This window comes from Triticum urartu, chromosome 5A (assembly GCF_056163025.1).
Source record: "Triticum urartu cultivar PI428250 chromosome 5A, HENAU_Tu73, whole genome shotgun sequence".
NCBI classification, from domain to species: Eukaryota; Viridiplantae; Streptophyta; class Magnoliopsida; order Poales; family Poaceae; genus Triticum; species Triticum urartu.
In genome coordinates this window covers 320,215,000-320,287,088 of record NC_141877.1, presented here as the reverse complement: position 1 = coordinate 320,287,088, position 72,089 = coordinate 320,215,000, and the positions used below count along the sequence as shown (strand labels likewise).

Below are 72,089 nucleotides of genomic sequence, written 5' to 3'. Positions count from 1 at the left end.
GGAGACGAGTTCGCTAACGAGGAGCCCGTTGAGTTTGCTTTCGAGGATCCAGTCAACTCTGACAACTTTGCAGGCAAGATGATCATACCCTCGAAATCATTACTATCTTTGCTTTGCTAGATGCTCGCTCTTTTGCTATGCCTATGCTACGATGCCTACCACTTGCTTTCAAGCCTCCCAAATTGCCATGTCAAACCTCTAACCCACCATGTCCTGGCAAACCGTTGATTGGCTATGTTACCGCTTTGCTCAGCCCCTCTTATAGCGTTGCTAGTTGCAGGTGAAGATTGGAGGCCGTTCCTTGTTGGAACATCATTTATTTACTTGTTGGGGATATCATTATATTGCCATGTTATCTTAATGCATCTATATACTTGGTAAAGGGTGGAAGGCTCGGCCTCTCGCCTAGTGTTTTGTTCCACTCTTACCGCCCTAGTTTCCGTCATATCGGTGTTATGTTCCCGGATTTTGCGTTCCTCACGCGGTTGGGTTATAATGGGAACCCCTTGACAGTTCGCTTTGAATAAAACTCCTCCAGCAAGGCCCAACCTTGGTTTTACCATTCGCCACCTATCCTTTTTCCCTTGGGAGTCGCGCATTCCGAGGGTCATCTTTATTTTAACCCCCCCGGGCCAGTGCTTGTCTAAGTGTTGGTCCGAAATGGGCAGCCTGCGGGGCCACCTCGGGGAAACTTGAGGGCTGGTTTTACTCGTAGCTTGACCTATCCGGTGTTGCCCTGAGAACGAGATATGTGCAGCTCCCATCAGGATGTCGGCGCATCGGGCGGCTTTACTGGACTTGTTTTACCATTGTCGAGGATGTCTTGAAGAACCGGGATACCGAGTCTGATTGGAATGTCTCGGGAGGAGGTCTATTCCTTCGTTGACCGTGAGAGCTTGTCATGGGCTAAGTTGGGACACCCCTGCAGGGATTTGAACTTTCGAAAGCCGTGCCCGTGGTTATGGGCAGATGGGAATTTGTTAATGTCCGGTTGTAGAAAACCTGAAGTTGACCTTAATTAAAATACATCAACCACGTGTGTAACCGTGATGGTCTCTTTCCGGCGGAGTCCGGGAAGTGAACACGGTGTTGGAGTTATGCTTGACGTAGGTTGCTATAGGATCACTTCTTGATCATACTTTTATCGACCGTGCTTTTCCTTCTCTTCTCGCTCTCATTTGCGTATGTTAGCCACCATATATGATAGTTGCTTGCTGCAGCTCCATCTCATACCTTTTACCTTACCCATAAGCTTAAATAGTCTTGATCGCGAGGGTGCGAGATTGCTGAGTCCCCGTGACTCACAGATACTTCCAAAACCAGCTTGCAGGTGCCATTGAACCGTGCAGATGACGCAACCAAGCTCAAGGAGGAGCTCGATGAAGATCGTGTTCGTTATGTTGTTTCCATTTCCAGTTGATCAGTAGTGGAGCCCAGTTGGGGTTGATCGGGGACATTTGTCGCATTTGGGGTTCTTCTTTTATTTTGGTTCCGTAGTCGGACCTTGTTTGTATCTGGATGATGTAATGCTTTATTCATGTAATTGTGTGAAGTGGCGATTGTAAGACAACTATGTATCTTTTCCCCTATTGTATTACATGGGTTGTTTGCGAAGATTACCTCACTTGCGACATTGCTTTGAATACGGTTATGCCTCTAAGTCATGCTTCGACACGTGGGAGATATAGCCGCATCGAGGGCGTTACAAGTGGACACGGTGTTGGAGTAATGTTTGCCGCAGGATTTGCCCTCTAGTTATGCGTTCGCGCTTTGCCTCCTCTTCTCGCTCTCTTTTGCGAACAGGATAGCCACCATATTTGCTAGTCGCTTGCTGCAGCTCCACATATTTACCTTGCCTTACCTATAAGCTTAAATAGTCTTGATCGCGAGGGTGCGAGATTGCTGAGTCCCTGTGGCTCACAGATTACTATTACACCAGATGCAGGGCCTGATGATTCCGCTCCAGGTGACGCGCTGGAGCTCAAGTGGGAGTTCGACGAAGACTCTCAACGATACTATGTTTCCTTTCCTGATGATCAGTAGTGGTGCCCAGTTGGGGGTGATCGAGACCGTGTCGCATGTTGGGTTATCTTTTATTTTGGCGCCGTAGTCGGGCCATGAGTGTTTGGATGATGTAATGTTATTTATGTACTTGATTGACGTGGCGAGTGTAAGCCAACTATGTTATCTCCCCTTTTATTATCTATATTACATGGGATGTTGTGAAGATTGCCTAACTTGCGACATATGCCTTCAATGCGATTATGCCTCTAAGTCGTGCCTCGACACGTGGGAGATATAGTCGCATCGAGGGTGTTACAAGTTGGTAATCAGAGCCTTCCCCGACCTTAGGAGCCCCATTGCTTGATCGTTTTAGCAGCCGAGTTGTGTCTAGAAAAATGTTTTGAGTCATTTAGGAATTATATATCGGAGAGTTTAGGAACTCTTTTTACTTCCCAGTCTCCTCATCGCTCTGGTAAGGCATCCTGACGTAGAGTTTTGACTCTTCTCTTCTCAAATTTCACTAAAAAATTTTTTTGGATCACGCGGGTATCCTGGAATCGTTCCGATGGTTTTATGACAAGAACATTGTCTTGGTGCCTCCTGTCAGGGGTTTTGTGGAAGTGTCCCGGGGAGTTGAGCTCTGAGGTGTTGTCGTCATAATTTTATCGCTGCAGTTCTGGAATACCTGGGTTTAGTACGCCGACATCGAAAATCTCTTTTATGCAGTTTGTTGGTGAGATAACCTCGACGCCACCCAGTACTGGGGCGGGAGTTCGGGAGTATCGCCATAACTTGTATAACGGATGCTTTTCGAAGGTTGAGGTAGATGGTTTCCGAAGTTTTTCTTGGTTATGTGTTGAAGGATGGATACAGCTGGATGTAGGATTTGCTATATTTGGGTGAGATATTATGCTTCCCCTGTATCCCCAACACCTGATTGCATAACCGGAAAGGTTTGGGAGTTTCATAGCTGGGAATTCTCGTAGCTCTAGTTCTTCTTCCACAAATATTGGTTTGAGATTGGGATTTCTTACTGATTATTCGTTCTTGATCCGTACCTTGTTGATTTATTTCTCTACCTTAATTCTAAGTGGCTTCTCAATTTATGGATGTGTGACCATTTCAAGAGGAATGCATTCGTTCATTTTGTTCGGATGTGAAGACTATATGTTGCAATTTTCATTCCATTGGATTCAGCTTCAATATTTGCCTATCAATGTGCTAATGGATGTCAACCTCTTCAGGATGGCTCCTCCAACACGCACGACTCTGAATCCTGATCCGCCACCACCTCCACCTCCTCCGGAGGCATGGCAAGCTGTGATGGCCGCAACCAATGCAAACACACAGTTGATCATGCAAATTCTTCAAGAGCGCAATCAAGGCAACCAAGGGAACCAAGGCAACAATCAGAATCACTTTGCTACACTCAACCAGTTCCTTGCTAATGGGCCAAAGACTTTCAGCAATTGTGTTGAGGCAACTGATGCTGACGATTGGCTTGTGGATCTATGTAAGCATTTCAAGTGCAGTAACGTCAGGCCTGAGAACTTTGTCAAGTTCGCTTCCTTCCAACTCAAAGACCAAGCTGCAGAATGGTTCCAGCAGTACAAGGATTCCAGAGGTGGACGTGTTATCACTTGGGATGAATTCCGTCAAGATTTCAGAGCTCATCATATCCCTCAAAGCGTGGTTGAAAGCAAGCGTGAGGAATTCCACAACCTGAAGCAAGGCTCTTTGTCTGTCTATGACTACAACAAGTTGTTCCAGAAGCTCGCCCGCTTTGCCAAGCAAGACGTACCTGATGAGAAGAGCATGATATACCAGTTTAGGGGTGGTCTCAGAGAAGAAATTCAGCTAGCTCTTGTTCTCTTTGAACCCTTGAGGTACGATGAGTTCTACAACATGGCACTGAAGCAAGAGGCCGCTCAACTGAGGTGTGATGCTTCCAAGAAGCGAGTCAGAGATGCTACTCCTTCTTCCTCTACTCAAGTGGCCAAGCAGCAGAAGTATTGGCTTCCTCCTCCTCCGTTCCGTCAGCCGTATCAGCAGAAGAGCAAAGGTGGCAGTGGATCTTCCCACCCACCCAACCCTGGCTTTCAGAACAAGACTTCGTCTCAAGTTCCAAGATCGAGTGCTCCATACCACCGTCCGCTTTCAGAGGTCACGTGCAACAAGTGCCAACAGAAGGGTCACTATGCCAACAAGTGTTTCAACCAGAGGCGTCTTCCTCCTCCTCCTCCTGTAAGATTGGCAAGTACAGCTGTGGTCAAGCATAACCCCAAGCACGCCAAGGTCAATTTGATGAATGCAGCTCAGGCAGAGGACTCGTCAGATGTCATCATGGGTAACCTTCCAGTTAACGATATTCCTGCAAAAGTTCTTTTTGACACTGATGCATCGCATTCTTTCTTGTCATGCCCTTTTGCATCGAAGCACAATGTTGATACTGAGATCATGCCCAAAGTCATGCAAGTTGTTTCTCCCGGCAAGCTTTTGACTTCTAGCTTGGTTGCTCCCGATATCTCTATCACGTTGGGCGATTACAAGTTTCTCTCTTCTCCGGTGGTTCTTGGTAACTCGGATATTGATCTTATTCTCGGAATGGATTGGCTTTCTAAGCACAAGGCTCAGCTTGATTGTGCAGCCAGGCAGATTCAATTGACTCATTCGTCTGGGGATGTAATTGTCTTTGCCGCTCGTGATGATACCATCCGTCTGTTTTCTCTCAATGGGAGGGGTGAACTGGATGCCATCTCTCAAATTCTAGTCGTTTGCGAATATCAAGACGTCTTTCCAGAAGAGCTCCCAGGAATGCCTTCGCACCGGCCAGTTGAATTCGTCATCGATCTTGAGCCCGGCTCGGAACCTGTGTGCAAGCGTCCTTACAAGCTCGAACCTGAAGAGTTGAAGGAGCTGAAGAAGCAACTCGATATTCAAGAGAGAATGGGTCTCATCCGGCCTAGTTCTTCTCCGTGGGGTTGTGGTGTTCTTTTTGTGAAGAAGAAGGATGGAACGGACCGACTTTGTGTTGATTACCATCCATTGAACAAGAAGACCATCAAGAACAAATACCCACTTCCCAACATCAACGAGCTGTTCGAACAACTCAAAGGTGCCCAAGTATTCTCCAAGCTTGATCTCCGTATGGGTTATCATCAGATTCGAATTTGAGAGCAAGATATTCCCAAGACGGCTTTCAGGACAAGCTATGGTTCATATGAATACACTGTCATGTCTTTTGGCCTCGTCAACGCTCCTCCGACGTTCTCTCGCATGATGAACTTCATCTTCAACGCCTACACCAATGACTTCGTTTTGGTCTATCTCGACGACATTCTGGTTTTCTCGAAGAACAAGGAAGATCATGCCAAACACTTGCGTTTGGTACTCGATAAGCTCAGGGAACATCAGTTCTATGCCAAGTTCTCCAAGTGCAAATTTTGGCTCGATGAGGTTCTTTATCTTGGTCATATCATCTCTGCCAAGGGCATCGCGGTGAATCCTTAGAAGGTGTCTGCAATTGTGAATTGGGAATCTCCTCAGAACGTGAAGCAACTCCGTAGGTTCCTCGGTCTCGCAAGCTATTGCCGAAGATTCATTGAAAACTTCTCCAAGATCGCGAAGCCTCTCTCAAATCTTCTCCAGAAGCACGTCAAGTACGTTTGGTCTCCGGAGTGTGACATTGCTTTCAACACTTTGAAAGAGAAATTGATCACTGCTCTAGTTTTGACTCCGCCTGATGAATCCAAGCCGTACGAGGTCTTTTGTGATGCCTCTCTCCAAGGTCTTGGCGCAGTGTTGACGCAAGAGAAGAAAGTTGTTGCTTATACCTCTCGCCAGTTGAAGCCCAATGAGAAGAACTACCCCACTCATCCTCGAGTTGGCGGCAGTTGTGCATGCTCTTTTGACTTGGAGACATCTCTTATTGGGAAGAAAAGTGAACATTTTCACTGATCACAAGAGTCTCAAGTACATCTTCACTCAGCCTAATCTCAACCTCAGGCAAACTCGATGGGTCGAAATGATTCAAGAGTATAATCCGAGTATCGAGTATACTCCAGGCAAGGCCAATGTGATTGCTGACGCATTGAGCAGAAAGGCTTATTGCAACAGTCTTATTCTCAAGCCTTATAAACCCGAGCTTTGTGAAGCTTTCCGCAAACTTAACCTGCAAGTTGTTCCTCAAGGTTTCCTCGCCAACCTTCAAGTCTCTCCTACCTTGGAAGACCAGATTCGCCAAGCCTAGCTTCTTGATGCTATGGTGAAAAAGGTGAAGATTGGGATTGCCAAGAGTCAACCCAAGTACAAGTGCTACCGCCTTGATGACAAGGATACTCTCTTCTTCGAGGATCGTATTGTTGTGCCCAAAGGTGAACTCCGTAAAGCGATCATGAACGAGGCTCACAATTCTCTCCTCTCCATCCACCCTGGGAGCACGAAGATGTATCAGGACCTCAAGCAGGCTTATTGGTGGACTCGAATGAAGCGCGAGATTGCTCAGTTCGTGAATGAATGTGATGTCTGCAGAAGAGTGAAGGCAGAACATCAAAGGCCAACGGGTCTCCTCCAACCTCTTGACATTCCAGAATGGAAGTTTGACCACATTGAAATGGACTTCGTGACTGGGTTTCCAAAGTCCAAGCGTGGCAATGATGCTATATTCGTTGTCATCGACAAACTCACCAAAGTGGCTCACTTTCTGCCTATCAAAGAGTTAATCACTGCAGCTCAATTGGCGGAACTCTATACCTCTCGAATTGTCTCTCTGCACGGTATTCCACAAGTGATCTCTTCAGACCGTGGCAGCATCTTTACCTCCAAGTTTTGGGATTCTTTTCAGAAGGCCATGGGCACCAACATCCGCTTCAGCACAACTTTCTATCCTCAAACTAGCGGTCAAGTCGAGCGTGTCAACCAGATTCTTGAAGATATGCTCAGGGCTTGTGTGATTTCCTTCGGCATGAAGTGGGAGGATTGTCTTCCATATGCTGAATTCTCCTACAACAACAGTTTTCAAGAAAGTTCGGGCAAGGCCCCATTTAAAATTCTGTATGGTAGGAAGTGCCGTACCCCTCTCAACTGGTCTAAAACCAGTGAGCGTCAGCTTCTCGGTAATGACTTGATCACAGAGGCAGAGGAAATGTGCAAAGTCATTCGAGATAACCTCAAAGCAGCCCAATCCCGTCAGAAGAGCTACTATGACAGTAAGCACCGTGATTTGGCTTTCGAGATCAGAGATCATGTATACCTCCGCGTCTCTCCTATGAAAGGTACTCGTCGCTTCGGTATCAAAGGGAAGCTTGCCCCCAGATACGTGGGACCTTTCAAATTGTTAGCAAGAGAGGCGATCTCACCTATCAACTCGAGCTTCCTTCAAACTTTGCAAATGTTCATGATGTGTTCCATGTCTCTCAGCTTCGAAAGTGCTTCAAGACTCTTGACCGCACCGTCAACTTCGAGGACATTGAGCTCCAAGAAGATCTCTCCTATCGTGAGCACCCCGTTGCTATTCTCGAAGAGACTGAACGCAAGACTCGCAACAAGTCAATCAAATTTCTCAAAGTCAAGTGGTCACACCATTCCGACCGTGAAGCTACCTGGGAACGCGAGGATCACCTCCGTTCTAAGTACCCGGCGTTCTTTCAGTCCTAGATCTCGGGACGAGATCCTTTCGTAGTGGTGGAGTGTTGTAACACCCCGGATGTAACTTACCCAATTTGTACTCCAACTCTTGCCGTTTTCGGCGTTAAGTTATTTTATTTTCTCGGGTTCGGGTTTTTGCCTCCGTGTGTTGTTGCTGTTGTCATGCATCTCATATCATGTCATCATGTGCATTGCATTTGCATACGTGTTCATCTCATGCATTCGATCATTTTCCCCGTTGTCCGTTTTGCATTCCGGCGCTTCGTTCTCCTCCGGTGGTATTTTCTACCTTTCTTTTGTGTGTGGAGATTAAACATTTCCGGGTTGGACCGAGACTTGCCAAGCGGCCTTGGTTTACTACCGGTAGACCACCTGTCAAGTTTCGTATCATTTGGACTTCTTTTGATACTCCAACGGTTAACCGAGGGACCGAAAAGGCCTCGTGTGTGTTGCAGCCCAACACCCCTCCAATTTGGCCCAAAACCCACCTAAACCCTCTCCATCATCTAGAGCGTTCGATCACGATCGCGTGGCCGAAAACCGCACTCATTTGGACTCTCCTAGCTCCCTCTACCTATAAAATAGCATCTCCCCTGTAATTTTCGGGTCATTCCACCCCTAACCCTAGCCCCGCTCCTCTCCGCGCGGTCGGACACGTCCGCCGGCCGGCGGACACATCGCCGCCACCACTCAGGAGCTGCCACATGGCCCCCCTGCGCCGCCTCCATCGCTCCGGCCCGGGAGGCCCAAGTCGGCCCCCCGCGAGCCCATCGTCCGCCGCCGCCCGGGTCTTCCTCCTCCTCCCGCGCGGTCGTGCGCCGCCCGAGCCGCCCTGCTACTCCGCCGCTCCGGCCGCCGTAGACACCGACGCCGGCGACCTCCGTCGCGGCCGCCCCTCGTCGGCGACCGCCGTCCTCCGCCGCTCCTTGCTCGCCGGCCACCGCGGCCTCCATCACCGGCGCCCGCCGCCTCAGCCACCGGCGCCCGCGTCCCTCCGCCGGCCTTCGCAGCTCCGGAAATCGCCGGCTGTCAAGTCCATCTACGGCGGTGCCTCGAAGTCCATGCTCCGGTGAACAGTATACGCGCCAGATCCAGATCCAGATTCGAGACGGTTGACTTTTCATCCCCGAACCCTAAATATTTGCAAACTTTGGCATGTCATAACTCTCTCATCGTAGATCCGATTTATGCGTGTAGAATATCAAAATGTTCGTCTCAGAGAGCACATCATTTCATTCCATTGCATCATTTTCATTTGAGTTCATCTTGATGCCTGAAATGCTGTTAGAAGAGGGCTACTTGAGATATTTGTCAGATCTGCTACTCCATTTAGATATTTGTCATTTTTGCCATGATTATTGTATGCATGATATGCCCATGAGCTCTACATATGTTTTGTTAAGGGTTTTGCCATATTTCCAGAGGTGCAACCCATGTATTTTTGTGATGTGTGTGGTGACTAGCACAAGCTTGCAAAGTGAGGCACTTGGTAATGCTGATTTCAGGGACTTAGCATTTCCACTAAGTCCTTGAGCTGTTTATCTCATATGGCCATATGTTCATGTTGTTTCCTAGTGATCCGTGCCTCTTTTGAGGATGATCAGTAAGGATGTTTTGTTACTCTTGTAGTGCTATATCCATCCATGTCTTTGTTTGCAATTATGGAGCACCCTAGCTTGAGTCAATCGAGCTCTACTTTTGTCATTTCGTGAATCTGGGCAGATTGTCTACTTGTTAGCGATTTTGCCGATGATGTTGTAGTTGATTCGTGCATGCTATGCTATTGTTCTTGCCATGTCTAGCTTGAATTTTGTGTATCCTTGATGGTTGTATGCTTATATTGTCATGACTTGCTCTGTAGTGAGTGCATCGAGCTCGTAAACATGCCTACTTGATATCTGTTTTCAGCATGCTCCAGTTTTCACTAAGTCTGAGAACTGATTATGTTTTTGCCATGTTCACATGCTTGCAAATGTATTTTCTGATCCCTTTTGGCTCAAGGTCACTAAGGGACTTTTGTTAAGCTCTTTGAGTAGCTCCATGCCATGATTTACTTTGCCATATTCAGGTCCTGTAGCATGTAGTTTTGTTGCTCCGAAGAGTGCTATCTGATCTGAGATTCCAGACAAGTGTTAATTTCACTAAGTCTGAGATCTGTTTGTCATATGCATTTTTGCCATGCTTGTTTGAACCTGTTAATGGATGAATTGGTCGTAGCTCAGTGCTAGAATTTTGTTAAGCATCTTGAATACATCCCTGCCATGTATTTTGTTGCCATGTTTGTGTGCTGTAGCATGTTCATCTTGTTGCATTTAGTTGGCTACTTGCTGTAAATCGCAGACCGGTGTCATATTTGAATTGCTTGCCATTTCCAAACCGTAACTCCCATTCCGGCGTTCTTTATATCTTTTTCAAGCAATTTCATCTCATCTTTTCAGTGGCACACTTGGTTTTCCAAGTTGAGGCCAGGTTCATGCATCTCTTGTCAAATCTTGCATATGCATCCCGCATCGCATCCCGCATAGCATACCATCCTTGCATCCTATTGATTGATCTTTGCACGTGGTTGATTGTGTTCCGTTTGCTTGTTTGTCTTGTTTGGGTAGAGCCGGGAGACGAGTTCGCTAACGAGGAGCCCGTTGAGTTTGCTTTCGAGGATCCAGTCAACTCTGACAACTTTGTAGGCAAGATGATCATACCCTCGAAATCATTACTATCTTTGCTTTGCTAGATGCTCGCTCTTTTGCTATGCCTATGCTACGATGCCTACCACTTGCTTTCAAGCCTCCCAAATTGCCATGTCAAACCTCTAACCCACCATGTCCTGGCAAACCGTTGATTGGCTATGTTACCGCTTTGCTCAGCCCCTCTTATAGCGTTGCTAGTTGCAGGTGAAGATTGGAGGCCGTTCCTTGTTGGAACATCATTTATTTACTTGTTGGGGATATCATTATATTGCCATGTTATCTTAATGCATCTATATACTTGGTAAAGGGTGGAAGGCTCGGCCTCTCGCCTAGTGTTTTGTTCCATTCTTGCCGCCCTAGTGAAGATATCCTACCTTACTTCCGAAGACAATAATCGATGCTTGTAAATTGTAGTCCGGATCGTAGCCCTTCTCGACAGAGTTCATCTTCAGGGGATCTTCTTCCGGAGATGATGGAGAGCGAAACGCCTCCCCCGGACTCGCCAGCTCAATAAGCGGGCGTCCTTGAAGTGTCATCGTGAAGGGTATCTCCGGATCCAATATCGCCAGAGGATAACGCTTTGGCTGCCCGACATCCCCAGTATCCGGCTCCTGAGGAGAGCGATAGCAAGGGTCCGTACTGTGTGCGGTCGGACGCGCTGAAGGATCTTCTAGGGAAAGCTGTCGTCTCGGAAGCGCATCGTACACTAATGGGTACGGTAATTGAAAGGATTTCATCCGCTGAAAGCAGTTTGCACGAAGCTTTTATGAGTCTGCTGAAAGGCTTTGAGGTACGTAAAATAATGTATGCCTTTAATAGTATCGCATATGTTAGGTATGCCTATGCAGATAGTAGCCCCTGAGACTCTGGTTGTCGTCGAAAACGGCGGCAAACAGAGGATCATAGTCCCAGGTAATAACCAGACCGCCTTTATGTGCAGGTGGTTGAAGCTCCGGTGGTTAGCCGGACTGATGGGTTTGCCAAACTAAAGCGGCAACTGGATGCGGCATATGCCAACATCGTGCTTGTCAACAAGCGGCTTGATGAGGCACAGGGTGAGTGATTTTTCTGGTGATCTTCACATAATAAGAGCAGCATGATGCCAATATCTTTAATACGTTGTGACTGCAGATGGAGCAGCCACCGTGGAGACCCTTCGGGCGGAGCTTGCTCGAGCCAAGGAGCAAGCAAGGAGTGGCAATGCGGCCGCTTTACAGGCGGCCGAAGAGTTAAGGGCCGAACAGGCCGCACATTGCGAGAGCAAAGAAAAAATTGCCAAGATGGCCGTGGAGTTAAAAGATGCTGCTGACCGTTACCGGCTTCTTGAAGAGGAAAACCGGGCGAAGGCGACGGACCTGGAGAAGGCCCGAGTGGCTGCCAAGGAAGCCCACTCCAAAATTAGAGCGACGAAGGAGGAGCTGAATCAAGCTGTAGATATCGTGTCTAGGAAGCCCTTCTTGTTGGGTTCGGAGATCCGAAGTATGCCCCTCTGGACCGGCTATGGAGTTCTGCGGACGCGTACATGGTTTTGGCTGCAAGTGCTGCTGATGCAGCCGAGTACCTCAAGGATCAGAAAGGTCCCGAAGTGGAAAAGATGTTCTGGTCATAGTTTCACGCTCCAGTCCGTCCGCTGCTGCTGAATGAGCGATTGACCGGTTGGGCCGAGCTCCATAGGTTGTCCGGACTTGCCATGAGGTCCGTTGTGGATCACCTGTGGCCGGGAGGGCCAAGGATGAGTAGCTACTTTAGCTTAGTGCAGCAATTCATTGAAGCTATGCCACGCATCGATGCTGTAAAGAGATCAGCGTGCATAGAAGGTGCGCGGATGGCCCTTGCCCGTGTCAAAACATACTGGGCGGAGATGGAGGCCACCACTGTTGCGGCATAGGGTTCGGCCATAGGCCGAGTGGCTGCCGAGCACTACTTTGAAGAAGTCCTTTGAAGAATATTATTTTCCAGTGACATGTAGTCCCATTGTACAAACAATGTTTTATTGAATTTATCAAGGCTGTATTTATACTTTTGCCCGAAAGTGCTATGATGCCTCCTGTGCGGCCGTTTATGTATATATGTATATAACCTGAAAGATGGCAGTCGTCGGCTTCAGCCCCCACGCATATAATGCGGGGGTGTTCGCAGAACACGCATGTTCACACTTGATCCAAAGTCTTGGTCCATTAAGGAGGTGATAGCGCAGCGAACTAGGCAACCGGACTATAATGCTTTAACACTTTCACTTAGCCAGAGGAGTTTGACAGTGGGGCTACTATATAGCCCCTGGTGGCTCCGCGCTCATCCGGATTCGGGGCACGTACATGCCTGGACGGGAAACGACCCTTCGTTAAGACGGAGGAATCCCGAAGATTCTGCTAGGTCATCGAGTGGTTGACCAGTCTCACGCTATATCATGACAGTCAGTTTTCGGTTTTCTCTACTGAGGTGCTCGTCCGGATGAACCAGGGCACAATCGCAGTAGTTCTCCTGGTGCCGCCTTAGCCGATAGAGCGGAACATAAGGCAGCAAAACACAGGAGCTGGGCAAACCCAACATTTGACCAAAGACATGATTTGGAGCTGATGCATATAAGGCCAAACTCGCGATGCCGAACACTCCCTAAGGTATTCGGTCTTTATGATGTAAACCGGGCCTAAACGGTGCCCTTTGTAATAAGCCCCTGGTGTCCAGGTACGTGCAATATTCTGACGTGGCCACATGCCAATACGTCAGCATCCTTCTCAATTGTACTGAGAATCCGAGGGATGTGTATCAACAAGAGACAGTAAAAAAGGTTTCCGCAGGGTCTTAATCTAAAAAGAATCCTTGGAATGGGTCCCTGCTGTACGTCTGCGCCTGTGTCTCCGTTGTGCCGTGTCCTGGACGGGTGTAGCATGATGGTCATCTGTAAAAGAGAGGAACTTAGTTGAAAAATTGTCGTGCAAAAAGGTAGGTTATACTAAATAAACCATGTACAATTCAAAATGAGTAAAGTTGAGCCTAATTGTCACTTGTTTTGCGCTTTGTCCTGGCAAACCGTTGATTGGCTATGTTACCGCTTTGCTCAGCCCCTCTTATAGCGTTGCTAGTTGCAGGTGAAGATTGGAGACCGTTCCTTGTTGGAATATTATTTACTTGTTGGGATATCATTATATTATCTTGTTATCTTAATGCATCTATACACTTGGTAAAGGGTGGAAGGCTCGGTCTCTCGCCTAGTGTTTTGTTCCACTCTTGCCGCCCTAGTTTCCGTCATATCGGTGTTATGTTCCCGGATTTTGCGTTCCTTATGCGGTTGGGTTATAATGGGAACCCCTTGATAGTTCGCCTTGACTAAAGCTTTTCCAGCAATGCCCAACCTTGGTTTTACCATTTGACACCTAGCCTCTTTTTCCCTTGGGTTTCCGGAGCCCGAGGGTCATCTTATTTTAGCCCCCCCTGGGCCAGTGCTCCTCTGAGTGTTGGTCCGACCGAGTAGACTGCGGGGCCACCTCGGGGTAACTTGAGGGTTGGTTTTACTCGTAGGATGTCTCATCTGAGTGTGCCCCGAGAACGAGATATGTGCAGCTCCTATTGGGATTTGTCGGCACATTCGGGCGGTGTTGCTGGTCTTGTTTTAACCTGTCGAAGTGTCTTGAAGAACCAAGGTACCGAGTCTGATCGGAACGTCTCAGGAGGAGGTTCCTTCGTTGACTGTGAGAGCTTGTCATGGGCTAAGTTGGGACTCCCCTGCAGGGATTTGAACTTTCGAAAGCCGTGCCCGCGGTTATGGGCAGATGGGAATTTGTTAATGTCCGGTTGTAGATAACTTGAACCTTAACTAAATTAAAATGAATCAACTGAGTGTGTTACCGTGATGGCCTCTTCTCGGCGGAGTTCGGGAAGTGGACACGGTGTTGGAGTACTGTTTGCCGCAGGATTTGCCCTCTAGTTATGCGTTCGCGCTTTGCCTCCTCTTCTCGCTCTCTTTTGCGAACAGGATAGCCACCATATTTGCTAGTTGCTTGCTGCAACTCCACATATTTACCTTGCCTTACCTATAAGATTAAATAGTCTTGATCGCGAGGGTGCGAGATTGCTGAGTCCCTGTGGCTCACAGATTACTATTACACCAGATGCAGGGCCTGATGATTCCGCTCCAGGTGACGCGCTTGAGCTCAAGTGGGAGTTCGACGAAGACTCTCAACGATACTATGTTTCCTTTCCTGATGATCAGTAGTGGTGCCCAGTTGGGGGTGATCGGGACCGTGTCGCATGTTGGGTTATCTTTTATTTTGGTGCCGTAGTCGGGCCATGAGTGTTTGGATGATGTAATGTTATTTATGTACTTGATTGACATGGCGAGTAAGCCAACTATGTTATCTCCCCTTTTATTATCTATATTACATGGGATGTTGTGAAGATTGCCTAACTTGCGACATATGCCTTCAATGCGATTATGCCTCTAAGTCGTGCCTCGACACGTGGGAGATATAGTCGCATCGAGGGTGCTACACAACCCCTGTCGGTCTGCCCGTTCCTCCTAGCATATATAATAAAGTTCACGTTACCCAGCGATTCCTATACCATCGCCCCACTCCCCCTGAGTTTTTAGATGAGGCCTGCGGTGTCCCTCCCCGCTAGATCCACATCCCCTGCTCCAGAATGTCTCAGCCTAAGCTCGACCACGTATCCCGGGGAGCCCGACGAGCGTTCGTCCAAGAAGAGGTTTATCATGGCCTCTCTGGCAGACGTTGGCGAGGTGGCCACCGTTCGCCCCGACCTATCGATCCCGGAGCAACACGCCGCCGCGGAAGCCGGCGAAGACATTTACTACGTTGCCATGCCGAAGGCTTCATGTCAGCGGGCTAGCGTATTACTATATCTCAGGAAAGCTGGCTACGACATCAAGCTCGTCCACATCGATGGCTTTTCACGCGGGCCATGTCACAGGTTAAGTGGTCCATCCCCAACCCCTCTGGTTCAACCACCGTCGATCTCTTCGATGGCCCTGCCTCTGATCTCCTCCGCCAAGCGGTCAAGAATTTGCGAGCTTTATACGCCATCGAGCCCATTTTGTCATTTCTGAAGGACACGTTCTACGGCAGTGGCTTGGGATCCTCACTTGCCAAGTCAGATCTCATCGACCGCGACCACGACCACAAGGAGGGCCCACAAAGGTTCTTCCAAGGTGAAACAACCCATCTGTGACATCAGAGAGCACACCATGGGTCTGTGCTCTTCCAAATGGAAGGATCCCGTCCATGAAATGTGAAGCAACATTCTATCAGCAAATCTTACCTTTTCTAGCTTGCCAACCCGTACCCTTTGTTGTAGTAGCATTTGTCGTGTGGTGCCTTAACTGTGCCGTGTTTAATTATTTCAGTTATGCAAAAATGTATTGTTCAATAGGTCTATGTGATGTTTAAGTATGAATTGTCCACTTCAGTTCACGAATGGCTATATTTGGTTGTTTATAGTGAGTAGATGCCTTGTTTATCTGTATTTGGTTGTTAGGTTGGTTGGAGTGAGAATTTTTTCAGTTATCGAGCAGATGCCTTGTTTATCTGTATTTGGTTCTTAGTTTGGTTGCAGTGAGCATTTGTCCAGTTATCAAGCCGATGCCTTGTTTATCCGTATTTGTTTGTTAGGTTGCTTTTTTTAGCATTTGTCCAGTTATCAAGCAGATGCCTTGTTTATCTATATTTGGTTGTTAGGTTGCTTTTTTTAGCATTTGTCCAGTTATCAAGCAGATGCCCTGTTTATCTTTATCTGCTTGTTAGGTTGGTTGAAGTGAGCATTTGTCTAGTTTTCAAGCATATGCCCTGTTTATCTGTATTTGCTTGTTAGGTTGGTTGCAGTGAGACCCTGTCCAGTTTTCAATGGCTATATTTGGTTGTTATACTGGTCATTTATGCCTTGTTTATTTTAGTTATTCACAATGTGTTGTTCATTATGTGCAAGTCGGAACTGTGCCTCTCGACTACATCAATACCAGTTTGAACGGCTATATTTAGTTCCAGTTACTCCTGGTGTAGTTAACACATGCTCTTTATTTCAGTTTTACACATTTATCCAGTGTGATGTTTAAGCATTACCTACATTCTATTCATTTTCAACAATACCAGTTTGAATTGCAATATTTGATGGCTGTTAAGCCTGATATCGGTAACATTGCCTTCCATTTTATATCTGCTTTAACAGCATGATGAAACCAACACATTCAAGCTATCATTTGGAGATGATGTTGTTTACCTTTGCTATATTTGTTTGATTTTAAGATTGTTGTACTTATCATGCCTTTCCACTACTTATGCAGGACAACAATGGGAGTGGCCACCATTTTCCGCCAAGGTTAGCTTCATCCCTCGGCTTGCACTCCCCCTGTCGTTCCATAATATAGTGCATATAGATCCAGGCCTGGACACTAGTTAGCTTCTAATATTAACTTGTTGCTTGTAGGTACATATGCCCTTGGCAATGATCCACACATCGACCCTTTTTGCGTATGGGGCAATGAGATATTAATGAACAAGCATCAAGTGAGGAAACTGATAAGGATTATTAGCAAAAAGATATGAATGGAGGCAAGCAAATTATTTGTTTATGCTCTATCCAACACAACAGTGAGCTATAGGATGGTAACTACAAACTCTACAGCCTTCTCTATTTACTGCCCATAATGAGTTGTTAGACAACAATGTCTGAATCTTCTTCGTTCCCAGTGGTTCCCGAAGCAGTTCAATCAAGATTACCTCGCAAAGTACATGATTGGTGGACACACAATGAAGGTTAAAGTATTTCATCCAGACTACAATGAGCATCGAGAAGTCCTAATGAAGACAGTGAAGGATGGACGGGCAGCCATCACAAGGGGTTGGCCTAGAGTCGTGCGCGCAATACGCCTCGAGGAGGGCACAATATGGGCATTCTGCTTCACCTTCTCCAGCAACCAGAATGTCTTTCGCCTCTCTCTTTACAGTCTTTAGTACAACTATGGTTCATCATTCTTTACTTGGTGCTTCTGTAGTTCTTCAGTATATGCACCTGTGCATCGAATTATGGATTCGTGGTTGAACCTATATTTGTAATAAACATGGTTGGATATGAAATAAGTGATTGCCTACTTTCAAATTCAAAACATGTGATTTTTAAATTAGGGATTACACTGCACACGGTTTGCGAAACAGAAACGTCTGCGATATACATGGAGATTAGAAACGTTTCTAGGATCCACTACGTGTGCGATCAATCTCTACTGCACACACGACTTTCTCTTGAAAACTGTTTGCGTTAGGCCACCTTGCGCAAACATTTACCACATAAGAAGTGTGTGTGATGGACACCCTTTGCCACATAGTTTCTACTACGCACCGTGTGTGATGCATTCAATAACGCAAACAATAAAATTATTAATATCGTGTGCAATGGCAACTCTATCACAAACGATTTAACGAATTTTTTTGTGTGATGTACCTATGAACGGGAATGTTTCCCTTGGAGCGACTGTGTGGGATTTACATACGAACGGAAACGTTTAGCGGGGACTGACTGCGTGGGATGTACTTGCGACCAGAAACAATTTCGCCGTATAATTGTATTTTTAGCTCTACTATACGTATTTCCGTATTTGAGCGCTCGCCGGTAGCACACGACCTCATTTTGCCGAGGTGTGTGCCAGGAGGGCATATCCTCGACGGTTTCTGGGTCGTGTGGGAAGGACCCCCCTATCGCCCACACTCACTTGGCGCCGGTTCCAAATGCCATCGCGGAAAGGGGTTATAAACTGTTTGTTTAGCACCGACGTGCACCAGTGTTTGACACACTTGCAAAATAATTCCTCATGCCTTTGTTATCTCACTTCTTGACCTTAAACTTTGTCCATAATTTTTTTCGTTATTTTTCTGAGCTCCACCAAAATTCTCAAACGTTTCTAGACCTACCAAACATCGACTTCTTTCACCCACTCATTCGAATTAAATTCAAATGAGTTTGGATCTAGGTTGCCCAACACCCTTCCAGCCATTTGTGTTAAATCATTCGTATTTTCCCGATCTCAGGAAAATATCTCACTAGTCCATACTCCTTCTCCAACCTCTTCCTTTTCTCTCTTTTCTTTTTTCTTTTTCTGTAAATGGAAAAGAGAGAAGCCCAATAGAACACCCGCAGCTGGGCCGGCCTCCCAGGCCCACCTAACCCTGTCTTAACCCTAGACCGATCCCCTGCTCTCTCTCTCGATCGAACCCTCTCCCCCTCGTCCTTCCTCTAGCGCCACCACCCCTTTGTTTCGATCCCCATCGCCACACCATCTCTCGCCCGATCCCCTTCACACCCACACGGCCCAGCGCCTCCCCGTCGACCACGTCGCCTCCGCACCACTAGCCGACCACCAGAGCTCCTTGCCCTCGCCTCAACCAGCGCCACCAGCCTCACCGGAGACCCAGCAGACGCGGCGCCTCTGCCCAACCTCTGCTCCCGCCTGCACGCCTCCACCTTGCTACGTCGCCAGACCTTCCCGCTGCCAGCACCAACGCATCCTCCCGCTTGCGCCGCCCTCCGTCCCTTCCTTCGTCGAACGGCCATGGCCCCTCTGCTCCGCCCATCGCCTCTGTTGTCCTCCTCAACGCCCTACTCGACCTCTCCACGGGCCATGGACGTGTGCTGTCGCTTGCCTCTGTTGCGCGCACCCCGTCTTCCTCGTCGCGCCCGCTCCTCTGCCTATCTCGCCCTGCTGCCCGCGGCCGCCTCCATGTTTTGTTCCTTGCGGGCAGCGATCCATGCCCTTCGACCACCGATCCCGTCGTTGGATGCCAAGACCGCCTTGTGTTGTTTCGGTTGGTTCATACCTCGCAAGACTGGAGGCCTGTTGTGATGCTTCGTTTTGGATAACCAAGTATCCCGGCAGCGTGTACATCTACACCGCCAAGACCGGAACGCCAAGTACATGGATATGCCAAGTTCCTCTTCGATATGTGTACGACTACCATCGTTGTAGATCCGACAAGACCTCTGAGATCAACTTCATGGACCGACAAGTACCACGACGACCGTTTTTCGCAAAGTACACCTTCGAATCACTAAGTTGGACTACAATCGTCGTGAACGGCTTCTAGAATGTGTACCACTACTTCCTCTACGACCATCTTGAGAATGTCTACTTCCCCTACACCGCATTGAACATGATCCGCTCCGAAAATGCACGCTTCGAAGGTATAATCGTCGAGACGATGACTCGTGGATAAATGCTTTTGTTGTATGAGATGCTCATGTTTGCACCGTACCCGACTTGTTCGTCGCACATTGTCACTCGTTTCCTTGCCACCGTCATGTGGGACACCCGGTTATCGGGGTCACCCCACCATTCGTGCATGACACGCTCCCATCACACTTCTTTTGCACCGGTCTCTCAATGAGTTACCAGAACCGATATGTTGTCGTGGCATCATTTTTGGATTCGTCGCTCTGACACCCCTTTCGTTCCGCCATGGTGACCAAATGCTTCATAACATGCTCATGTCAACCTTTTCATAAAATTGCATAAAACTTGTATATGTCATCCGCATCATGTTAACAACATTTAAAATGTTTAAAATTGTTGTTTGCTTTAAATTTCTAAATGCACATGGGGATTCTACGGAATTGTTGGTTGTTGTTCCGGCCTCATTTAAACTTGCATGGATAGGTAGTTTTATTATGCTTCACCTCTTGCCATGTTAACCAATATTTAATATTGATGAGTAGCATAAACAAGAGAGAACTAAATAATTCATGTGATGTTTCGTCAATGTGCAACTCATTGCATATTGAGCTCCATTTAATTTGTAGTATTATATGTTGCACTTAGCCATGCCGTGCCTATTTAAACTGGACATGCATCATACTTGATTGTGCATCATGCCATGTTTTTGCTTGTTGGTTAACTATGTTGTTTGCTTCTTTCCGGTTGCGCTTCTCCTTGATAGTTCTGGTTACGTTGCGATTGTGAGGATCCGTTTGACTACGTTGGCTCGTCTTCTTCATGGACTCGTTCTTCTTCCTAGCGGGATTTCAGGCAAGATGACCGTTACTCTAGATACCACTACTATCTTTGCTTTGCTAGTTGTCTCGATGCTATCGCTATGTCGCGCTACCTACCACTTGTTGATCAAGCCTCCCAAATTGCCATGATAGCCTCTAACTTTTTTCACCATCCTAGCAAACCGTTGTTTGGCTATGTCACCGCTTTGCTCAGCCCCTCTTATAGCGTTGCTAGTTGTAGTTTGTTCCATGTTGGGACATGGATATCATGGGTATCTTGGGATATCACATCATTTCTTATTTAATTAATACATCTATATACTTGGTAAAGGGTGGAAGGCTTGGACTTCTGCCTGGTGTTTTGTTCCACTCTTGCCGCCCTAGTTTCCGTCATACCGGTGTTATGTTCCTTGATTTTGCGTCCCTAACCCGGTGAGGGTTTATGGGCCCCTCTTGACAGTTCGCTTTCAATAAAACTCTTCCAGCAAGGCCCAACATTGGTTTTACCATTTGCTCAACATAATAACTAAACATGATAATAAATTTGACGCATAGGGAGTTAGCGCTATCCGAGGTTCGTTATTCAACCTAATACAGGGGGGCAGTGCTGATGGTGTTGGTCTGAAACAGGCAGCCTGCGGGGCCACCTTGGGGAAACTTGAGGGCTGGTTTTACTCGTAGCTTGTCCCATCCGGTTGTGGCCTGAGACGAGATACGTGCGGCTACTATCTTGGTGTCGGCACACCGGGAGGTCTTGCTGGACTTGTTTACCATTGTTGAAATATCTTGTGCACCGGGATTCCGAGTCTGATCGGAGGGTCCCGCGATGGAGGATTGTCTCCGCGGATCGTGAGCTTGTCATGGGCTAAGTTGGGACACCCCTGCAGGGTTTAAATTTTTTAAGAGCCGTGCCTGTAGTTATGTGGCATATGGGAATTTTTAATGTCCGGTTGTATAGAACTTGACACCAGACCCAAAATAAAATACACCAACCGCGTGTGTAACCGTGACGATCTCTTTTCGAGTGAGTCGAGAAGAGAACATGGTGGGGTTATGTTTGAACGTAAGTAGTTCAAAATCACTTCTTGATCATTACTAGTTTGTGACCGTTGAGTAGTTTCTCATCTTATTCTTGTACTCATAAGTTAGCCACCATACAATGCTTAGTCGCTTGCTGCAACCTCACCATTTACCCATTCCATACCCATTAAGCTTTGCTAGCACTACTAGGAAAACGGCTATAGCTAATATGGACATTAATGGCGCACCATGTATGTGGTGCGCCACTGCTATATAGTAGTGGCACACCAGATACAGGTACGCCATTATTGGCCACATTACTAATGGCGCACCTGGTGTGTGGTGCGCCATTACTAGTTTTGAAAAAAATATATAAAAAATTTGTTAGCAGTGGCGCACCAGGGGATAGTGCGCCATTACTAGTTATCATGGCGCACTATCCCCTGGTACGCCACTGCTAACAATTTTTTATATCTTTTTTTCAAAACTAGTAATGGCGCACCACACACCAGGTGCGCCATTAGTAACCCTGGGCACATTCTTAGGTGGTGCGCCATTGGTAACCTGGGAGCAGCTAGATATTTTGGACACCACCTACCACTCACTTTCCCCACTTTATTCTCTCCACCTCTACCAAGCTTGGTCTCGGCTGCCTCCTCCTCACCTCATTTGCACCATAGATTCACCCAAATTAAGTGGTTAAATTTCCTTTTTTGATAGGTAAGTAAGGGGAAAGCTTTCTTTATGTTCTAGATCTACTTTTTTCTCCCTCCAACAATGTACACACTTTTTATGGCCTAGATATACGTACGTTTGTGGTGTTGCATATGTTTGTGTTTGCAGGTATCAGTATTTGAAATGCGATAGTTGCCAATATTTTGCCGGAATGTTGATTCATTTCTGTTTTGGCGAGAATTTGGCACTGTGCATTCTTTTTGGTCCTATTTTTAGGCAAAGTCATGCCAAATTTTTTTGTTCTAAAATATCGTTTTGCCCTACCCCGCATGCGACCATGGTCCGCACAATGACCGAAGGCATCGTGAATAGGTTTCTGAGCTCCGCGGAGGTCGAGATGCTTCAAAAGAATGAGATAGAGATAATATATCTGTGTCGAAGATGCAAGCTGAAGAGCCTTATGGACCCGGATTCAGGACAGGTGCGGGACCACCTGCTCTTGCATGGTTTCATGGATGGCTATCAGTGGCAAGGTGATGAACATGATTATGAAGTCGTCCATGGGGGCCGGGCAAGAAATAAGGAAGGGCAGCAAGACAACCGCGGTGAGGGCAGGCGAGAAGACGAAGAATCTCCAGGACATGATCACGAAGTAGATGCAGGACACAGTCATCATGTAGAAGATGCCGGACATGATGATGAGGAAGATCAAGACGAAGGGCATGATCATGAAGATGAAGATGCTGGAGCAGATGACGATGGACCATCGATGGGCTGGGTGCAGGACCCTCATATTCAAGAGCTGCTTCTCAAGCAGACAGGTATCGCAAGAGCTGCCACCCGAGAGAAAGCCAAGCTGGATCAACTGGAGATAGATGCGGTTACTCCATTGTATGAAGGATGCATGCCCGAGGATACCCGCCCGAAAGTAACGCTCATGGCTCTGGAGATGAAGGTAAAACACAAAATGACCGACGCATGCTTCGACGAGAACATGTCATTCTGGCACGAACGTCTTCCCAAGGGGAACAAGTGCCCAAACAATTTTGAGGAGGCGAAGAAAATTGTGTGTCCTATGAATTTACCGCACGTGAAATACCATGTGTGCATGAACAATTGCATCATTTATCAAGACGAGCACGCGGAATCTACCATATGTCCGGTGTGCGGCGTCACTCGATACAAGAAGAGAAAGAAAGCTCCTCGAAAAGTGGTGTGGTACTTTCCGATCACTCCTCGTCTGCAGCGGTATTTCGCGGACCCTAAGCTAGCAAAGCTCCTGCGTTGGCATGCGGATAGGGAGGAAAAGAAGCGAGAAGATGACAGAAATTATCCGGAGATAAATAAAAAAGACAAGATGTTGAGTCACCCTAAGGATGCGAGCCTGTGGCAACGTTGAACTTCGAACACCCAGAATTTGGGGACGATCCAAGGAACATCGTGCTGGGCGCGAGCACCGATGGAGTCAATCCGTTTGGTAGCCAGAGAAGCACACATAGCACCTGGCCTGTGTTTGTGTGGATGTACAACCTTCCCCCTAGTTGTGCATGAAGAGGAAGTACATTCACATGAGTATGCTAATTGAAGGGCCGAAACAACCAGGGAACGACATCAATCTGTATCTGGGGCTGCTGAAACAGGAGCTAGACACGCTGCGGAAAACGCTAGCTAGTACAAGGGACGCTGCAGAGAAAGAATATTTCCCTATGAGAGCCGCACTGCTCACGACGGTGCACGACTATCTCGGTTACGGATATGTCACGGGGCAGGTGGTCCACGGATTTTCTGCATGCGTCAGGTGCATGGATGACACAACGTCGCCAGCTAGATAGAGATCCCGGGTCTTCAAAAACCGTGTTCATGGGACATCGAAGGTGGCTTCGCGACAATGACTCATGGAGAAAACACAAGGATCTGTTCGATGGTGAAAGCGAACCCCGAAGACGCCCGTGTACGAGGAACAGCGAGGAAATAGACGAGCTATTGAAAAATTGGAAAGAGTGCCCACCGCTGGGAAAGAAGCGAAAGGTGCCAGAGCCGCTGCTGAAGGTGTGGAAAACGAGGTCTGTTTTCTGGGACTTGCCGTACTGGAAGATCCTCCGTGTGCCTCACAGCCTTGATGTCATGCATATCATGAAGAACGTGTGCGAGAGTCTGCTTGGTACCCTGCTCAACATGCCAGAGAGGACCAAAGATGGGCCGAAAGCAAGGGCAGACTTGAAATCAATGGGATTCAGGGAGGAGCTTCACGCTAATGATGATGAGGCGAAGGACACGGAAAGTCGTCGCAAAGGCAAAAAGGCCAAGAATATCGGAAATTACTGCCCTCCCGCGTGCTTCACTCTATGCCAGGAGGAGATAGAGCAGTTTTTCACCTGCCTCGTAGGAGTAAAACTTCCTTACGGTTATGCGGGGAAGATAAGCAGATACCTAGACTCAGCGAAGCAGAAGTTCAGCGGGATGAAGTATCACGACTGTCACGTGCTGATGACGCAGGTACTTCCAGTTGCAATCCGTGGGATCATGGACGCACACGTCCGTGAAATGCTATTTGGCCTATGCAACTTTTTCGACGTCATCTCTCGGAAGTCGGTTGGCGTGAGGCAACTCAGAAGGCTACAGGAAGAGATCGTGGTGATACTATACGAGCTTGAGATGTACTTCCCGCCCGCATTATTCGACATTATGGTGCATCTGCTGGTCCATATCATGGAGGATATCATCCAACTCGGGCCGACGTTCCTACACAGCATGATGCCGTTCGAAAGGATGAATGGTGTCATCAAAGGATACGTTCGCAACATGTCACGTCCAGAGGGAAGCATAGCCAAGGGCTTTCTGACAGAAGAGTGCATCTCCTACTGCACGAATTATCTAGGCATTGAGAACCCCGTTGATCTGCCCTCAACAGGCACCTCGGCAGGCTCGCTGGATGGGGTCACCGGGAGGGTCGCCGCGAAATGCATGTCGACTTGAAGGGTCGACTCGCCAACTTTGAAAGAGCAAACCTAGTCGCGCTACAACACATAGACATGGTCGATCCTTGGGTGGTAGAGCACAAAACCTTTATTGAGAAGACGTACAATGACCGAGGCCAACAGAGGACGGACAGATATATAATCAAAGATCACAACTCATGTTTCACACGTTGATTCAAGGAGAAGCTTCTGTCGTACCCTTTACATGAGGATTCTTCCGCGGAAGAAAAACTCATATTCGCCTTGTCACAGGGCGCCGAGCACAACCTGATGACCTATGAGGCGTACGATATCAACGGCTACACATTCTACACCGAGGAAAAGGACATGAAGATCGATGATTATTAGAACTCCTGGGTAACGATGGAATCCTACACCGGTAACGACAAGGACAGATACTACGGAAGGATCGAGGAGATCTGGGAGCTGAGCTACGCTGGAGAGAAGGTCCCGATGTTCCGTGTCAGATGGGCCAAGAGCGTCCTAAAAGAAGACCGGTATTTCATCACCATGGTTATACCCGAAGCCAAATCCAAGACCATGGGCGCAAACGTCACCACAAAAAATGAGCCATGGGTACTGGCTTCCCAAGTGGACCAATGCTTCTTCATTACCGACCCGTCAAAGCCCAGTCATGTTGTCGTGAGGAGAGGCAAAAGGAAGATCATCGGAATGGATGGAGTCGCCAATGAGCAAGACTTCGACAAGTACGGTGACCCGAAGATGGAACATGACGATGACGATGAAGTACCATACACCACAAGAAGAAGCAGGACCACCCTACCTAAAGGACGTCCGTTCAAGAGAAGAACTCCATTTGCGAAAAAGAAGGGCAAGAAGATTGTGAAAATATAGCTAAGATCGAATCACGATGTGTCGGCCGCGCGCGTGTGTGTGTGTGTGTCAGTGGCAAGCTCAATTATTACATGCAACTAAATTATTACATGTATCACTTGATTTCAACCATGTCATCGATCTAATTCTAAATCTTTGCACAATGGTTTAAATTGTAGTCTTCATTTCTCGATTGTATTTCGACATATGGAAATGGCATTTCTTCTGTTCTAGTCCTCTATCCAGTAACCTCTTTTGTTCAAAACAGTGGGGATTAATGTTTTATTCTGGTATTTTAATTGTTTTTATTTATGTTTATTCTGGTAAAATAAAAAAGGTTAGTAATGGCACACCAGGAGAAGGTGCGCCATTGCTATCAAGGTATTTATGGCGCACCCCTAGGAGGTGCGCCATTGATTTTATTTATGTTTATTCTGGTATTTTATTTTTCAGTGTTCCTTTTCCTGCTTAAATTTGCAAACATTTTTTGAAAATGCAAACATTTTTCTAACTCACAAAAAATATTGAATTTGTTAATATTCTTTGAACTCATGAATATTTTTAAAATTCATGGGCACTTTTTGAATTCATGAATATTTTTCATATTCATAAATGTTTTACCAATTTACAAATGTTTTGCAACGCAAATATTTGAAAATTAGTAATAACTACTTATATCATAACATTTTAAAATTTATGGCCATTTTCTAAAAAATTATTACATGCAACTAAAAATCCAAAAAAAGTTAGTAATGGCGCACCAGGGGAAGGTGCACCATTGCTATCAGGGTGCTTATGGCGCACCCCTAAAAGGTGCGCCATTGGTATACGTATGTTTATGGCGCACCCCTAAAAGGTGCGCCATTGCTAACCCTCCCCCACTCCACTTGCTCCCCTCCCCCTCTCCCTCTGGACTCTCTCCCTCCCTCGCCAGATCCACCTCGCCCCACACCTAACCCGATGAGCCCCGTGGGAGCACGCCGCCGTCCGCCCGCGCCCGCTCCATTGCCGCCGCCCTGCCTCCTCGGGCCCCCCTCCCCACTTGCCCCCTCGCACTTCCCCTCGCCCTCTCCGCCCTCTCCTCTCCCGCAGAGCCCAGAAAGCCTCGCCGCCATCAGCCCATCCCGGAAAACCACCTCTGCACATCGGCCGTCGGCCACGGGGAGACACCAGCGCTGTATGAGCCGGGCAGCCACACGCGGATCCAGCGCGGGTTCGGACTCGGCTCCGCCCCGCCCCCGAACCAGCTCCGACGCCTCAACCTTGGCTCCTAGCCACAACTCGCCGTCTTCCACCCCAAGGTCGACGAGATCTCACTCCTCGCTGTCAGCGCCGCCATAGTCCACAGGCGTCAGCCCGTAAGCTATCCCCCTCCTTCCCCGTCTCTTCTTGATTCTAGCGTCTGGTGTACTAGTGTCTGTACTTTTGCCTCTGATGGAATTAGTGCTTTTGTATGATTTCTTGATCTAGTTGCAGCTAGGGGCAATTGTTGTTGGATTCTTGATCCTGTTCTAGTGGGCAGCACATAAATAATTGTTTTTATGTCTAGATTTCCTTACTGTTTACTTGCTTGCTTAAGTGATACGAATGCTTGCTTGATCTGTTTACTTGCAGATCCAAGGTTCATTGTTTACTTTCTTGATTACTTGCTCACTGTTTGCTCATCATATTGTGGTCATATGTTTGCACTATTCATAGGTTTATTTACTCATACTCCATGTTGAGATTGTGGTTGTATGTTGCAAGATTAATTCTGAGAGTAGTGATAGGTGAGCAAGTAGCAACATTAGGCATTTGCTGTTTGCTCAAATCATTGTTGTTGTTTGCTCAAATCAAACAAAAACTAGCAACATTTGCTATTTAGGTGAAGCGTGATCACTCCTCTACAATTCTTGGCTCTTGTGTCTTTGTAATTCTTGGCTCTTGTCTCTTTGTAATTCTTGGCTCGCCTGGAAATCTTGGTTGAACAATTTTGTTTGTTGGTCCCAAGGAGCTAGAGCTGCATCTGCACGTCAAGGAGCTGGAGCTGCATCTGCACTCCAAGGAGCAGCTGGTTAGTACTGCTTGTTCTTGTACCCAGAGCAGCTGTGATGTTGCAAATAGAAGTAGAGTGCTGCTTGTTGTACTTGTGATCTTGCAAATAGGAGTTGGAGTAATTTAACTTAACTGGAGTAATTTACTGAATTAACTAAAGATATATATATATATATATTTAAGATTAATTTACTGAATTAACTAAAGATATATATTCTAGGAGTAATTTACTGAATTAACTGAAGATATTCTAGGAGTAATTTGTTGCATCTGTTGTAGGTGGTCTAGTGCTGCCCATCTACTGCCCATTTCCTCTGGTACTGGAGTTGGAGTTTAGTGTACTGGACACTTTCATAATTTCTAGGGTACTTCCTCTCCTTTCTCTCCTTTCATAAACTTTCATATAATTTCAGAAACTTTCATATAAAATTCAGAAACTTCCATAAATTGCAGAAACTTGCATATAAATTTAGAAACTTCATATAATAATTGTATTCACTGCTGCTGCTATACTACTTGTGATGATGCTGCTGCTGTACTACTTGTGATGCTTCTGCTACTTGTGATTTTGCCAACTTGTGATGCTGCTGCTACTTGTGATCTTCTGAAATGACCCCTTTCTCCTGCAATGTTGATTAATTTCCTTTTCAGTTGAGAATGGGGCACTCCTAGGTCAAGAAAATTAGCAAAGGTCATGCCCAATTTTCTTGACCTAGAAGGTGCCCGATTCTCAACCAAAACAAAAATTAATCAACATTTATGTTCTGACCTAGAAGATACCCAATTTGTTAACTCTAGTAGTGTACTCCTGTTAATATTGCAAACATAACTGGAAGTTTTGAGACTAATAATGCATTACAGTAGAATCAGCCAATATTTTTGTATTTATTTTAGATCACATACACAAAATAACCTACCAACAATACAAATCTAGTTTTAGAAACATGTGATACATACATCCACTTTGATAAGCTAAAACTAGTAAGAGCAGCAAGGCAAAAAATAAATCTATGTATGATATAGGGGTGCTACTGCTACTGCTTTGAGTTGCTACCGCTATATCCTCCATCCCGTCCCACCGGAGCAAGCAAACCTACAAGATGCTCCTCATGTTTCCCCTCTACTAGTAGACTGGAACTTCCCAATGCTAGCCATCAAAATCTAGTTTGAATCAGAAAAATGTGAGAAAACCCATCGATTGAGGCGGACAACTAGTTGTAGATGAGGAAGGGCATTTGAGGCCCCATCGAGTCTATGAAGATGCGATGGGTCCTGATATATTGACTTGTGGATTTAGTTTTTCCTAGACTGCATTTAAGAAATAACTCTAGTAGCCTTTTTTTCCTATTTAGAGCGAACATGGCCAACAATGATGAGGCCGATGGTTCGGGCAAGGCATTCTGGGAGCTGTCCCAGGAGATGGAGGAAGAACCTCACCGCTATGAGGACGCCACAGAAGACACCGATCCCGACTACACAACCCCTAGTGGCGTCGGGGATGACACCACTGATGGTGCCGCCGAGGATGCCACCACTGATGATGGCAGCGCACGCACAGATGGCAGCCAACCGAAGAGGCAATGGAAGGACCGGCGCCCGAACGTGCTCGGCACCGTCAAGGAGGAATTTACTGAAGTGTCCTCCAGTGGGCATCCAACGGTGCCCAAAGAATTAGTCAGTGGGTACGGGGGACAACTCGGGTGCATTCTCCGGAGCACTGCCTCGATCAACACCGAGAACCTAAGGCATCGTGACCGAGGGAATTTGCGCAACCTCCTCTTCACGAAGCTGCACGAATGATACAAGTTCCCCGGTGACTTCGCAAACACACGCCTCTCAGGGAATAAAGTGAACAATGCCGCCCTCACGAAGATGAGCACGACCCTGGCTACTTGGAGAGCCGCGGTGAAGAGAAGGATTCTAAGAGGTGATAGCGATGAGAAGATCAAGGAGACAAATCCTTCAATCAGTGAAGCTGACTACCTGGAGTTCAAGATCAAGTGCAAGAGCAACGCATCTGTGGAATCAAGTCAGTGGGGGAAAGATATGCGGAACTTGAACTTAGGGGTCCACAAACTCGGCCCCAACGGTTACAGAGTGGCGGAACCTATATGGGACAAGGAGGATGCGGAGCGTGCCGAGCAAGGCCTACCGCCCCTCTTCGATAAATACCGTGACAAGCAGACCAGGAACTATGTCAGGGCCCGGTACAAGGTGGACCTGGTAACAAAGGAGCTTACCACGGATCCGAAGACCAAGGCGCTTGAGCTTGTTTTGGTAAGGAATACACCCCCGCGTAATTAGCTCCATATGGTTTCATTCTAATTAATGAAGCCAAATTTCTAAATGGTTCACGTTCCTTCCACAGGACACTGAAAGCAGTAGCGCGGGGTCGTCTCGGAGCTCCCCTTGGGACACCACTTTAAATAGGGCGTTGAACGTAATGAAACACAAGGATAAGTTCAGTAAGCCGTCATCAGCTCGTCGTGTGGCCGGCAAAGGCTTGTTCACGAAATGGTCGGAATACTATACTGCTGGGCGAAAGGAGAGAAAGACCAGCTCGGAAAGCCAGGAGCACGAGGTTCAAGAACTCAAGGCACAAGTGGCGCGGATTCCGGAGATAGTCGAAGAGCAAGTGCGAGACCAAGTGGGAGCGACGATCACCGCCATTATGCCTACCTTGCTTGAGGGGCTGCGGGGGTGGATTGCGGGTGGCCAACAGGGGCCGCCCCTGATTCCCAGATTCACGGGAAAAAACTCGCACAATGCGCCGACACCATTGGTGTCTCCGGCGGAGGCGGCATTTGTGTCTCCAGCGTTGGCCCGGCATTGGAGCTTAATGCACCCGGGTGTGGGAAGAATATGTCGGCCGGCACCTCGGCAGCAAGCGGCCCCTCTGTCACTTGCACGCCCACCATTGGCGATGCCTCGACATTAGCCGAGCTCGACGCCATCACGGTAACTAAGCCTCTTGGCGGATGACTTCATCTCCTTGCCTTTGATTGGGCATCCCTAACGCCCTACATGTTTTTGCAGGGCGCCGCCGACGTTCCATGCACTCTCCTGCACTTCGTGGGCGACGAGTTGATCGATGTCGCCAAGGCCAGAATCGTTCAACCGGGCAACCGCGTGTTCCACGGTAATCCGATGCCACCCACCGTGTATAGGGTTCAACTGGTTCGGGTGCTGCGGGGCTGCGACGACTTGTTACCTCCGTATCGACCCCCTGGGGCCGACGAAGGTGATGTGATGACCCTCAGCGCATGCATAAGCTGGTCCATGCTTTGGACAAAGAGCCAGATTCGTTTGGGGGCGGGGGAAACCACCCCACAGACAACACCGCCAGTTGTGCCAGCGCCAAGCCATGGCAAGACCGCCGCAATGCTACCGCCGTCAGCTGATCCGGACATGCATATGGCATAGGATCCGGACGACGACGACGGTACATTTACCAACGTTGATAAGTACTTCAACGAACATGGGTACGGTGACGAATTATTGGGGCCTCCTTCTCAAGAACCCAACCCTGCAAAAGACGATCGCAATCTAGATCGTACCGCGGAGAAACCCAATTGCAATAGGCGTCGTCTGGCGTTCAGTTCTCAGGAGACGCCTCCAGCTGCCGCCTTCACCAAGCCTTAGATAGCCGAGGTGCGAAATATTATCAGCCCCAACACACTCAAGAAGGTGGTCTCTGAGCAGAACTCGATCCCATTACAGCAGAAGAAGAAGGGACGGAAAAGAAAAAATAACAAGGGTGCGAGCCAGCCGGCACCGAGTACGATCCCTGCTAAGGACGGGCCACCTTCACCTAAGGATATCTCGAGGAGGGTGCATGTGGCGGGTAGGCCGATGCTACCGACTAATCTGCTCAATGCTGCAACCGGTGCTATGCAAAGTCTTCATGATAGTGTTCTTTCTATGGAGAAGCGGCGTCTCTCCGAGAATGATGTGGTATACCCGGTTTTCATGGCCAAGGTGCTAGAGGGCATGGGTTTTGTCGATAGCACCATCGGGGGTATGATCGTCCTGCGGTTTGATGACATCTTCGCTATGTTTAACCTTCATCCGCTGCACTACACCTTCATTCGGCTATTTTCGCTCAGTATGGAGATGTGGATCATTAGAGACAAGACCCCGGACATCGTGATAGCCGACCCCTTCTACATGCATGCCAAGATCTTGGGCAGTGCTGGGGACCGACAAGTCGCGAGTTCATACCTCAAAGGCATCATTCTGGCGAACCCAGATAAGGATAACTTCCTCGTGCCTTACTTTCCCGAGTAAGTCATCCCCTCACCGCCCCGTAACATATGATTTCTTAGATTTCCATCGTTCTTTTTTTCTAACATTCCGTGTTTTGTGCAGTGACACACATTGCACACTCATCCTCTTAAGCCCGAAATATTCCATGGCCACGTATGTCGACTCGGACTGTCAGTCGAAGAAAGACTACACAAATATCAAGAAAGTTCTTGATGATGCTCTCCCCGGCTACGCCAAATCTGGAGGCACCTTCAGGAGGCCAATTTGTAGGTACGGCAAGAACGTGTTCACCCACGTAACAACGTTCGCCTGCGTTAAGCAGCCGCCTGGTGGTCAGAAGGATTCCTACTACACCCTCCATCACATGCGGGCGATCGTACGGGACCATAATCACCTTCTGCTACCAACTAATCTCAAAGTTGGGCCGCAAGCTTGTCGGCAATCCAGGACGTGGACATCAGACAAGAATTCTTTCGCATCCAGTCGGAGTTTGAGAAAATCATCCATTAAGATGTCCTTCGTACCTCGGGGCAGTTCTACCTCAAATATCAACCGTCCAACAGTGAAATAGAAACAACGCTACAAATGCAGGCTGACAACGATCGCGATTTCATGACCATCACGAAAGACGGCGGCTTCATCCACGCTCCGGTGCCTGAGTCGAGTCGAAAGTAATGATGCTATGTAGTTCTGAAATATCGATTAGCTCATGTTGTAATTAAAATTTAATGAACTTGTATGTCTCTTTAGTTTGGGCAGTCGCTCAACTTATATGTAATCGATGCTATTTATTAGTAGGACCATGAATCGTGCTATTAATGTGTTGCTTTTCTCTTCCGATCCTTTTGTTGCATACTTATATATTGCTTATATATTGTCTGTGAATTGCTACTAACATTTTGTTCTAGTGCATAGAGATGCCGTCGTATGTCGTGTACAAGGGTAAGGTTCCCGGAGTCTACGAAGACTGTGAGGAGTGTCAGAGACAGGTTCACCGTTTCAGCGGTAACAGTTACAAAGGGTACACCACTAGGGCGAAGGAGGAAGCTAGATACGCGCGCTATCTAGCGGGAGAGAGGTGGGAGTGGAGGAGGAACCGGATGAAGACCAGTTTCATCGTGATGATGCTCATCGTGACCGCAGCTCTCTTCTATGTGATGGTAGTTTAGATGATCGATATTGACTTTGTAATGTGTCGACAAACTCGGCTAATATATATGATGAACTTTGCTAATGTCTCGAGACCTAAACTTGGCTAATGTTTGAACTTTGTTCGCTATTTTGAATTTGGAGACTAATATGATGAATTCTATTGTGTGATGTTTATATTCTGTGCTGTGTAACATTTATTTTGTAACCTATGCAAATACCAGATATTTTGTAACCTGTGCAAATACCAGAAAAGCAAAAAATAATAATTCCTAATATTCATAGTAGTGGCACACCATATTGAGCATTAGTGGCGCACCAGGGCTAAATACCAGTGGCGCATTATGGGGCATAGTAATGCCGCACTTGGGGGCATACGTGAAGGTAAATATGGCCCCCTAGGAGGCATAGTAATGGCGCACTGTGTGGTGCACCACTATTATCTGGGATACTAATGGCGCACCAAAAGTGCGCCATTACTATTTGTTACTAGTGGTGTGTTAATAGTGGCGCACCTATAGTGTGCCATTAATAGCAAAAACAGGTGCGCCACTAACAACCTTTTTTCTAGTAGTGTAGTCTTGATACCCATGGTAATGGGATTGCTGAGTCCTCGTGGCTCACAGTTTACTACAACAATAGTTGCAGGTACAGGTAATGCGATGTGACGCCCCCGATTCGATCGTACACTAATCATACACGCAAACGTGTACGATCAAGATCAGGGACTCACGGGAAGATATCACAACACAACTCTACAAATAAAATAAGTCATACAAGCATCATATTACAAGCCAGGGGCCTCGAGGGCTCGAATACAAGAGCTCGATCATAGACGAGTCAGCGGAAGCAACAATATCTGAGTACAGACATAAGTTAAACAAGTTTGCCTTAAGAAGGCTAGCACAAACTGGGATACAGATCGAAAGAGGCGCAGGCCTCCTGCCTGGGATCCTCCTAACTACTCCTGGTCGTCGTCAGCGGGCTGCACGTAGTAGTAGGCACCTCCGGTGTAGTAGGAGTCGTCGTCGACGGTGGCGTTTGGCTCCTGGACTCCAGCATCTGGTTGCGACAACCAGGTAGAAGGGAAAGGGGGAAAAGAAGGAGAAAGCAACCGTGAGTACTCATCCAAAGTACTCGCAAGCAAGGAGCTACACTAGATATGCATAGGTATATGTGTAAAGGCCATATCGATGGACTGAACTGCAGAATGCCAGAATAAGAGGGGATAGCTAATCCTGTCGAAGACTACGCTTCTGGCAGCCTCCGTCTTGCAGCATGTAGAAGAGAGTAGACTGAAGTCCTCCAAGTAGCATCGCATAGCATAACCCTAACCGATGATCTTCCCCTCGTCGCCCTGTGAGAGAGCGATCACCGGTTGTATCTGGCACTTGGAAGGGTGTGTTTTATTAAGTATCCGGTTCTAGTTGTCATAAGGTCAAGGTACAACTCCAAGTCGTCCTGTTACCGAAGATCACGGCTATTCGAATAGATTAACTTCCCTGCAGGGGTGCACCACATAACCCAACACGCTCGATCCCATTTGGCCGGACACACTTTTCTGGGTCATGCCCGGCCTCAGAAGATCAACACGTCGCAGCCCCACCTAGACCAACAGAGAGGTCAGCACGCCGGTCTAAACCTAAGCGCCCAGGGGTCTGGGCCCATCGCCCTTAGCACACCTGCACGTTGCGTGGGCGGCCGGAAGCAGACCTAGCCTAGTAGGCGTTCCAGTCCAATCCAGCGCGCGCCGCTCCGTTGCTGACGTCACGAAGGCTTCGGCTGATACCACGACGTCGAGTGCCCATAACTGTCCCCGCATAGATGGTTAGTGCGTATAGGCCAGTAGCCAGACTCAGATCACATACCAAGATCTCGTTAAACGTGTTAAGTATCTGCGAACGCCGACCAGGGCCAGGCCCACCTCTCTCCTAGGTGGTCTCAACCTGCCCTGTCGCTCCGCCTCAAAGTAACAGTCGGGGGCCATCGGGAACCCAGGCCCACCTCTACCGGGATGGAGCCACCAGCCCCTTCAGCCCCCATCTGCGAACAGTATCACCGGTAATGTAACAGTGTAAAGTATATAGTATATGCCCGTGATCACCTCCCGAAGTGATCACGGCCCGGTAGTATAGCATGGCAGACGGTCAAGAGTGTAAGGCCACTGATGGAACACTAGCATCCTATACTAAGCATTAGGATTGCAGGTAAAGGTGACAACAGTAGTAGCAAGGACAGGCTATGCATCAGAATAGGATTAATGGAAAGCAGTAACATGCTACACTACTCTAATGCAAGTAGTAGAGAAAGAGTAGGCGATATCTGGTGATCAAAGGGGGGGCTTGCCTGGTTGCTCTGGCAAGAAGGGGTCGTCAACACCGTAGTCGTACTGGGTAGCAGCGGTGTCGGTCTCGGTGTCTAAGAGAGAAGAGCGGGAAGAAACAATAAATATAATGCAAACATAAGCATGACAATGGAATACATGACAATGCGGGGTGCTAGGTGTGCCCTAACGCGGTAGGAGGTGGTACCAACGAAGGGGGGAAACATCCAGGAAAGTATTCCCGGTGTTTCGCGTTTTCGGACAGATGAACCGAAGGAGAAAAGTTGTGTGTTTGATATGCTAGGGATGTGCGGCGGACGAACAGGCTGCGTATCCGGATTTGTCTCGTTGATCTGAGCAACTTTCATGTACAAAGTATTTTCATCCGAGTTACGGATTATTTTATATGATTTTTCAAAGTTTTAATAAAATTTTAGATTTTCTAAATTACTTTTAATTCAAGTCGACCAAGTCAATTTGACTAGTCAAAAGGAGAGCTGCGACCCACCCGTCATGGACTATTTACCTAAAAATTAAATAAACCTAACTTATTTAATTGGGGCCTACATGTCATCTACTATTAGACTAACTTAGCACTAATTAATACTACTAGCTCAACCTAGTACTAACAAGGGCCGGCGACAGCCCATCCGGCCACACGCACGGCACACACACAACACGCAACACACGGTGCTTGAGGTTAAAACTGTTTTCTGCTAACAAAAGATAGCATTTTGTGATTTTCATAATACTTAATACATGCATCAAATGGATTTGGTCCAATGGGATAAAATGGAGTTTGTCAAGTATACTACCTTCAAAAAATATTTTTGCTTCTGCTAATAGTCGTTTAGGCGCTGTTTAGGGGCTGTCTAGAGGGTTAGTTATTGTAGAAATTGAAAAGCTAGCTAGCGGCTATAGTAGCTAGCAGGAGTAGTACAGACGGAGCAATGGCAGTGGTGTGGCGCGGGAGATGCAGTGGCGGGGAGCGCGTTGGGAAGGCGCGGGCGCGCGCGTCGCCGCGGCCAGAGAGTGGCCTGAGGCGCGGCCGAGCGCGGCGTGCAGCAGCAGTGGGGGCGGCCGGAAAGGGAGGCAACAGCAGCATCGGCAAGCAGCAGGCGATGCAGCGTAGCAGGGGAAGGAGCGCAGCAGCAGTAGAGCAAGCAGCGGCAGGCAGAGGAGCGTAGCAGCCGCGGCAAGGCAGCACGCAGTAGCAGTGGCAGCTAGCAGGAGCAGGCGCGCGGACCGGGCAGACGCGAGCGCGCGGTCTGGGACGGACAGTGGCGCGGGGGAGCACGGCTACGGGCGCAGCGAGCACGCGAGGTAACTCGGCCGGACGCAGGGTACGGTGCGGGCGGAGTGGCCAAGGGCGACAGGAGCAGAGTTTCAGACGCGATGACGGCGAGCGCGGCACCGGCACTCCGGTGGCCAGTTGGCCCGGGGGTTTGGTCCTACAAGACAAGCGCGACGCGCCACGTCCGAAGGTGCAAGAAGCACGAGCACCTACGGCCGGTGACGACGGCGGCAGCGAAGCCGAGCGGAGGTCAGAGCACGGCTACGATGGTTGTTCGCTACAGGGCACATGCGGTAGCAGGGAGATGGGGAAAACATGGTGATGCTCACAGTGATGACGGGGGCAAGCTCGGGGAGGTGCAAGGGTGGTCGGAGAGGAGCTGACGGCGACGAATCCGACGATGATGCGGCGATGGCTGAAGGCGAAGAAGAACTCGATCCCGACGGTGCGGCGGAGTTGAGGTCGAGATGGTTCGCGTAGAGGACGTAGATGACGGAGGCGGAGCTCCCGAGCAACTCTAGGGGGTGGGGGAACGACGGTGGCCACGGGATTTGACGACGACGCACACCGGCTCCTCACATGTGAGCTCCAGATCGAGGGGAAATGAGGCGAGGTGGAGGAGGGGGATTGTGGCTAGGGTTTGCCACTGAGTGGTCGGGCAGGACTTGTAGGCGACGGGGAGGAGCTGGATGGCCAGCACGTGGCCGATCCGGCCATGGACGCCGCGGGCGCGTCCAGCGCGTCTCCTGTGAACAGGAGGTAGGAGGAAACCTCCTGGTGGGCTGGGCTAGCTACAGGCCTTTGGGCCTTAAGTGTACGGTAGTTAGGTTTCTTTCTCCTTTTCTTTTCTGTTTGCCCTTTTTCTTTTCTGTTTCTTTTAATTAGCTGCGGTTTTCCATTTAAAACTTGATCCAAATGAATTTTGTAAAAAGTGGAGCCTTGACACATAAATACTATGCAATAAGCTGCACTGCCACCAAAAGTCTAGTCCCCAAATAATCTAGTTTGATATTTTATTAATTAGTAAAGGCATTTAGATAAATATGTTTGCTACTATTTTATTTATATTAGAGCATTTAAACACTTTATAAAAATGTGGTTTCTTCACCTTTATTACTTAGGATTTATTTGTCCCAGCTTGAACATTTTAGTTTTAATGTTTGAAAACTTTTATTGTTTGCTTGACTTTGAATTTGAATTTGAATCGGTTTCGAACTAACTCGAGTTTATCAACAGTAACCGAGGTGACATGGCACCATTAGCATAGTTTTACTGTAGCTTGATTATCCGGGTGTCACATGCGATGATCTAACATGAGAGCAATGCTTATTGCTTTTGGAGTTCTTCTTCTTCGATCAAGGGATAGGTTCCGGGTCGGGAGAGCCTGGGAATAGTAGGGTGGATGTTGTTCCTCTTTTTCATTTGTTTTCATCCGTAGTCGGATACTGCTCTTCTATATGATGATTGCTATGTATTGATGAACTATTGTATTTATGTTGTAGCTTGTGGCGAGTGTAAGCCTTTATCTTGTATTCTCATCTATTCAGTACATGGTATGTTGTAATGATATCCACCTTGCTATGGGCTTGAAATGCGATTGTGCCTCAATCATGAATTCATCACGTGATGGGGATAGAATCGCATCTTGGGAGCAACAGCAACACACACAGTTTCCAGGAATAAACCGTGTTGGATTAATGAACAATCGCACACGACATCCTCTTGAAAACTGTTTGCATTAGGCCACCTGGCTCAAACGTTTACCACATAAAAAATGTGTGTGATGTAAAGCCTTTGCCACACAGTTTCTTCTACGCACGGTGTGTGATGCATTCAGTAACGCAAATGATAAAATTGTTAATACCGTGTGCAATGGTAACGCTATCACAAACGATTTAATGAGGAAAATTGTGTGTGATGTACCTGCAAAGAGAAACGTTTTCCTTGGAGCAACTGTGTGGGATGTATATACGAACAAAATCGTTTAGCGGGGACTGACTGTGTGGGATCTACTTACAACCCGAAATGATTTCGCCTGTACAATTGTATTTTTTAAGCACTACTGTACATATAACCGTATTTGATCGCTCGCCGGTCGCACACGATCTCATTTTGCCGAGCGTGTGTGCCAGGAGGGCATATCCCCAACGTTTTCTGGGTTGTGTGGGAAGGACCCCCCTATCGCCCACACCCAATAGGCGACGGTTCCAAATGCTATCGCGGAAAGGGGTTAAAAACCGTTTGTATAGCACCTTGTTGTACTAGTGTGGAACCGATCTCATGTGCGTGGACATGTAAGGTTGGTCTGGGCCACTTCATCCCACGGTAATGCCAAATCAAAATAAGACACTGGTAGTAAGATGTATGACCATCACCGTCCACAACTCCTTTGTGTTCTACTCATGCATATCATCTACGCACAGACCTGGCTCATGATGCCACTGTTGGGAACGTTGCATGGAAAACAAAAAATTTCTACGCACACACAAGATCAATCCATGGAGATGCATAGCTATGAGAGGGGGAGAGAATCTACATATCCTTGTATATTGCTAAGCGGAGGCGTTTATCAACGCGGTTGATATAGTCGTACTCTTCGCGATCTGATCACGATCCAACCGATCTAATTCCGAGCGGACGACACCTCCGAGTTTAGCATACGTGCGGCTCGATGACGTCTCCTCCTTCTTGATCCAACAAGCGGGAGAAGAGAAGTAGGTGGTATTACAACCAACACAACGGCGTGGTGGTGATGGTGGTGGTGGTGGAGCACAGACAACGCTTCGTTAAGAGGTCGCTGGGACGAGGCGGTGGAACTACAGAGTAACGGGAGAGAGAGGGGCGCCAAGGGCTTGGTGTGTCCTCTTGGGCGCCCCTCCCCTCTATATATAAGTGGAGGGGCGTGGGAAACAGCCCCTCCAGGCCCTAGGGCGCAGCTAAGGGGGAGAGGACTTGGACTCCAAGTCCAATCCTATTCCTACTAGGACTCCTTCCTTTTTTGCCTTCCCTAGCCACATGGGCTTTTGAGGACTTGGTGAGCCTAGCCCAATAAGGTCAGGGCGCTTCCCCACAGCCCATGATAGCCCTTGAGTCGTGGTAGGCCCATTTGTGGACTTCCGGACCCCTCCGGAATCCTCTGGAACCTTCTGGAAGCTTCCCGGTATAATACCGAAAAAGCTACACCTTTTTCCGGAACCCAAAATATGACTTCCCATATATAAATCTTTACCTCTCGACCATTCCGAGACTCCTCATGATGTCCGGGAACTCATCCGGGACTTCGGACAACATTTGGTTATCACTCATAAAATATTCCAATACTACTCTAGCGTCAATGAACGTTAAGCGTGCGACCCTGCGGGCCGGGAATTATATAGTCATGACCGAGATACCTCTCTGGTCAATAACCAATAGTGTGACCTGGATGCCCATATTGATTCCTACATATTCCATGAAGATCTTTTATCGGTTGAACCTTTATGACAACATACGTAATTCCCTTTGTCAGTCGGTATGTTACTTGCCTGAGATTCGATCGTCGGTATCTGTATACCTAGTTCAATCTCGTTACCGGCAAGTCTCTTTACTCGTTCCATAATACATCATCTTGTAGCTAACTTCTTAGTCACTTTTCTTGCAAGCTTCTTGTGATGTTGTATTACCGAGAGGGCCCAGAGATACCTCTCCATTACATGGAGTGACAAATCCCAATCTCGATTCACGCCAACTCAACAGACACCTTCAGTGATAATTGTAGAGCATCTTTTTGTGACATTTGATAGCACACAAGGTATTCCTCCGCTATCCGGGAGTTGCATGATCTCATGGTCTAAGAAACATGTATTTGACATTAAGAAAGCAGTAGCAATAAACTGAACGATCGTATGCTATGCTAACGGTTGGGTCTTGTCCATCACATCATTCTCCCAATGATGTGATCCCATTATCAAATGACAAACTCGTGTCTATGGTTAGGAAACATTAACCATCTTTGATCAACGAGCCAGTCTAGTAGAGGCTCACTAGGGACACGATATTTGTTTATGTATTCACACATGTATTTAAGTTTCCGGTCAATACAATTCTAGCATGAATAATAAAATTTTATCATGAATAAGGAAATATAATAATAACAACTTTATTATCTCCTCTAGGGCATATTTCGATCAGAAAATTCCCTTGAAGCGATGGCCTCTAGCAAGCTTTTGTTATAGTGTCAAATCCAGCTTTTGACCAGATCAGCAAGCAAATAGTGATTCAAACACTTATAATAAAAAGAGGTACGATATGAGGTATTATGCTTACAACCTTGTATTTGCGCTGGGATCAAATAATATATTAATTTGTGCATTGGAAGTCACACCCACCAAGATGTGCTTGTTACAGATGGAAGTGGGGCATGTGTCCAAATAACATCTTGATCGGCACGAGTCCTGCATCAAGAATCGGTTGTCCTATAACAGGCCCTATCCGTCGCGTGGGGTTGCCTCGATAATAAAGATGTTGAAATCAGACAAGAGCTTTGGGCATTTAATGACTATACCTCACTTCTCCCCAAGGATATGATCCATATTACCCTACTAAACCTTACTATCACCGGTGTTTGGTGTAACACTTCACGGTCTCCTTGCTCCTAGCCTCACCAGTGCTCGATCTCCATGATCCTGGGTACCTGCAGGGATGAAGATCGTAGATAAGACAAGAGACATATTCACGGAACAAATTTATTTCACACATACGGGATGTTCTGGCAAAATCTTCCATTGATCCCCTCAACAAATACCTCGGGTTGGAAGGCTTATGCCTCAACCCATACTTTACCGAACTACTTACACATGGAGATTAGATCGCAGGAAGAAAACATTGAAGAACACATCTTGAGATTAATTGATTGAAATATGTCTTACAATGGATGCCTTGTGCGATGCAAATTACAAGTATGAAGGGGATGGATGAGAACTATGGTGGTGGTGGAGATGGCTATGGAGATGGCGGTGGCTAGGGTTTGCGGATGGGGATGATGATGAAGAGGTTTTGACTTCTGTGATCGTCTCCCTGTTAACATTTTGATGGGGACCCTTGAATCAAAGTTGTTTAGGTGGATGATCTACCTCGGAATTCACACCATACGGGCGCTCATATGGGTGCTCACGCCCGTATGGAACACCGTCTTTTGTGCTGTCTTCGCGCATACGTCTCCTATTGATTCTTTCTTCCTCCATTCTCCTTCCATTCCATTTCCACACATGATTTCTTCCCTTTTTAGCCCATTTCCTATGGAAACACATCAAAGAGAGGATTCTTTGCATTCATTAGTCTAGTACCAATATCAGAGCAAATATCTCTTTTTAATTGAAATATCTCGGTTTAAACAAAGGTGAAACGAGTGTAAAAATATCACTCATCAACGCCCCCTGAGGTGCACCATGTGAGCTTGTGAGCCCACTAGAAGGAATCTGTGGCCCTCCTTCTCCTATATGAAGCCATTTTCCCAAGAAAAATAAATCAAAATAAGACTTTCGAGACGAAGCACCACCCTCTCGAGGCAGAACATGGGCAGGAGCACTTTTACTCTCCGGTGGAGCGACTCTACAGGGGATACTTCCCTCTGGGAGGGGGAAATCGAAGCCTTCGTCATCACCAACGTTCCTCTCATCGTGGGGGGACTCATCTCCATCAACATATTCATAAGCACCATCTCATCTCAAACCCTAGTTCATCTCTTGTATTCAATCTTTGTCTCAAAAGTTGAGATTTGTACCTGTGGGTGGCTAGTAGTGTTGAGTACATCTTGTAGTTGATGCTGGTTGGTTTATTTGGTGGAAGATCATATGTTCAAATTATTAATCACATATTATACTCCTCTGATCATGAACATGAATATGATTGTGAGTAGTTCCATTTGTTCTTAAGGACATGGGAGAAGTCTTGTTATAAGTTATCATGTGAACTTGGTATTCATTCAATATTTTGATTAAGTGTATGATGTTTTTCCTCTAGTGGTGTCGTGTGAACATGGACTACATGACACATTACCATTCTCGGGCCTAGGGGAAGGCATTGTAGGGTAGTAAGTAGATGATGGGTTGCGAGAGTCATAGAAGCTTAACCCTAGTTTATGCGCTATTTCGTATGGGGCTTATTTGGATCCATATGTTTCATGCTATGGTTAGATTTATCTTAATTATTCTTTTGTAATTGTAGATGCTTGCGAGAGGGGGTAATCATAAGAGGGTTGTTTGTTCAAGTAAGAACAACACCTTAGCACCGGTCCACCCACATAACAATTTATTAAAGTAGTGAATGTGAATCAACTAAACATGATGAAGGTGACTAGAAGAAATTCTCATGTGTCCTCGAGAACGCTTTGCTTAATATAAGAAGCACTTATGGCTTGTCCTTTGCAATAAAAGGATCATGCCACTTTGTTGTGCCTTGTTACTTTGGTTACTTGTTACTTGCTATCAGATGGTGGCACCCAAATAGCACCTCGTTGGCCGTGGCGAGCACGCCAAGGTGGTGAGGCATAGTAGATATGGACATCACCGAAGGACACGTGTATGTGCTATGCATGCCCCTCTTACATTGGACCTACTGTTTAGGGAGTTGTCGATGTCGACCTCATGTAGCAAGCCTATCTCGGCAGAGTACCTTGGTGAGGGAGTCGATTCTACGACCAAAGATGGTCTCCATAACTGATAGGCGCTTCTCCACCTTCTTCAACACATACTCTCATGTATCCTCCAATGCCAACACATAGGCGGGCTGCAAGATAGGATCATACACGGGAAATGCCAGTTCTTCCTCCATGAGGTGCCCACCTCCATGCCACCATCAACACTACAAGACCTCCTCGAACCCATGGAAGCTTCTCAAGAACAAAATTAGTGAGAGATAAAATAGCACCATGAACAACCTATAGCTCCAATGCCAAGATGATGCGGGAGCCACTTGAATGATCTTTCACGGTACCAAACAACTCATAAGAAGAAGCAATTGTCTCACTCAAGTGTCAAAGAATAGCGGAAAATACTCAAATCTATTGTAGCGGATAACTAGCTTGTTTACAAGGTCGCAATGCAAACCATGGAACTTGTGAACCTAGATAAAATCATAAAGATCCAATATGAATTTAGTACAAGCCCTTCAATCCACAAAGAAGAGCTAAAACTCAATGAAACTAGTGCCCACAACACTATACAACCTCACCGGTTGTCTACAAACATAAACTCAAAAATCTCACCCCCTCTTCACATGGAATAGTCGGGGAGTACTTATACTAGAGGAACATATTAGCTAGGTGTTAAAATAACTCAAAATTATGGACTTATTCATGAGTCCCAAGCTATAGTAGGAGCAAACTTGTTGATCAGCCCGCATTGTAATTAATTCCAGGACAGCTTGCACGGGAACTTGCATAACTTTTGACTCAAGGATACACCGTTCGTCTTGCATGTAAACTGACTTCACACGCCATCTTACTCATCCCTTAAAACATGCTAGAGCATTCTAGTATTAATTAAGTTTAGGTGGGAAGTTGCAGTCGGAAATCTGATGTGGCATTTCTCCAAAAATAGGCACCGGAAGCCTCCCAACATAGATAAGGTTTTGCCCATGTCTTCCTTTGGCTGCTGTAGTGGTTTAATATTTGTGCTAGCAAGAACCTAGCTCTTTGATGACTTGGTCATGATCTGCCCACATCACATAACATATGAAAGCATATGCTAATAATAAAGGAAGCACATCATGTGACTTTGTTTGGAGATTTTTTTTTTGCTATGGATTATAAAGCATAGTTTGTAGTGTTGGAAGCATTAGTTCCATATGATTGAAATAAATATGATGTACAAATGAAGCATTGTTTGTGGTAACAGAACAAATTAATGTGATATGTCCACCTAGAAATAAGTTTTCTCCTGAGGGAAGCAAATATTGCCTAGCACGTGGAAAAACAATTCTTACATTGAGGAAAATCTTAGTTGCATTGGAAGTGAATTATCAATAGAAACATTTTTTTCGCATATTGGAAACATAACGAATTTCTTACTATGTTGTATTGTGTTTTTGCTTGGACAAAATACTGGAAGCAAATTTTAGTAGCCCAGAAACAAATTTTTGCATGGTGAAAGTTCATCAAAAATAATATGATAGAGAAAAGAGTGGGAATTAAAGGGAACTGGAATTTTATAAGCGTGATTGTAGGAAGTTGTTATATGTAGGAAGCATTGATTTATATAAAAGCGACATGTACTACTAGAGAGACCTAAATTAAAAAGGACTAGTAATCAGCTTGGTGAAATCCGGCAGTGAATCACATGTAATCAACATTAATTAATTTATGTTTTGGGATCTCTCAATGGAAGGTGCAACTTATCCAACAGTTGCACGGGATGCAATCCAATGGCTCCCTATTGATAGGATGCCTAATGGTGCCGTTTACATTTCAATCTACTACCCCCATAAAAGGAAGAGAGGGCGGAGAACCAAATCATTTTATCCATTCAAACCTTCAATCTGATGGTCTACATCGCTTCAAAACACCAAACACGTTTTATGCTTTAATTACCCACCATGCCATTATGTTTAATTAATTACCCACCATGCCATTACCTTAATCCTCTCCTCTTTCATCACGCAGGAACAAAACCAAAACCGCTGCCCATGCCTCATCGCCAGCCACACCCCACGCCTTGCCCCACCTCTTTCCCTACAACCTCGCCGCCAACTACCGCCTCCACCTGTGCCTCGATCTCCATGCGCCACCGTCCGCCGGACCGCCTCGACCTGTGCCTCTCCGCGCGTCGCCGGACCACCGGGCCCATGCGCCGCCGGCTTGCCTCGACCTGTGCCTCTCCACGCGCCGCTGTATCGCCACGTCCACGCTCCAGCCGCCCGGCCGCGTCGTCCACGCACCACTCCTCGCGGCTGCCATATGCCCGACGAGAGACCGCCGGCGCACGCTCATCCCAACCGCCACAGCCCACCTCCTTCGCGACATCCACCCTCGCCCATCCCGAAACCGTAGCTGCCGCCGGCGGCTCATTCTCCTCCGTCACCTTCTCCACGGCTACATCCCACCCCGCATGCGCGGGTGCGAGCCACCGCGCGGTCGCCGCCATGGTCGCAGCCCCGACCAAGGTCGGCACCGCCATGCTGTCGGTCGAGTTCACCATCGTCGTCTTCAACAAGGAGAAGATCTCCCTCGCCAGCCACGAGTACGTCCGCATCCTCCCATTCCTCCCCCTCCCCCGGAGTTCGCCTTTTTTTGGATGTCGCGCTCCAGTGAAATGTCAGACGACGTGTGCATTTTAACCATTTCCTCTACGGGCATCTTGTTCGCAGATATGAGGTCGTGGCCCGTGGCGGCGTCGGCATGCAGAGATCCTCAAAATTCTAAAAATGCAATTCGTTTTCAGTTATCTCTCCCCACCTTCTGAATTTTCTTTATAACCCGTGGACACAGTTTAGTCCTATGTTTTTGTGAGTTTCTGTCGAGTTTCATTGGATATAAATCTGTTTGAAAACTTACTGTACTATCTTGGCTGTTGGACTTTAGTTTCCAGTCCACTGGTTCGTCCCCAATTCGTCGATCCCTGCTAAAACTGAAGGTGAACTATTCGTTTTTTCATTCTATAGAAACAGAGTAGCATATGTTGTTAGTACTTATCCTATTCAGTCTGGTGGCCATGCCGTGCTCTAACAGAGTTTTCTGATGGTGTTTTTGTAGGTTCCGGAGCAGGACCAAGAGAGACTCTTTGGTTTCGGCCCAGAACATGAGAGACTCTTTGATTGAAGCCAAGTCTAACATTGCCGTTAAGCTTAGCTATTCAAATGTATCCCACTCGAGCTACACCGCCAATCGTCGTTAAGGTTAGCTATTCTCAGGTTTTTTCTGGATGCTTGAATAGTGGGACGTAACTAAGTGCTACAACTACCTGAACTATCTTGATTATAGATATATTTGCATTATTCAATGACTGAAGTATATCCTGATTGATAGGTAGTTCTAATGTTCATACCCAGAATTTATTGAGCTCATTTTAATCTTTCGTTTGCATGTCAATTTAAGTAGGAAGATGACTGTGACCATTAATGGAGAGATCTTGTGAAATTTCAACTAAATATTAAGCCTGATATCAAATAGTTGGAAATGCTTCTCGAATCTTCGTCCAGGCTGATGGCACACTGAACAAGTTATGCCATGTATGACGTCCCATCTTCTTTGATTTTATTTACTTCTTGTGATTGGCCTAATCGTACCTGCGGGACATTCAATTTTGATTTTTCTTTGTGGGGATTTAGTATTTTTATTTAGTTGTGAGGTTAACTTTATTATTGCGCAGACCTCATATTCTTGCATGCTTGATTCAGTTCTTGACTTGTATCTATTCATTCTTGTGTATTGGTTCTCCCAGAAGGCGCATTTGAAGGAAGAGAAGGTGGCTATTAATAACTTCGAAAGATGAGATGAGTGACTTTTTTGCTTACATCAGGCATGCTTGATTTCTATGGAGATACTCCCTATGTTCCTTAATGTAAGTCTTTTTAGATATTCCAATATAGACTAATACGGAGCAAAATGAGTATCTGCACTCTAAAATATGTCTATATTCATCCGTGTGTAGTCCATATTGAAATCTCTAAAAGGACTTATATTTAGGAACGGAGGAAGTACATGGTTAATGCTCTACCGAAGAATGTGCATGCAAGGCACAATTTTAGATTGGTTTGCATTTTATGGGCAAAGTTGTTGGTTTTCGTAGCATGGCAACCTTCAGATGTTGATGCAAAAGACAAGCGATGCGTTACTTGGTGCAGTTTTCATATGGTCTATTTAATTAGCTTTTGTCTGATGTCGTCATGGTACAAGGCATAATTTTGCCAAATGTATTGCTTGATATACTGGTAGGAAACATAAACACACCTACATGAACTGTTTCAAGCTTTGCTTTGCTTTGCTATGTTCTTAACTTCCAATCTATGTTATTAACTTCCAATAGCATATTACATGAAATATTCATTGCATCTCATTTTGCACCCTGGTCCACTCACCAAAAAAGGGGCAGCCCACAGTGTTTTTGTAAAGAACGCAATGAAGCAAAGTAGAATCTTGTATTAACTTGTATCAATCTTATTTTTGCAGTACTTTTGCATGTAGTAATCTTGTTTGTGCCTTTGGAAGCGAGGAGATCCAGACTGAAACAAATGCAGCAAGGAAGATATTTACTACAGACAAACATGTGCACTGCAGTTCTGTTGAGAGAGATTAAGTCAGGTGCACAATTGTTTCGGGTAATCTTTTCTTTTGTTGACATGAATTTTGTTTACTATAAACAGATTTGTCCGTAGGATTTGAGGCTGCAACTAGCAGATCTGAAAAGCATTTTTTTTTCTTGCTTCACTAGGAATCTTATGGGAAGTAGTGAAACTATGATTTGGCCCTGGAGGCGTCACCTAACAATTGTGCTTGCCAGGTTAGTTTCCGTTGTCAGGAAGATGACCTTAATGCATTGGTAAGATTTGAGGTTGCTCTCGTCCATAGGTACAGAAAAAGGGTACTAATATTTACATATTCTAGGCTTGCTGATGAATGTCGCACTTTCTTAGTCTTCCATATCACCAATATTTGAAATGTTTATTTGATGTGGATGCACCATAGAGTAGTGTTCTTCATTTGATGTTGCTTTTAATTTTCAATGTTCAGTGCAATACAACAGTATGGCTCTTGCCGAGAATTTCAATCTGAAGCTAACTGGTATTGATGTTGTGCAACATCGAACGTTCAAATCTTTAGAATCAGTGGACAAAGTAGTTTCTTGTACATACTAGATCGGACAATCCTTTTCTGTTGGAAGTATATTGTTGGATCTTAGATCAAGAGGATGGTATTTTTTTTTGAAAAGGAGGGCAGCCCCCGGCCTCTGCATCAAAACGAAGAGGACGGTATTGAACTGGTCTTTCATCTAATTTTCTTTTTAAGGAACCAATTTTTTATAGCAAAGTTAGTACAATGGGCGAGAAATCAGCTAATTCGTTTTCTTGTTGCTGATAAAGAATGTTTTAGGATAATGTTTGTAGCTAGACTTTGTGCATAGATTTGTACTGTGGATGTGTAGAAGGAACCACATTGTTGGTACCTGAAGGCACACTCAATAAGATTATCTACCCTTTTATTATTTGGTTTGCGCCAAACTATCATACATTCCATTGCTTGGTTGGTCATGTAGGTGACAAGTGATGATCTACTTACTATAAGTCTACAAGTGGATATATTTTCTTTTCAACTCTTGTCACCTTGGTATTATTTTTTTGTTCTTCAAGACTTGACATGGATGACATCTAGGGGCAAATGGAAGTTATGTTATCCATATAGACAAAATGAGATCTATCTTGAAATGCAGAAGGTTTGTGCATTATAGTTTTATTGGGTGATCGTGAGAACCAGCGCCGAGGAGATGTTGCGGGTCATCGAGGAGTACATCACGCCATATGTTCATGCTCGCTCGTCATCGTGGCAGTCGCCTGCTATCCTCGGTAGCTACCGCTGCTGCTGAGGGGTACCACCGACGCTCATGTGATGGATCGCTTGCATGTCACCGGTGGGGAAAATTAGGGAAACTTAATAAAGTATAGTTTGATTATTTTAAATGTTGAGTTTACCTCACATACTCTGTGTATCTATATAGTACGCTTACAATATTTTCATATTATGTACTCCCTCTGTAAGCAAATAATATAAGATGTTTTAGGTCACTACTTGTCCAAAGTGTGAGGTGAATTTTCACTTGAAGATGAGTGCATAGTGTCAAAAAAACGTCTTACATTATAAGACGAAGGAAGTAGAAATGGAGGTAGTAGAAAAGAAGTGAGAGGATGTGACAAGGATAAGATGTGCGATATGTTGTGGAGCAACATGGTGATAGAGAGGACGATGGAAGTAATAATAGTTAAGACGTGATTTGCATATCCAAAAATTAAATTTAACAAGACGTGCATTGCACGTGCACGATTACTAGTACCCACAAATTAAACTCATTAAGCGTCGCCAAATGGGCGGCCAACCAGCTATGCCATGTGGCGCAAGCTGGTTGGCCGTGGTGAGAAAACTTTTGGAATATATTATTTTAGATGTAGGTGATGATTTTTTGAAATGTTTTTTCTTTTTAGATGGAGGTGAGGGCCCCACGTATTTTTTAAATGAGGGCTATGCAAAGCTGGAGGTTGCGGTGGTAAATTTTACCTCCTTTTTATAGATGGAGGTGAGGATTTTTTTTCCTGAGATGTATTTTAGATGGAGGTGAGGACACTATGTATTTTTGTAAATGAAAATGTTCGCATTGCTTCCTCTTAAGTGGCGCCACAAGGTGTCGCCCCAATCACTAGTTTCATGCACCAGTAGTCACACACCTTTGACCTAACCTTGTGTGAATTGAATTATAAAATAGTAAAAAAGCTAACCGGCAAACGTTCGCTAGAAGCCTAGCCGTGGTGAACGGTTCCCCTGGCATTGCACGGATCACGGCGGAAGGCCAACGACACGTAGATCAGCTAAAGGTGTTCGTTGTGATGAGTTTCCTGGCAAATGATCACTTTTTTCTCCCAAACTTGAGACCGCCTGCACGAAGGTGTGCACCCTTTACCACTTGGACTGAAGCAAGTTTTGTGCACACATGTACTTAAACCTGTTTATGTATCTTTTGAAGTTAAATTTTATTAAAAATAAAAAACCAAAAATCTAGAATTCTTTCTATTACTGAAAGAAAAAAAGTCCTTTTAAGGGATTTTTTTCAAACTTGCCATGTGCATATTTTATTATATGCAGCATGTCAATTTCTATATGGCAATTTTTTATTAAGAGCATGTAATTCTAATAATTAGTACCTTGGCATTTTTACTATTAATAGGATGGTAGTTTAATTATTAAGAGCATAGTAACATGGCATTTCTTATAGTCAAGACGACGGCAACTTTATGATTAAGAGCATGCCATTTTTATTATTAATAACATGGCATTTTTATCAAGAGCTCATTTTTCACCACTCGCTCTTTTCGTTTTCCTTACTCTTCCCTGATTTCCCTTTTAAGCTGAGTTTGGGGATGCTTTGCGTGAACCTTCTACCGGTTCATCGGCACTGATCTGCATTCTACTTTGAGACCCTAGTCGTTATCCCCCTTTTAATATGAATTGGTAGTGCTTCTGCGGTTGCGTGTCAAAAATTGGATAAACACTTTAGCTAGGCTTCAATGACATCTAGTAGTATTATTGTGTGAAAGGTATCCGTGGGCAGCTAGTTTTATTGTGTGAGATGTTTCATGTATGGTTAGATACCTCTCCCTAGCTACGTACCCACAAACCTGTATACGTATTAAAGTACACATATAACGGTTATAAAAAAGTACACATATAATCTAAGTTGGTAGGCTACCCGGAAAAAAGAAAAGAAAAAGAATACGTAAGTAGATTCGTGCGTGTAGTACGTCCCTAGGCAGTCGTGTATGGTTGCAAACATCGGTTACCCAAGTATAAAAAAGAGAGTATATGCATGTGTTCTTGTACGCAGAGCATGTACGACAAACTCTTGGCGGCTGTGGGTCAGGACTCGTATCACTATTTGTAACCCCAAATTCAGCAAATTTCTATCACATCACATCACATCACATGTATTATCACATCAGTACATCACATCACATGTAATTAACTAGTTAGTTGTTGTACTTAGGGATATGCGTTCAGAGCGAGCTATTATTAGCACACTGAATGGCTGAACACCATAAGTTCATTACTAAAGATAGATGACCTAATAATGCACTCTTTGGATACATTGTATCCAGAATGTACAAGAGGCTCATGCAGGACAGAGATACTTCTGGATTTTGCAATCTTGTTGTCAACACAAGGACAATGTTTTCTTCTGGCTTCATCTCAACACTAGGGGAATGTTGGAAAGAAAGAACATTTACCTAACTAATGATCCCAACACGTTGTGTGGAGTCTAGAGATTGTCTATTTTTCAGTGCCCATTTTCAGTTGCATGTTGGAACTACTTGTGTTCAAACTAGGCACCTTTGACACGAACAATTTAGGATAGTAAGACTAAGCCCTTTCTCAGCCCTCTCATGTTCCCAGTCACTTTGGCCGTCAAATTTCATGCCAGCGTCAATTCTAGTTGTCAGATGTGCGGTTTATTCCAGCCTACACCGCTTATTTTTTTCCTAGTCCAACTGTCCTAAGGGGTTGATACCCAGGATAAAAATCTAAGATTAGATAAGTCATTTGAAGCCTAGATTTTTTTCCCTTCAACCCCACTCTCCCGTGAAACCATAGGAGCTTGGGTGGCGGTGTCATCGATCTCCTTGTCGGGGCTACGATCCTGACAATGAGTACTAGGGGTACGAAAAAGGGGCAGCGCCTAGCTATGGCGCAGGTGTAACACTTAGTGTTTAGCGAGTTCAGGCCCCTCTCGGTGGAGGTAATAGCCCTATGTCTCGTTCCTTGAGGCTTGGTTTTTCTTGAGGGGTATGATTACAGAGATTTCTTAACTCCAGCACAGGAGGAGTGCGGCTTATATAGAGTGAGCTGCAACTCCATTGCTCCCATGTCGCAGGATCACTTAATGTTCATAACTACAACAATTACAGGTATAAAGCGCCACAACTACAACAATTACAGGTAACAGTATCTATGACTCTACATTAAGGATGTCTTAGGATTCCTCAACCGTTGCAGCTCCTACATTGCCCCTCCACCTCCCCTGTACAAGTGGTGGTAGTCGTGCCGATTGAAGACTGGTCACCGAGTGACGAGTGGACTTCTTGTTTCATGCATCCGAATGCGACTGTGGTCTTGAGACCTACCAATGATGGTGTGGGACCCTAGGTGGACCACGTATGACAGGTCCTTGACCCTACCTATAGTAGGTGACCTCATCACTCCTCCCTGGCAAGATCACATGCCCCATCTCCCTCTGTTCGCTGCTTCGGTGATGGGAGGGAGCGAGGAGCATGCCGTTTTCGACTGGTGATGGTAGGATGAGGTTTTTAGTTTGGATTTTAGTCCCTAGTCGTCGGTGGTGAGGCAATGGCGCCGCTGTCGGCATGGAATAACTCCTCTTCACCTCATCCTCATCTAATGGTGCTCCTTGGCATCTAGCTAGACCTAGGGCGTTATGGATGCCCTCTACAACATCTTCTTCTCAAGGCCAGATATTTGTTACGCAGGTCACGGTTGTCGACGTCTCCTTATTTACATTAGCGAGTTCCCATCTGCTGCTTCTACAAGCTCCTAGGATTCAACAAGTTTGCCCTGCTGGGGCCCAGAGGTAGCAATGAGCTTTTCTCATAAAGCATCGCTGGTGGATGCATGAGGAAGAAAAATTGGCATCCCCAAAGATTTGGCTGTACTTTTGAATTTCTGTAAGGGTGTTCGTACAAAGGTATGTGCTACTTAATATATGGTTTTTGACCTTTCGCAAATAAAAAAAATCAGCATTTGAAATCATGTCTGCAAATGATATTTTCTATGAGGATCATTATTCCTATCTCCTAGGCTATTTGGACTAATGAAAATAAATTCATCTTCAAGTTAGTACGCGCAAAATTATATACTTGAAGAGGAGAGTTCAAGCGAGAAATCACATGGCTCACACATAGAGCTAAGAGCAAGAAGTAGGCTAGCCTTTCTGTAGTTCCTGTTTTCTCTAACTGGTTTGTTTTTTCCCTTTGAGTAGGCCAGCCTTCCGAGTTGCCTCTTTTACTTCTTCTATAGTTCAAACCTGAAAATTATAAAAACTGGCAATCAAGATAAAGTACCACTTTTCTCCTGAACAATGATTGGCAGGGCATCTGATTTTTCATTTGGTTATTAATGCTAGCTGCAATATGAAGGAGTATGTTGTTTTTGTGGGTAACTAACATTGCTCACTTTTCCCCACCACCACTCGCCCCATTCTCGCAAAAGCGCAAACAAAGCTTGTTGTTGTCGGGTCAAAGCAGTTAGCCGTTATCTCCTCAATTACTGACGCGTGGGGACAAAGATCTTACGTTAGGTGGGCCATGTATGACAGGTGGTGATGCTGAGCATCCTTCCATCCTCCCTGTGGACTCTACTACAAGCACCACGTGGACCTATGACAAGAGCTCGAGCACGAGCCATCAAAACCGAGGTGAACTCACTCCTACTAGAGATTGATACGGATATGAATGGAACTTGGATGCTACCTCACCAAAACATGCTATGTGTCATTAGGTACAAAGAGAACGCCACCAAACAGCTAAGGGACACCCCAAAGGAGTAGGGGAAGGACCCCAAGGCCACGAGGAAGGAGGAGCCCAGCATGATCAGCTCAGCACCTCCTAGGAGGCTTCTCTAACCGAGACTCACACCCCCGTGTGCACGACCTCTAGACCCCATGCGCACGGGCCTCACTTACCCCATGCGCATGGGCCTCCCAGGCTTCGGACGTGGATGCCATGTCTTGCCTCCCAAGTCGCCCCTGCCTCCCTTTGGTTATATATTTTTGGTCTAAGACATTTTGTAGGGTTAGCAAAGTATATGTGAGACACTGATAGAGCTTTGCTCCTTCTACCACTCCTCTTGGAGATCAATACCTCCTACAAGAAGATCCAAAGTGGATATCAAGACCTCCTCTTGGAGAAGACTGTCATCAAGACCTCACCTCCTTAGGAGTGGGAAGAACCTTACCTTTGTGCTTGTTTCCTTGGATTGTTCTTGTATTCTTGTGGATCTCAACTGTGCTGTCCTAGTGGATGTGTGATTGGGTTTTGTTTGAGTGAATTTCCTCTTTGTGTTCTTGTGTTCATCGCTTCCCCCCTTCAAGTGTGAAAATATCTCCACTTAGGGTTCCACCCTACAATAGGTGGATTGTGGCCATGACCGCTTATGATGAGTGGGACCTGGACTGGGTGAGCTATTACGTTCTTTCGCCTAAATTAGCGTGACCCAAGCGACCAGCTGCATCCGCCACCCAACCCCATGCAACCGTTTCCGCCGCCATGCCCCTAGCAGCCCCATCGCCAACTCTGATTGTCCGCCTAAGCTCCGATGGTGTAGCGACGTGATGCTACAGGGCAGCCCTTCGACCCATCTGCAGGAATCATCTGAGGTCGTTGGCCGGCCGGTATGTTTCTAATCTAAGCCCTAGCAATTAGGATTCGTTTATTAGTCGATTGAATGGGCGATTGAGCGATTGAATGGTTGTTTGTTGACTTGCTCTAGTTTGGGACTACTATCGACATCTATTTAGGATTGAGTTCATGCCAATTGTACTTGTGACAGCTAGCTTGGAAATAGAAAACCCTAGAAATTAAGTTTCATTGATAGGAGCCCATTTTAGATTATTGTGTGGTGATTATCATCTAAATAATTGAGTGTGTTTTAATTCTCTGATTTCAAAATTTGATCTTTGATTGATGGCTATCAAGTCCGGGCTGGAAGAGGGCGATGAATTTGTTTTGCACCAGAGATGAACTCTTGCTGGTCAATTCTGGCTAAAAGGGCTACTCAATTCTCGCACCTGACAAGCCAAAACGTATCCGCTCAAAGATCCGTTATGACGTCATGCGCTAATTTCAAGAAAACGATAAGGTGATGTCATGATGCAAGATGGAAAGGAAAATGCCAAGTGTAAGGATGGCTTCGTAAGCCAGCAAACCGCTTGACCCGGCCAAGAAGTATAATGGGGAAGACGAAGATCACGGGAACAAAGGATTCCGGCTCACCAGATTAGACCCTAATTTAACCTTTGATACTTCATGTTTTCCTTTATTTTATTTGCTTTTCAGAATAAAGTTTAGTGTGGATGAATCCAAGCTAAACTAGGGGCTAATATTGGGGATATTCCCCATGGTATGGCCCGGCCATGAGGAATGACCCGGTCGAGAGCGCACTAGTTCGTTGATCGCTTCAACACATCAGACCAATACATGTGACACAAGTAGGAAGGCCGGCTCATGGAGGTGCCTGATGGGCCGGCTTATGAAGGCCTAGATATGAAGATTCTTCTTGCTTGGGAAATAACACAAGTAGGAAGCAGAGTAGAACACAGGTTTAACTACGACCCGGAATCTATTGTAAACCTAGGGACTCAGCCTATTATGGACTTAAGTTGCAATCTCTTGAAATCTAGGTTAGCTAATCTGCATCCTCGTAATCGAGACTTCCAACAATATCAATCAAGAAGGAAGTGGGTCTTTAACTCCACCGCGCGTGGTCGAACCTAGGTAAATGTTGGGAATCGTTGCATGGAATACAAAAAAAATTCTACGCACACACAATGATCTATCCATGCAGATGCATAGCAACGAGGGAGAGAGTGTGTCTACGTACCCTCATAGACCGTAAGAGAAAGCATTTCACAACGTGCTTGATGTAGTCGATCTTCTTCACCCTTCAACCAATCAAGTACCGAACTCACGGCACCTCCGCGTTCTCCACACGTTCAGCTCGATGACGTCCCTCGCCTTCTTGATCCAGCAAGATGTCAAGGTAGTAGATGAGTTCCGTCAGCATGAAGGCATAGTGATGGTGATGGTGAAGTGATCTCCGCAGGGCTTTGCCTAAGCACTACGAAAATATGACCGGGGTGTAAATGGTGCAGGGGGCGCCACACATGGCTAGGAAATTGTTTGGGGTGTGATAGGGCGTCCCACTACATATATATAGGTGCGAGGGAGAGGGGAGGCTGCCAGGAGGCGCCCTAAGTAGGCCGTGTAGCGACCAGACCTCAAACGGTCTGATCTCTGTGCTCCAGTGTCATCCCTGGATCAGTAATGCTGACACTGCACAATACTTTGAAGGATTTATAACAGAGTAGCAATCACACACTTATTACATCGGATGTCTCAAAAGAGAACTTATTACAATAAATATGGCTTAAGGCCATCTAATAACGATAACAGCGGAAGGCTTGGAAGATAAGTGAGTCCATCAACTCCAACGGCATCACTGAGTATAGAACCATGACCTAAAGGCACCTTACTCGTCGTCTGAGAATTCTGCAACATGAACGTTGCAACCCGAAATGGGTCAGCACATGGAATATGCTGGCAAAGTAACACATAGAGAGAAATGAACAGATATATGCTATACTACATGCATATATGGCTGGTGGAAAGCTCTATGGTACAGTTTTGCGTAAAGCCAATTTTTCCCTACTGCAAAGAAATAAATTTTATTTAACTATCATGGTAGTTGTTAAACATTGAGAGTGTAGACACCCTCTCAACCCCAATTAAACATCATCATTAAAAACCCAACAATATTAATTAGAGTAACATGATGAGATTCACATGATAATCCAAGTACTAGATACTCAAAACGTCCATAACCGGGGACACGGCTAACCGTGATTAGTTTATACACTCTGCAGAGGTTTGCGCAGTTTTCCCCACAAGACTCGATCTCCTCCGTTGGGATTCTTGCACTACATGGTGTTTGAGAAACGGATGACCGAGACATAGTCTTTCAGAAGCGCTAGTACCTTACGATCGGGTAGACCGTTACACCTACTTTCCCCTACATCTGCTAGTCTACCACGATAAGAGTTCGCACGACTTAATCAACTATGTTAGAGCCCATAGTAGCTTGTGCCTGCACACCGAAGTTTCTAGTATGAATAATCTCATGATCCCTTTGAGCCTGGGTGGCGGTCCATAAAGAAAAACAAGCAGTCGCTGGAATACCTAGGTGCCTCAATCCACCCAGATGTGTGTTTAAGTTTCCACCTTAGATAAACCATTAATTAACAATCTCACATCTGTCATGGAAACACTCACCCAATCCACGTCTACTAGCATAGCATAGCAATAAGCAAACGTAGAAGTAACTCCCAGGGTTTGATAAAGAAACAGGTAATAGGTACTACCTCATCTACTTCCCAAAACCCACAATTTAATTAGATCCTAGTCATGCATTGTTTGAGGATTTATCTAATGCAAATAAAACTGGGTAGTAGGAGGTATGATCAAAGTGTTACTTGCCTTGCTGATGATCCGCGAAACCTAGCGATTCGAAGTAGCAAGCGGCGCACTCCGGGTACTTTATCGCAAACAAACAAGCATACAATAAGTACTCATCTAATGCACATGTAAAACTCAAATAAGATATCTAACCAGAAATTTCAACTTAAGAACTCCGGTTTGCAAAAATAATCAAATCGAACGAAGCAACGAAAGTCAAACGGCGAAAGAAACAAGCTTCGTTTACTAATCTGGATCTAAGTCAAATTTTACAGTGGAAAAAACTTTTTTGAGTTGGTTAAACGGAAAGAGGGTTTCGAGACGAAACTCCAGGCGCTTGAATCGCCTAATTCCGATAAACGAGCGAAAAGTTATACTAGATCGAAAATCGGATCAGAAATCGCGATCAGAAATAATCGCGGATGAATCCGAGAAAAAGAAAAACAACGAACAGATTAACGAACGAATGTTCGTTATCTAGATTTAAACGATGAACGCGTTCGATAGAACGAACGAACGAGCAAACGCTCGCTAATTAACCTAAACTGGAAAAAAACCGATCTAATAAAAAAACGAAAACTAAAAAAACCGAACAAAAACCGGCGAAAACCAACGGTTTTAAAAAACCCGGCGGCGGCGGTCAACCTCGGCGGGCGGGTCCGGCGGCGGCTGGGCGCGGGCTAGAGTTTGGGGCGCGGCGCGGCTCGGGTGGGCTGCTAAGGCTCGGGGCGACGCTATATAAAGGGCCCGGCCAGAGGAGTCCCGGCCGATCCCGGCCCGAAGTCGGTTCGTTTTTTTAAATAATTACGCGCAGAAAAGCAAACAAAAGAAATACTAAACAGACTCCAAAAATCCCGAAATAAATTTTCCCCGGCTTCTAAAATCAAGCCGCACAGGATGAACATTTATTTGGTGCCCAAACGCAATTTTGAAAAACGCACATTTTCCTAAATTCATATAAAATAGCAAATAAAACCAAAATAAAATCTTATTTGATTTTATTATTAAATCCTCAATATTTCTTTATTTTGGGAAATTCATTTTATTCCCTCTCTCATATTTTTGTGATAGAAATAATTGAAGATAAAATAAATAAAATCAAATGATCCTATTTTCAAAATTTGAGAAAACTCAAATATGGAGATAACAAAAACCCCAACTCTCTTCGAGCGTCCTTGAGTTGCGTAGAATTTCTAGGATCAACTAAAATGCAATAAAATATGATATGCAATGATCATCTAATGTATAACATTCCAAATTGAAAATTTGTGATGTTACAAACCTACCCCCCTTAAGATGAATCTCGCCCTCGAGATTCGGGTTGGCTAGAAAATAGGTGAGGGTGGTCCTTCAGCAGATCTTCCTCTCGCTCCCAGGTGGCTTTATCCTCGGTGTGGTGGCTCCACTGAACTTTGCAAAACTTGATAACCTTGCTGCGGGTGACTCGGATGGCATACTCAAGAATCTTGACTGGTTTCTCCTCATAGGTCAAATCACTGTCCAACTGAATTGCTTCCAGCGGCACTGTATCTCTCAGCGGTATATCAGCCATCTCTGTGTGGCACTTCATCAACTTGGAAACGTGGAACACGTCGTGAACTCCTGACAATCCTTCGGGCAATTCCAACTTGTAGGCTACTTCTCCCATACGCTCCAAAACCTTGTATGGTCCTACAAAATGTGGTGCTAACTTTCCCTTAACTCCAAAGCGCTTAACTCCTCGAAGTGGAGATACTCGAAGATAAACTCGGCCTCCGACTTCGTAAACTGTCTCCTTGCGTTTAGAATCTGCGTAGCTCTTCTGCCTGGACTGGGCTACCTTGAGCCTATCGTGAATCAATTTCACCTTCCGTTCAGACTCCTTAATCAAATCCGGTCCAAACAACTGGCGGTCTCCAACTTCATCCCACGACAATGGGGTCCTGCACCTCCTTCCGTACAAGGCTTCGAGAGGGGCCATCTTCAAGCTGGATTGATAACTGTTGTTGTAAGAGAACTCTGCGTATGAAAAATTGTCATCCCAACTAGATCCGTAATCTAGCGCGCAAGCTCTTAGCATATCCTCCAAAATCTGATCGATTCTCTCGGTCTGTCCATCTGTCTGTGGATGAAAAGTTGTGCTGAACTCTAGCCTGGTACCCAAAGTTTCGTGCAACTGATTCCAGAACTTTGAGGTAAACTGGGTTCCTCTATCTCATACAATGCTCCTTGGAACTCCATGCAGACATACAATCCTGGTCAAGTATATCTTTGCCAACTTAGCACTGGTGTAGGTAGTCTTCACTGGGATGAAATGAGCTACCTTTGTCAAATGATCGACTACAACCCAAATCGAGTCATGGCCTGAACGCGTTCTGGGCAATCCTGTAATAAAATCCATGCCTAGATTATCCCACTTCCATTCGGGTATTGGCATGGCTGTAACAATCCTGCTGGCTTCTGATGCTCTTCCTTTACTCTCTGACATACATCACAAACTGCTACATACTCCGCAATATCCTTCTTCATTACGGTCCACCAGAAGGTATCCTTCAAATCCAAATACATCTTGGTATTTCCTGGGTGAATCGAATATGGTGAATCATGGGCTTCCTGCAGAATTATCTTCCTGATCTCCGGGTCATTGGGCACATAAACACGGTCTTCAAACCATAAGGTATCGTGTTTGTCCTCACGAAATCCTTTAACTTTTCCTTTGCTCATTTTATCCTTTATAGAGGCAACCTCCTTGTCAGTCTTCTGAGCTTCTCTGATCTTATCCATCAAAGTAGACTGAATCTCCAATGCTGCTACATAGCCTCTCGGGACTATCTCCAAACATAGATCACGAAGATCCTCGGCTAACTCCCTTGGTACATCTCCCGTCATTAGGGTGTTGACATGGCTTTTACGGCTCAACGCGTCAGCTACTACGTTAGCCTTTCCAGGATGGTAATGCAATCTCATATCATAATCCTTGATGAGCTCCAACCATCTCCTTTGCCTGAGATTCAACTCCTTCTGCATGAAAATATACTTCAAACTCTTGTGATCCGTGTACACCTCACAATGGTTTCCAATGAGAAAATGTCTCCAAGTCTTTAATGCATACACTACGGCTGCTAACTCCAAATCATGCGTGGCATAATTCAACTCATGCGGCTGAAGTTGTCATGAAGCATACGAAACAACTCTTCCTTCCTGCATAAGCACTGCTCCAAGTCCTTGATGTGAAGCGTCGCAATACACCTCATAATCCTTGTTCCGGTTCGGAAGAATCAACACTGGTGATGTAACCAAACGTTTCTTCAACTCCTGGAAACTGGCCTGACATTCCTAAGTCCATTTGAACTTGGTATCCTTCTTCAACAACTCTGTCATTGGCTTCGCAATGTTCGAGAAATTTTCAATGAATCTCCGGTAGTATCGTGCGAGTCCAAGAAAACTCCGGATCTCTCCAACTATTGTTGGTGCTTCCCAATCTGTCACAGTGTCAACCTTGGTGGGATCTACTGCTATACCTTCTCTGGATATAACGTGTCCGAGGAATCCAACTTCCTTCAACCACAATTCACATTTGCTAAACTTGGCATGTAACTGATGTTCTCTGAGCTTCTCAAGTACCAAACGCAAATGCTCCTTATGCTCCTCTTCATTCTTCAAGTAAACTAGAATATCATCAATGAACACTACGACGAACTTATCCAAAAACTCCATAAATACTTTGTTCATCATGTTCATAAAATATGCAGGTGCGTTAGTCAGTCCAAATGACATAACGATGTACTCGTACAGCCCATACCTGGTGGTAAAAGCTGTCTTAGGTATATCCTGTTCTCGAATCTTCAACTGATGGTATCCTGATCGCAGATCGATCTTGGAAAATACCTTAGCTCCTTGCAATCGGTCAAACAGATCATTGATCATCGGTAGTGGGTACTTTTTCTTGATTGTTACTTCGTTCAATCCTTGATAATCAACAACCATCCTTAACGATATGGGCCTAAATGCAATTTTGAAAAACACGCATTTTTCCTAAATTCAAATAAAATAGCAAATAAAACCAAAATACAATCTTATTTGATTTTATTATTAAATCCTCAATATTTCTTTATTTTGGGAAAGTCATTTTATTCCCTCTCTCATATTTTTGTGATAGAAATAATTGAAGATAAAATAAATAAAATCAAATGGTCCTATTTTCAAAATTTGAGAAAACTCAAATATGAAAATAACGAAATCCCCAACTCTCTCCGAGGGTCCTTGAGTTGCGTAGAATTTCTAGGATCAACCAAAATGCAATAAAATATGATATGCATTGACGATCTAATGTATAACATTCCAAATTGAAAATTTGGGATGTTACAGGCCGAATCCTACTTGGGGTCCTCCCCTTGGCCGCGGCCCTCTGCCATGTTTGTCGGAGGGGGAAGGAAAGAGGGGGGAGAGGGAAGGAAAGGGGGACCCTATTCCTCTCTTTCCTTTCCCTTCCCCTCTTTCCTTCTTCTCCTAGGCCAACCCATATGGGGGGTGCACCAGCCCCTTGTGGCTGGTGCGTTTCCCCTCTTGGCCGATAAGGCCCATATCTTTTGCCGGGGTGCCTGAAACCCCTTCCGGTGACCCGGTAAGTACCCGGTAGCCCCCGAAACACTTCCAGTGTCTGAATACCCTCGTCCTATATATCAATCCTTACCTCAACCATTTCGAGACTCCTTGTCATGTCTGTGATCTCATCCGGGACTAGAGAGCACCATTTGGTCACCAAATCACATAACTCATATAATACTATATCGTCATCGAATGTTAAGCGTGCGGACCCTATGGGTTCGAGAACTATGTAGACATGACCGAGACACCTCTCCAGTCAATAACCAATAGTGAAGCATGGATGCCCATATTGGCTCCTACATATTCTACGAAGATCTTTATCGGTCAAACCGTTATGACAACATACGTAATTCCCTTTGTCCTTCAGTATGTTACTTGCCCAAGATTCGATCGTCGGTATCTGCATATGTAGTTTAATATCGTTACCAGCAAGTCTCTTTACTCATTCCGTAAGACATCACCTAGTGACCAACTCCTTAGTCATTTGCTTGCAAGCTTATGATGTGTATTACCGATTGGGCGCAGGGATACCTCTCCGATACTCGGAGTGAAAAATAATAATCTCGATCTATGCCAACCCAACAAACACCTTCGGAGATACCTGTAGAGCTTCTTTATGATCATCCAGTTACGTTGTGACATTTTATAGCACATAAGGTATTCCTCTGGTATCCAGGAGTAGCATAATCTCATAGTCGAAGGAATAAGTATTTGACATGAAGAAAGTAATAGCAATAAACCGAACGATCATTATGCTAAGCTAACATATGGGTCTTTTCCATCACATCATTCTCCTAATGATGTGATCCCGTAATCAGATGACAACACATGTCCATGGTTAGGAAACCTTAACCATCTTTGATCAACGAGCTAGTCTGGTAGAGGCATACTAGGGACACGATATTTGTTTATGTATTCACACATCTATTTAAGTTTCCGATCAATACAATTCTAGCATGAATAATAAAATTTTATCATGAATAAAGAAATATAATAATAACGACTTTATTGCACTAGAGTTAATAATCTAGTTCACATCTCCATGTGACTAACACTCAAAGAGTTTACTAGATCCAATCTAGTTCACATCGCCATGTGATTAACACTCAAAGAGTACTAAGATGTGGTCATGTTTTGCTTGTGAAAGAGATTTAGTCAACGGGTCTGCCACATTTAGGTCCATATGTATTTTGCAAATTTCTATGTCTACAATGCTCTTCATGGAGATACTCTAGCTAATTGCTCCCACTTTCAATATGTATCCAGATTGAGACTCATCGTCATCCGGATTGGTGTCAAAGCTTGCACCGATGTAACTCTTTACGACGAACTCTTTATCACCTCCATAAACGAGAAACATTTCCTTAGTCCTTTTCAGGTACCTAAGGATAATTTTGACTGTTGTCCAGTGGTCCACTCTTGGATCACTATTGTACCCCCTTGCCAAACTCATGGCAAGGCACACAACAGGTCTGGTACATAGCATGGCATACTTTATAGAACCTATGGCTGAGGCATAGGGAATGACTTTCATTCTCTCTCTATTTTCTACTATGATCGGGCTTTGAGTCTAACTCAATTTCACACCTTGTAACATAGGCAAGAACCCTTTCTTTGATTGATCCATTTTTGAACTTCTTCAAAACTTTATCAAGGTATGTGCTTTGTGAAAGTCTATTAAGCGTCTCGATCTATCCCTATAGATCTTGATGCCCAATATATAAGCAGCTTCACCGAGTTCTTTCATTGAAAAAATCTTATTCAAGTATCCTTTTATGATATCCAGAAATTCTATATCATTTCCAATCAATAATATGTCATCCACATATGATATCAGAAATGCTACAGAGCTCCCACTCACTTTCTTGTAAATACAGGCTTCATCATAAGTCTATATAAAACCATATGCTTTGATCACCTCATCAAAGCGTATATTCCAACTCCGAGATGCTTGCACCAGTCCATAGATGGATCGCTGGAGCTTGCACACTTTGCTAGCACCTTTAGGATCGACAAAACCTTCTGGTTGCATCATATACAACTCTTCTTTAAGAAATCCATTAAGGAATGCTGTTTTGGCGTCCATTTGCCAAATTTCATAATTATAAAATGCGGCAATCGCTAACATGATTCAGACTGACTTAAGCATCGCTATGGGTGAGAAGGTCTCATCGTAGTCAACCCCTTGAACTTGTCAAAAAACTTTCGCGACAAGTCAAGCTTTTGTAGATGGTGACATTACCATCAGCATCTATCTTCTTCTTGACGATCCATTTATTCTCAATGGCTTACCGATCATCAGGCAAGTCCACCAAAGTCCACACTTTGTTCTCATACATGGATCCTATCTCAGATTTCATGGCCTCAAGCCATTTATTGGAATCTGGGCTCATCATAGCTTCTTCATAGTTCGTAGGTTCGCCATGGTCTAATAACATGACTTTCATGATAGGATTACCGTACCACTCTAGTGTGGAACGTGCTCTGTTTGACCTACGAAGTCCAGTAGTAACTTGATCCAAAGTTTCATGATCATCATCATCATCATCATTAGCTTCCTCTTTAGTTGGTGTAGGCATCACGGGAATGGATCTCTCTGATGTGCTACTTTCCAAATTGAGAGAAGGTACAATTACCTCATCAAGTTCTACCTTCCTCCCACTCACTTCTTTCGAGAGAAACTCCTTCTCTAGAAATTATCCATTCTTGGCAACAAAGATCTTGCCTTCGGATCTGTGGTAGAAGGTGTACCCAATTTTTTCCTTAGGGTATCCTCTGAAGACACACTTCTCTGATTTCGGTTTGAGCTTAATAGGCTGAAGCCTTTTGACATAAGTGTCGCAACCCCAAACTTTGAGAAACGACAGCTTAGGTATCTTGCCAAACCATAGTTCATACAGTGTCATCTCAATGGATTCAGACGATGCCCTTGAAAGTGCAACTATCCCTGGGTGGTTTTGGTAATTCCTAACAACATATAGCTCACTGAACTAATGTTCTTTCAAGATGACCATTTCAGAAAGTTCAATGATTGGCATGGCGTGGACCAGGAATGTGGACCCCTCAAAATGCTAAGGACACACATTGGCTCAAGCTCAAGACTCTACATTTTCATTTTAGTGATCCAAGATCACATTGAGTCCATAGGAAAATCCAATACTATTAAAAGGGGATGAGGTCTTGCTTAATGGATTGCTTGCTCAAAATGCTTAGTGATATGCTCCAAAAGCCCTCAACCACTTTCTCATATCCACATATGTCCCGAACCAAAAGTCAAACTCGGCCCCACCGATTTGATCTATCCGATGCCACCGAGTTCATTTGACATACACTGGTGCGCGTGGGTGCTAAACAAACGGTTTTTAACCCCTTTCCGCGACGGCATTTGGAACCGTCGCCAAGGGAGTGTGGGCGATAGGGGGGGTCCTCCCCACACGACCCAGAAATCGTCGGGGATAGGCCCTCCTGGGACACAGGCTGGGGCCGTGTGCGATCGGGCGAAGCATCAAAACCCAATCATTTCCGTAGGTATGTACATCCCACACGGTAATCTGAGAAAATCATTTCCATAGGTATGTACATCCCACACGGTGAATCCCAGAAAAACATTTCCGTTCGTATGTATATCACACACAGTCAATCCAAGGAATACATTTCCGTTCTTATGTACATTGCGCACAGTCAATCCAGGGAAAACGTTTCAGTTCGTACATACATCCCACACAGTTTTATTTGTAGGCTCGTGTGTGAAAGGTGTAACTATCACGCACGGTCTGCATTGGTTAACTGTTTGCTTTTATCAACTATATCACACACGATTTCATGAAGAAAACTGTGTGGCATTGGGCTATCCATCGCAAGCACTTTTACTGCTTGAACCGTTTGCAAAGGTCCATGACACATTTAGCAGGTTTATTAGTTTACAATTAATAATTCCATTATCACGCAAATTCACATTTCATATCGAACAACTGTTTGCCAATTTTATATCAGGCACATAAATATGTTATAACATCACAGTACGGTAGCTACATGAAAACATCACGCTACAACATATAGCTAGTTCAACTTCATAAGAACAATATATCCATTTCCCCAATCGAGATCATCCAGGCTCGTTTTATCCACCTCTGCTTTCAATTCGGTAAGAACCTGTTTTGCATGGGCCAACTAGGAAAGTGCCTCCCCCTTCGCCAACACCATCTTAGCAAAGTCTGATTTAAAAAATCTGAGCTCATTCTCCACCTTCAACTTTTTATCCCGCATCTTCAAATATTCTTCAGCGTTGACAACAGTTTCTCTAAGCCCACGTCTGTTCTCTTCCTCATACATGCTCCAGAGCTTCGCCAGGCACATCTTTAAAGACTGTGTCCACTCTTGATCAACCCACTCCAAGTAAGAACACTTCTGTTCATCCTATAATACTTAAAACTAGATCAGTAACAATTGTAGGGGAAATGGGTTTATAGCAACATAGAAAATCACCAATGCTTATTTTGAAAAACTGAAGAAACATGTTAATTATGACATATCTTCTCAAAAAGATCAATGTGCAAATGAAATAATTGGTACTGAGACAACAACCAAATTCTGGAACATTAGAAGCTATAATTAACTACAATGATGCTACAAGTTCTTACTCATGTACAATAAATAACAAATTGAACATTTTATGAGGAAGGTAAATATAACTGCAACAGCATAGCGACAGTGTTTGGATGACAACAAATTGATACTAACAGGTGTGTACATGCACAAATTTAGTAACACATAACTAATAGCACTAAGGCCATCCACTATGTATGCCAAAACTGGGGTAAAGACAACTGTTGCTACATCTCGCACAGGTGCCCTGCACTGGCGAGTTGATGCAGCGGAAAAAATCAGGGGCCCGGACTCCGGAGCACGTAGTTGCTCCGATGCCCAGTTCCTCCATGCCATAAAGATTTAGTATTTTACTGCTTGGCTGCTCGGATGTGTGGACCAAAGTTGGCTGCACAAACTGCTGAAGCAGTGCCAAATAATTTTCTAATGGCACCGCTGATGAGATGGCAACAATTTAAGATACTAGGTACAAATTGTGACACTGTCTTAGGATGCGTTTGGTTGAAGGTGTGGTATGAATGGGTAGGGACCGTGACAGTGTCTGAATCACATCTAACAAATAATTTGTAACAACGAAAGAGGGTCTAACCTTCTCTGCACATGCCAGAAACTTCCTCCCACTGTCCACAGAATCAAACGCAACTAGCTTCACGCATGGAGATTGATGATGACAACGAGAAGATAGATCTTCATCCACCCCGCTCCATTCGTTGCCACTGATGGTCCTAGGGAGATACAAGAGGAAGAAATGACTCAAATCGACCGTTGGGTAAAAATCCTTCATTCCAAGTCATAGCCCGAGAGACAGAAGAGAGGCATACCCAGGTGGTGAAGGAATCGTCGCCGGAGGAGGAGCCGCTGGAGAGGTCTTTGAAGAAGACCATGGCGACCCCGGCGGTAGGATGCGAGACGACGAGAGCGAGGAAGCGGCTATAGCTTAGCAAGGAAGGAAGGAGGAAACAGGGGAAATGTGACTTGTGGTCGGGGAGAAAAGGGGGTGGGGAAGGAGGGAAGGGGGCGGAGGTAGATATTTTGGTGGTAGGCCAAAATTTTGCAAATTTGGAGGGAAACTTAGCGCGCGGTGCCGCCGGACCTTTCACTTTGAATGATTGTGTGCTTCGTAAATGATTCTTCTGCTTTACGCGCATGGGATGAGTTTGATAATTCAAATTTTGGTGGAAATTTCCCCGGGTACGTCATTGCATAATTTAACATCACTTGCTAATTTTGGCACACAAAAGAGCGTATAGCAGACAGACCACACTTACTGAATCAAGCAATTTTAGTAATTAAATAGAGCCAGTTGACCTAAACATCGCTGTAACAAAAGACCAGTATTAAAAACAAAGCCTAAGTACACATAATTTTAACAAATACACCAGTGCGCCGGCCTATGCATCGCCGGTGTGAGATGAGACGTCGATGACTTATCCTGACGACATGCCGCCGTTGGCAGACTCTGCGTCCCCCCTGCTAAAGTCAACCACATCCTCGTCCTCGTCCTCGGCGCCGCCCTCAATGTTGTAGTACTTGTAGTAGTGGCTGCGCCATAGCTCGCGTTGGTACTCCATCACCGATTCCTCGATGGACAGACTCTTCTCTACCTCGACCTCAGCCACACACAACTCCTCCTCCCGGTGCTCCTCGATCTCCGCTGCCTCATGCATCTCCAGCTCCCGCTCGATGACCTCATGATGAAGCAGGTGCTCCATGGCCACCGCCGCCTTTTCAGACGTGGGTTGCATGATGGAGTCTCAGGTGGCCAGGAATATCTTGGCATGTGCATCCTCGAACTTGGCATGGATAGCCTCGACCCGGGCCAGGGCGACATTGGCGGCTCGGACGGCAGCTCGAGCGCTCTCGGCGTTTGCAGCCACCATCGCAGCAGCAGCTACAGCCGTCTCGGCTGCTGCAGCTGCCCTGTCGGCTGTCGTAGACGCCCTCTCGGCGGAACCGGCCGCGCTCAATGCGGATGCGGCGACACTCTTGCCGTAGGTGGCCACGCTCTCGGCGCAGGTGTCGGCGCTCGGGGGGGACGTGGCCATCGTACGGTCCTTGACGAAGTGTTTCCACGGTGTCATCTTTGCAAGAAGTGGGTGCGGGAATGGGGATCGAGATTCATGGATTCGGGTGTTGCCGGCACTGGAGCAAACGAGCCAGCGAAGCTTAAGGAGGGAGGCTTAAATAGACCTAGATATTTTCATCGCAAACGGTTCCTAGAAAACAACTGTGTGTGATATTGTAGATATTTTTTATTATCCGTGAAAGATGAATTTGGAGTAAAGTGGCAACGGATGGTGTTTTAAATGAACGAGAAATTTTGTAGTACTAATACAACTATCATGTCAAATTTTGGAAAATTTCAGGGGTCATTTGACCTTTTAAGACATTTAAGTGATTTTCTAGCCATTTAATAACCGCAATTGAAATTTGATCTTCATGTACATGCAACAGCTAACCATAACGATTTGAAAACTCATATTTCATGTACTTGTGTGCGATTTAATTCTATGTGCAGTAAATTGGAAGGAATTTTCAAACATATTGGTCTAACGGCTATGACACAATTAAGCATGGAGTGACATGGCATTTTAATTCCAAAAAATAAAAAAATGATCAGAAAAACATGAAACCTTGGTTGATGTAATGTCATGCCACCAAGATGATGTGGTAAAGAAATTGGCATGTTTGACGAAAGCTTGGACACACACCCCTCACAAATCGGAGCAACTCACTAGAAGGTTCGTGGTTCCGATAGGGAACAATGCATGTTTGATGATGAGCGGGAGATAGCTTCCTCTTACGGTCTTCATTTTTTTCTACATCTAACACGCACTACTACAACTGTAATGTGAAATTTTTGAAAGTTCTAGGGGTCATTTGACCTTTTAAAGACATTTAAGTGTTTTTCTAACTATTTAATAACCGTAATTCAAATTTGAACTACATCTACATGCAACGCCTAACCAAAACGGTTTGAAAAATCATATTTGTGTACTTGTGAGCGAGTTAATTCCATGTGCACTAAATTAGAAGGAATTTTCAAACATATTGCTCTCACGACATGGACACATGCATATGTATGCATGGAGTGACCTGGCATTTTAATTCCAAAAAAATGATCAGAAAACATGAAACCTTGGTTGATGTAATGTCATGGCACCAAGATGATGTGGTAAAGAAATTGGCATGTTTGACGAAATTTTGGACACACACCACTCACAAACCGGAGCAACTCACTAGAATGTTCGTGGTTCCGAGAGGGAACAATGCATGTTTGATGACGAACGGGAGATAGCTTCCTCTTACGGCCTTAATTTTTTTCTATGTCTAACGTGCACTAATACAACTGTCATGTGAAATTTTTGAAAATTTCATGGGTCATTTGACCTTTTAAAGACATTTAAGTGATTTAATGACCATATTTCAAATTTGAACTACATCTACGTGCAACGGCTAACCATAACGGTTTGAAAAATCATATTTTTCTGTACTTGTGTGCGAGTTAATTCCATGTGCAGTAAATTAGAAGGAATTTTCAAACATATTGGTCTCAAGGAATGGGCACATGCATGGAGTGCCGTGGCATTTTAATTCCAAAAAATTAAAAAATGATCAGAAAAACATGAAACCTTGCTTGATTTAATGTCATGCCACCAAGATGATGTGGTAAAAAATTGGCCTGTTTGACGAAAGTTTGGACACACACCCCTCACAAACCGGAGCAACTCACTAGAAGGTTCTTGGTTCCGAGAGGGAACAATGCATGTTTGATGACGAACGGGAGATAGCTTCCTCTTACTGCCTTCAAATATTTTCTACGTTTAATGTGCACTAATACAACTGTCATGTGAAAATTTGGGAAATTTCTGGGGTCATTTGACCTTTTAAAGACATTTAAGTGATTTTCTAACCATTCAATGACCGTAATTCAAATTTGAACTACATCTACATGCAACGCCTAACCATAATGGTTTGAAAAATCATATTTTTGTGTACTTGTGTGCGAGGTAAAAAATCATCAGACGATGTAAATATTTGCTGTTCAAAAAAGAAAATGTAAAGATCTGGCAAGACAACCGCCCCCACACGATTGGCACTCTATCTCGTGGATCGAGGTTTGGTAGGTGAGTGGTAGGGATCATCAACCACAGTTCTGCATTGGAAACCGTCATCTATTATGTTCACACACGGATTTTTGGCTATTATGTTCACACACAGATTTTGCTGCGGGAATGGTCTGTAATTCAAACTACAATACTCGTAAATTCCGGCGACCGGCGTGTGTAGTGTCCCCGTCGATCTAGATTCTGGCCGCCAATAAATACTACCTTCCTCACGTCGTCTCGCCTGCATTCTCATCTACATCCTCCCCTCACTCGCCTCTCTCTCTCTCTCAAATCTCTGCCATGGCGCCACCGATCTGCCCACGCGCCGACGAGGAGTCGCCCCCCGAGGACGCTCACTCGATTAGCAGTGACGAGGACCCCTACGCGCCGCCTGACGAGGTTGCGTTGGACCCCCCAACTTTGGATTGGTTTTGGGGCCAGTACAATATTTGTCTGTGGAAGTCGTTGCCGCCGGTTCAGAAAGCCAGGAAAGTGGCGTTCAAGAAGGAGATGGCGGAGGAGGAAGCCATGTACCAGGCGGCCTGTGAGGCCCGTGATGCCGCCTGGAAAAAGGAGGCAGCGGAGCTTTGGGGGCGGGTGCGTCATCGTGCCGAGGAGGTGTACAAAGACGGGTACTTCGCAAGGAAGGTCATAGGAGTTGGGCGCCTCGTCTCTGCGTGGAGGTGGGCCGATAAGCTCCAGCGTGCCACCGACGAGGAGCGCTGGTGGGCACCCAACGAAATGGCAAGATGGGCCGCGCGCGTTCGCCAACAAGAGGCAGATCGGTACGTCAAGCGCTGCGAGGCGGAGGAGGCGGAGTACTGCCTCCGCACTGGGAAGACGGCGTGCATGAGGGAGCTGCTAGCGAGGGGCTGCCAGAATACTGGCCCCAGGAGGGATTATTAGTTTTAG

General features: G+C 45.6%; 1 protein-coding gene and 1 pseudogene across 1 annotated transcript; both read left to right on the top strand.

The window, feature by feature from the left end:
- The first annotated feature begins 21,844 nt into the window (after positions 1-21,844).
- On the top strand, positions 21,845-33,572 carry LOC147971226 (uncharacterized). Its single transcript, XM_087525954.1, has 3 exons — positions 21,845-27,887; positions 28,148-28,233; positions 33,043-33,572. The coding sequence occupies exon 1, from the start codon at positions 23,778-23,780 to the stop codon at positions 24,996-24,998; it is 1,221 nt and encodes a 406-aa protein (XP_087382080.1). The 5' UTR covers positions 21,845-23,777; the 3' UTR covers positions 24,999-27,887; positions 28,148-28,233; positions 33,043-33,572.
- Positions 30,893-32,155, top strand: LOC147971227 (uncharacterized; annotated as a pseudogene).
- Positions 33,573-72,089: the final 38,517 nt, after the last annotated feature.

What these genes read in the sequence shown, in the direction of transcription:
- LOC147971226 (XM_087525954.1), top strand. Translation starts at nt 23,778, where the DNA reads ATGTCACGGGGCAGGTGGTCCACGGATTTTCTGCATGCGTCAGGTGCA.